The 60,981-nt window shown below is 36.8% G+C and overlaps 4 protein-coding genes and 1 pseudogene across 4 annotated transcripts; 3 read left to right on the top strand and 2 right to left on the bottom strand.

The window, feature by feature from the left end:
• The first annotated feature begins 6,721 nt into the window (after positions 1-6,721).
• Positions 6,722-8,453, top strand: LOC144999199 (cell number regulator 7-like). Its single transcript, XM_078958695.1, has 4 exons — positions 6,722-6,932; positions 7,021-7,092; positions 7,168-7,377; positions 8,052-8,453. The coding sequence occupies exons 1-4, from the start codon at positions 6,857-6,859 to the stop codon at positions 8,105-8,107; spliced, it is 414 nt and encodes a 137-aa protein (XP_078814821.1). The 5' UTR covers positions 6,722-6,856; the 3' UTR covers positions 8,108-8,453.
• An 18,042-nt stretch (positions 8,454-26,495) lies between these two features.
• LOC145039279 (transcription factor GTE1-like) lies at positions 26,496-29,488 on the top strand. The gene is made up of 8 exons (XM_078987352.1): positions 26,496-26,768; positions 27,561-27,784; positions 27,989-28,061; positions 28,155-28,379; positions 28,476-28,574; positions 28,671-28,729; positions 28,814-28,964; positions 29,168-29,488. The coding sequence occupies exons 1-8, from the start codon at positions 26,661-26,663 to the stop codon at positions 29,360-29,362; spliced, it is 1,134 nt and encodes a 377-aa protein (XP_078843478.1). The 5' UTR covers positions 26,496-26,660; the 3' UTR covers positions 29,363-29,488.
• Positions 29,489-30,179: 691 nt separating this feature from the next.
• Positions 30,180-31,197, bottom strand: EDA6 (embryo sac development arrest 6). The gene has a single exon (XM_078987346.1). It carries the CDS (start codon positions 30,778-30,780, stop codon positions 30,358-30,360), a length of 423 nt encoding a protein of 140 aa, XP_078843472.1. The 5' UTR covers positions 30,781-31,197; the 3' UTR covers positions 30,180-30,357.
• Positions 31,198-34,203: 3,006 nt separating this feature from the next.
• On the top strand, positions 34,204-36,268 carry LOC145007945 (organellar oligopeptidase A, chloroplastic/mitochondrial-like; annotated as a pseudogene).
• An 18,834-nt stretch (positions 36,269-55,102) lies between these two features.
• On the bottom strand, positions 55,103-58,737 carry LOC145039267 (RNA-binding (RRM/RBD/RNP motifs) family protein). Its single transcript, XM_078987342.1, has 10 exons — positions 58,581-58,737; positions 56,987-58,236; positions 56,772-56,909; positions 56,465-56,548; positions 56,312-56,353; positions 56,132-56,224; positions 55,935-56,045; positions 55,754-55,855; positions 55,580-55,659; positions 55,103-55,495 (listed from the first exon to the last, which is right to left on the bottom strand). The coding sequence occupies exons 2-10, from the start codon at positions 58,172-58,174 to the stop codon at positions 55,207-55,209; spliced, it is 2,127 nt and encodes a 708-aa protein (XP_078843468.1). The 5' UTR covers positions 58,175-58,236; positions 58,581-58,737; the 3' UTR covers positions 55,103-55,206.
• Positions 58,738-60,981: the final 2,244 nt, after the last annotated feature.

Below are 60,981 nucleotides of genomic sequence, written 5' to 3'. Positions count from 1 at the left end.
CAAAGATGTTTCGTGCAAGATACGTTCCCTTAGTGAAGAGGGAGAGGTTGGCTCAGGAGTATTTGGATTTGAGATAGACTACCGAGATAGTGACAAACATCACCAAGATGTTTACAGAGAGGGATCTTTTCTAAACTGAGTTTGCTGCTTTGGAGAAGGCTTAGATGACCCGATACTTGAGCATGCTTAAGACGGATATTCGGCTGTTCATGTCCACTCAACGTTATGCTACCCTCGCTGAGCTTTAGGATGCTGCAAGGAGGCGGGAGATTGAGATAAAGATTCAAACAAAGGAGTTGAGGCAGGATCCTATTCAGTCACAACCTGTGATGAAGCGGTTCAAGCGCACTAATTCGAAACTTTGGGGACAGAGGGGCCACACTTGTGGTAAGTGTGTCAAGGTTCATGAGGATGTTTCCAATCATCATCTGGGTGCCACAGATGTGGCAGAGAGGGCTACATTACGAGGGATTGTCATCAGCATGCCCCGTCGCCGAGCACCAATATTTATTACCACTGTGTGTAGGTTGGACATATGAGGGCCAACTGTCCATCGCTTGCGGTTAGACCGACACAGGCCCCAACACCAACTACACTAAGGATCACTGATGGACGATAAGGAAGGGTAGAGCCCTCGAGGGCTTGAGGTCGTGATTTCCAACTTACGACAGAGGAGGCCAGGTCGGCGCCAGACGTCATTACTAGTATGTTTCCATTTATTATTAGGTTAGTTATTTTGTGGTATGCTTATATTTATGATTTTGTTAGATACCTTCTTAGTGAACTCCTTGCCTGCTCTTGTTCTTTTTGACTCGGGTGCGAATTGATCTTTTGTATCTCAGTCTTGCAGTAGGGGTTTTGATATGACTATTGGGGAGCTGGAGTGTCTGTTGTGGGTTTCTATCACCAACAAACACAAAATTCATGCATCGAGTGTTTATCAGGGCCGTGACTTGGAGAATTTTGGGGTGGCGCCTTATCCGATTGATTTGATTCCTATCCGCATGGGGGATCTGTGTGATAGTAGAAATGGATTGCTTAAGTAGGTTTGGTGCTATGATTGAATGTGAGGATCAGCAAGTGGTAGTTCGAACCCTAAGTGGGCGAGAACTGGTTATGTATGGAGAGGGTACCAGGGTTGGGTCAGCTTTTTGTTATACTGTTAGGGCTCGACAGTATATTCAACATGGTTGTTGGGCTATCTTGTGTATGTGGTTGATACTCGAATTGGGAAGGAGGTTTCAATTTTGGATGTACATATTGTTAGAGAGTTTGCATATGTGTTTCCGGAGGAGTTACCAAGTGTGCCTCCTGAGAGGCAGGTTGAGTTCAGGATCGATTTGGTTCCAGGTGCTACTCCGATTGCTAAGGCACCTTACCGAGTGGCACCACCTGAGATGCATGAGTTATCCTCACAACTTCAGGAGCTACTGGGCAAACATTTTTATCAGACCGAGCAGTTCATCGTGGGGAGCATCGATTTTGTTTGTCAAGAAGAAGGATGGTTCACACCGGATGTGCATCGATTACCGGGAGTTGAACAAATTGATGGTGAAGAACCGTTATCCACTTCCGCGGATTGATGACCTCTTCGATCATTTGCAGGGTGCATCTTGGTTCTCCAAAATCGATTTGAGGTCGAGGTATTATCAGATGAGGGTTAAAGAGGAGGATGTGGCGAATACCACATTTCAGACTCGTTATGGTCATTATGAGTTCGTGGTGATGCCGTTTGGGCTCACCAATACACCGAAGACATTTATGGATATGAATCGGGTATGCAAACCGATGCTTGATCGATCAGTCATTGTTTTAATTGATGATATCTTGGTATATTCCAAGACCAAGGGAGCAACATGAGGAGCATCTTTGAGAGTTTCTAGGAGTGTTGAGGCGAGAACGACTATATGAAAAGTTCTCGAAGTGTGAGTTTTGGTTACGAGAGGTACAGTTCTTGGGGCATATCGTTAACCAGAACGGGATTTTGGTCGATCCGAACAAGATAGAGGTTGTGATGTAGTGGGAGGTTCCGAAGTCTCCCTCAGAGATCAGGAGTTTCTTGGGATAAACAGGGTATTATCGGAGATTCATTTAGGACATCTCCAAGATTGTAATTTCCCTCACTCGTTTGACGAGGAAGGGTGTGAATTTTTGCTGGGGGCCTGAGCAGCAGGCTGTGTTCGAGACACTGAGGCAAAAGTTGTATGATGCCCCAATGTTAACCCTCCCTGAGGGTGTTGAGGATTTTCTCGTATATTGTGGTGCATCCATCATTGGTTTGGGAACGGTGCTTATCCAACACGTGAAAGTCATTATATATGCTTCTAGGGAGCTGAAGTCGCACGAGGTTCATTATCCAAATCATGATTTAGATTTGGGAGCAGTGGTGTTTGCTCTCAAGATTTGGCGGTATTATTTGTATGGGGTCCATTGTATAATCTACATGGATCACAAGGGTTTGAGATATCTCATGGATCATCCGAATCTGAACATGAGGCAACATAGGTGGCTTGACGTGGTCAAGGATTATAACTGCGAGATTTTGTACCACCCGGGGAAGACGAATGTGGTTATTGATGCTTTGAGCTGCAAGATGGCTAGTTCTTCTGTTGGGAGCATTTGTATGACGATCTATATTGATTCACCATTGTTGGGTATGGGTACCAGATTTTGGTGGGAACATATCACCATAGATTTCATCAGACTTTGGAGGTTCTCATGTGGAAATAGGAACATATCACCATAGATTTCATCACCAAGTTGCCTCGGACAACTAAGGGGTTTGATGCGATTTGGATGATAGTGGACCGATTTACCAAGAGTGCCCATTTCTTAGACATCCGTGAGATCTCTTTGGCCGAGAAATTGGTCGATGTATATGTACGTGAGATTTTCGCTCGACATGGTGTTTTAGTTTCTATCTTTTCAGACCTGGATGTTCAGTTTACTTCATGGTTTTGGCAGAATTTCCGTGAGGAACTGGGTAAGAGGTTGCACTTTAGCACCGGTTATCATCTGCAGATGGATGGACAAAGCAAGCAGACCATTAAGACGCTTAAGGATATGTTGCGAGCCTGTGTGATTGATTTCGGTAGGAGTTGGGACTCATACTTTCCCTAGCCAAGTTTTCTTACAACAATAACTATCACTCCAGCATATTTGTGCACCGCCATTCGAGCTTCTCAATGGGAAGAAGTGTCGTACCTTAGTATGTTTAGAGAGAGGTGGGTCATAGAGTTATGGGAAGGACTGAGGTAGTTCTTCAAATGTCAAAGATCATTCAACAGATCAGACAGAAGCTGCAGACATCTCAAAGTCGGCAAAAGAGTTATGCCGATAAATGTCGATCCGAGTTAGAGTTCCAGGTCGGCAACATGGTTTTGCTGAAGTTATCACCATGGAAGGGTGTAATACGCTTCAGGAAGAGGGGAAAGTTGGGGCCCCGGTATATCGGGCCATTTCGGGTGATTTCTAGGGTTGGAAAGGTGACATACATACTGGATTTTCCTGAAGAGTTTATTTAGATCCACAACACCTTCCGTGTTTCGCAGCTTCGAAGGTGTGTGGATGATGATTAAGCGGTTGTATCTCTAGATGATGTTCAGATTGATGATCGTATGAATTATATTGAAAGACCATTGGCGATCTTGGATTGGAAGATGAAGGACTTGTGCAACAAGGTGGTGTCTTTGGTCAAGGTTTAGTGGTAACATTGGAAGGGTTACAAATAGACATGGGAACCCGAGTCAGAGATGCAGGAGCATTACTCTGAGTTGTTCATAGTAGCGGACTTCGAGGAAAAAGTCTAATGCAAGTGGTGGAGAATTCTAACATTTTGATCAGGTGAGCAATTGTCAAGTTTAAAATTTCAAAGGATTAAACCCTAATCACGACGTGAGGTGTGTATGTCATGTCGTGAGAGGATTAACGTGAACGTGCATCTCGTTTGGTCTCACGACGTGAGAATATAATGGCTCACGACGTGAGATCTGCCTATGAGGAAACCCTAATTTTGGGGATTTTACTTCCATATTTAAAGGAAGTGAGGGCTAAGGTTAGCCTACCCTCAGCCTCCATCACCTCCTTGAAATCCCCTTTGAACCCTTAGCATCCATCCATGATCTTGAAGCTCATTTGTGGTGATTTTATCTGAGGAGAACAAGAGGAAGAGCATCTATTCCATCATTTCTGCATTCAAGTCTCACCATCAAGCATTTACATACATTCTAGATCTTTTGTGAGTATCAAGTTCATTACTTTATGAGTCCATAAGCTTAGATCTAGGTTTTTATGCTTAATCTATCATATACAAGATGATGTAGTGGTTGGAATCCATAAAGTTTCCAACTTTATGGATCTCAAGTGTCCCTTGAGTAATATAGTTACTAGATCTGGAATACGATTGAGTTTTAAGACTCTTGCATGAGATTTGGGGTCATTTTCTTCTTTTGTGCCCTAATTAGTGTTTGGGACATGTATTAGGCATGCATGTCCAAAAAGCCATGATTTTTATGATGTTTTGGAGTAAATAAGACAATGTGGGGGATTTGGTTGCTTGGAAAAAAAGAGACTAAGAGTTTCATTAAGAACTTCTGATAAGAGCGTTCTCACGACGTGAGCACAAGGAGTGTCACGACATGAGGATGGGGTTCCTCGACTTTTTGGACTTATTATGTTACGACGTGGCCATTGGGGGTCACAACGTGACTAGTGGATTGTGGGACTTTCAAGTATGGATTGATTTTGACTCTGACCAGGGTTGACCAAGCTTAGCCTAAGGGTATTTTGAGTAGTATTTGAGATTGGTCATTATTTGATGAATATGTGACTAGTTAAGCTGACATTCAGAGTTGTGTCCTCTTCAGAGATCTTTTTATGAATGAGAGGTGAGTTTTCCTCACTTTACTTGTGGGTCGAAGGCACCAATACCGTCCGACTGGATTATGTATCCTGGTATAGAGGATGTTGATATGTTATAGTGATCTGTAGACCTGCATGCTTGAGTGTTGACTGGTTATGTGTTTATCTGTTATGTATATGTCGACATGTTATGGTTTTTAGGTTGAGGCTGTATCGCTTTGTGCGTGAGCCAATAGAACGGGGGTATTCTAGTCCGATGACTGAGTGGACCCGAGGGTATTCTTATCTGATGACTGAGTGGACCCATTGTATATTGGCATTCCAGTCCGATGACTGATTGGGCCAGGGGTATTCCAGTCCGATGACTGAATGGACCCAACATGCAATGTTATTTATGCTATGTTGTGTGGTGGTACTTTGGGGAAACTCACTAAGCCTTTGGATTACAGTTTAAGTTTATTGTTTTAGGTACTTCAGATGATCGCAGGAAAGCGAAGACATGATCATACACATCTTTCGGTTTTTATGATATTGGATCTTCGGAAAACTCTGATTTTGATTATACTTTTGAAACAATGGTTTTATAAACACTTTATGGTTAAAATGGGTTGTTTTTAAAAATTTTAAACTTCTATTATTTTTGGGATGTTACATGGTAACATAAGATGCTAAAAGTGAAAATCATGTGTAGTGACGTTGAAGTGAGTGTTTGAGATGCCATTTCTGACTAATGAGCATCAAAGTTAGGGACCATGGTGTTGATGTGGGCATCTAAGATGTCAGTTCGAACATAACTGTCCCAATTCTTGGTTGTTTACTTTGTAACTGTACTAGAATCAATAGGTGGGGATTAATGAGTTCCCAGGAAATATGAGAACAGGGGAATACAACACAAGTGATTGAGGTGAGTACTACCGAATACATGTCCTATATATAATAATATGTTTTTAAGACATACATTGATTTATATATGTTTACACCTTATGTGCTATGCATTATATTATGTATGCATATTATGTTCATTCATAAAAACTGGGTTTTCATTAAAGAGTTTTGAAAAATAAGAAAGTGACAAGTGTTTTGAAAAAGGTTTTCACATACAATTTGTTCATTTATGTAGGATGGAAAAAGGTTTTTGCGTGTCCTACCAAGCCTATAGCAATGTGACTTAAGTGATTAATGGGAGAAAAATGTTGTATGGTATTCTAGACATTTCATATGTGTACATGACTCTTGTTACCTTAAGTACCAAACCAATGATTGATAGCACACCCGTACCCTTTAGTAACCAAAGTGACAACGTGAAACCTAAGGAGTCATGTTGTAACGACCCGAATTTTCTACACATAATATCTAAGGGAAATATCATAGTTTTATCTAACAATGCAAAAATCTACTCTAATTAAAACACTTTATTTCCCAAGTGCTCACGTTGCACATCAACCTTTTGTTGGGCGATCTGATTGTAGGCGTTTAGTCGTGACCACGTTGTTTTGGACTTGCCACGTCACAAAACGTGCCCACACCGTTTACTCTTATTCTTAATTAGCATCAAATTAAATAGTTATTGTAAATTTAAAAATTTAAAAATATAATATTAGTTTCAGTTTAGAATCTTAGTGATTATTAAGTTTAAAGTTACATTGACACATTATAATTTCTAGTTTTTTTCTTGTCATTTTGATCAGATTTAGACTATATTTTTTTTCATAAAATATATAAATGTACATTCATAAAAGTTTACACAGGCGTAGGGGGAGATGGTCAATAAGCTACATCAGTAGCTTATCGAACTTTTTAAGCTGTAATGTTCGATAAAACAAAATAAACTTAAAGTCCACTTGACGATTTCTAGGAACCATACAAGCATATTCGTCTTTATCCATCATTGCCAGCCGGCCGATGTACGGCCAATTCAATCGTTAACCATATAACACCTCTAGTAATCCACCTGTTTCTGATCAATCTAATTATTTATCAATATCGATCAGCATTAATGAACATCAACAATCCCTCCGCTAAATCAAAATGGTCCACTGGTCTCTGTGATTGTGGCAGCAATCCGGCGACATGTAAAGTCACCACCACCAACCCCTCTTTCTATACGTGTACACCATATATACTTTAGTTTTACGATGGATAAAATGGTTTAATTTGCAGGTTTCATAACATGCTGTCTCCCATGCATCACCTTTGGTCAGATCGCAGAGGTGGTTGACGAGGGTCAAAGTTGTAAGTAAACTAACTGATGTCTCCCATGCATGTTGAACCTTGATCTGATTTGCTGACTGATGGGTATACATGCAGCTTGTGTGGCTCAAGGTTTCATCTATGGCGTCTTGATGATTGTTCAGTGCCATTGGCTGTATGCGTGCATGTTTAGAGAAAAACTGCGATCCAAATATGGTTTACCTTCTGATCCTTGTAATGATTGTTGTGTTCACTGCTGTTGTGATGTTTGTGCTCTTTGTCAAGAACATACCGAGCTCAAGAACAGAGGGCTTGATCCATCCAAAGGTTGGTTTGACGAATTTGATTATGTTAAAGAAACTAAAATCATTTATTTATTCATTGTTCTTACCTTACTTTCAAGATTTTTAATCAAACTTTCTTAATGTAAATTATTTTATTAGGAAAAAAGAATTAGTTGTTGGAAGTTTGATAGACAAAGTTATGAAAGTTTATCGATAATCTACAAATTTAAATACTTTAATAATGCATACAAATGATTTTTTTTTGTTATTTGTTTATTAGTCATTTAGATTAGATTATTATGTTTTTTAAAACACTTTAACAATTGATTATCTGGTTATTATTATTTAATTATTAAAAACAACAAAATAATATTCTATCCATCCCAAAATTATTGTAGATAGATAAAAAAAACATACAATGAAACATTAATTATTATTAATTTTATTAAATGAAATGATAATTGTATTCTTTTATTGCATTAATTTCATGGTAGTTGCATTTAATTCAATGGTAGTTTAACTAATAATAAATGATATTTTGATCAAATGATATTTATTTTTCGAAGTAAACTATTATTTTGAGACAAACAAAAAAAAGAAAACATAGACTATTAATTTGAGACAATAGAAGTATATTTTACTCTTGTTTTATTGAATTTCCCATTTCACTACAAATTATGATTTATTTGGCTAAACATGGTTGTCTTTGTGTAATAGGTTGGGTAGGACCACCAAACGTTGCACCAAGGATGCCACCTCCGATGGAAAGATGAGTTTGGACTCATTGTGATTCTGGGGAGGAGTTACGTTTACCGTTATGTTATTAACTATAATTTTACCTACGCGTTACGACGACAATAATGATTTAAAAAAAATGGTTATTTTCACTGTAGCCCAACAATGTTTCATATATTGGTTTAATTGGTTCCTCGTGATTTTTTTTTTCCTTTGAAGGGTACGAACCTGCGTTTTATCTGTTAATTTTGTACGTTTACCCATTTTTGAAGGTTACACTGTCTTGTCAATTGCCAACTAAGCAGGTGAGTCAACAATGACTCAGTAGTGAGTCGGCTCATTGTTGCCATGTAAAATTGTTAATGAAAGAATTGTTAATAAATTTGCCGGTCCCTCTTTTAGTTTGTCTTGTTCATCATCACTATCGCCGTCTCCATCTTCTTCATCTTCATTTAAATTCAAGCTTAAACCCACATTGCTTTTGTTAAGATCTTCCATTTCTACATCAGTATTCTTTCTGAAACAAAATCAAAGAATTGAGAATACATTTTCATTACCCAACTTGTGATCCCGCTCAAACCGGGGAGGAACTTTTGTATTTCTTCCATTTTTATGACTAGGGTCGTCTCTGAAATTAATAAGAGGAGCCCATTATGTTTACAATAATCTTTATCTTCCTTTTAAAATTTTGAATCAAACAGAAAGGAGATTCCTTTGCTACGTGGCTTCTACCTTCCTATTAAAGGAATGGAGGAGGTTGTTGCTTGCGGCTTACTTAAATATTCTCCAATACGACAACCGAGCATGGCGGAAATGCCGTAGGTATAAGCATATAGAACACGAACATGATCCCCATGGTGACGTAGGTAAGCAACTCCGGTGTGGGAGGTGTGAATGTAACAGCAAATAGAATTGTGGGTATTGAAAGATGGATGATGAAAGTGTCGCCAACCCTCCTCCGATTTCCTCACTTTGACTTGAAATTTTCCTCATTCTCATTTTCTTCCTTCCATGGATGATGTTCTTCGCAATCGTCTTGGATGTTTCCATTACGATCCAACATAAGGAACAATTCCAATAGGAAAACCGCCTTCAGTATCTGCACCACCAAGAGGCGACGACACACCGGCACCAGAAACAACTACAACAAAAAACTCGGACATAAAAATGTCTCCCGTACAGAAATCACCGGTAAACCTGTGGTGGATGATAATTACTTAGAAATCAGAGGAAAACGTCTAGATATAACCGAAGATAGACCAATCAAAGGGGATGAAGGCAATGACCACCAATTTTGGGGAGGCGGAGTTGCAAGGAGAGTTTTCCGAGGTCAGACAACGGATGGGTCCAGGTCTCACCTTCGTTATACAAGCTCAACCTTACCTCGGTGCCATTCTAATGCCCTCCGACCTTGAATATGTATGCTTAAAAGCCTGTACTTACTACCCTACACTATGATCATTTCCAGAGAGAGCTAAGGGATGCCATTCAGCAACTTCAACACAAATCCTTGATTGAAGACTGGAAAAAATCCGAGTCATGAAGAACCAGAAGAATGTTGATTGAAATTAGAAGAGACACTGCTACTATCTTTTCTAATTTGAACCTCCGATTTCTTGTGATGCAATTCATAAGTGATTATTGATTTTCTCTTAAACGAGAAGTAGACGGAGTCTTCATTGATTTCATGGTGATCACTATTGAATTTAGGGTTATTGTTAGTCTTGTAACGTGACAATTGAGGTGGGAGTTTAATAATTGACTTTGCATATTAAGCCTGCTGACTGGGAAGGGTTCACTGGATGATCCCTTCAATTTTTTCAAAATGACATTTTAAACCTTAAAAAAATGAATTCGTACCCTTAGAATGCAATAAATAAATAAATAAATAAATAAATAAAATTATGAGGAACCATTTAAACCAATATACGAAACATTGTTAGGCTACACTGACAACAACTCTTAAGAAAATGAAAATTTTCAGTAGCAAAATAGGAACTTTAGTGGACTTAAGTTGCCAAACCACTAAAATCAGGGACCAAAACCATGCATAAAAACCTAGGAGGGCATAGGCTGCTAAAGCACAAAAGTCACGGAACAATGTCATGTCAAGCAAAATGCTTAAAAGTAAGCACGAAAATGTGAACAAATATTTACATCAAAACGTAGACAAATTCGAAGCACCAAAACGTAAAAAAATTACATAGACAAATTAAAATTTATATTGATACGTACATAAAAAAAACAAGTAATTTAAAAAAAAATAATAGACATAATATCTAATTTACATCGAAATGCTGACCAAAATAAACACATATTAAATTAGTTTCTTTTATAAATTAACGAAATTTGCAAAGGGCTTTAAAGTGACATTTTATATAGTAGAAGGGTGGTAACTGTATAAGGGGTAATCACCAAAGTTTAAAAAATGGAGGGGTTAAAGTCATATTTAAAAAAAAATCAAAGTTCAGGGGTAATAACGATATTTTAAAAAGTAGAGGATGAAAAATAGAGGGAGAAAGTAACATTTTAAAACTTCAAATGGGTAAAAGCTACATTTTAAAAAGTATAGGAAAGAAAATGTCATTTTTCAAAATTAAGGGGTGAAATATGTAGATGTATACAGAATATAGTGAACGAATGAGTGAATGCAAAATAAGAAAAAGAGAAGGTAGAAAAAGGAAAAAGAGAAGAAAATGAACTGTTCATAATATTTCTAACTAAAAAGGGTCAAAGAAGCCATTAAGCTTGTGTTTATTTAGGGAAAAATTTATCAGAAATACCAAAATCTCATTAATTATATTTGTTTTGTATTAGAGACGAAAGAGTATTTCTATAATTTACTCTATGTTAGTTAGGTAGTGTTTGTTTTTTGTCTGCAGATCTGCGAGACGTCTTTTGTCTGCGCCGCGCAGACCACGCGCAGACATTAGTCTTCGCAAACTGTTTGTTTTTTTGAAAACTGCAGACCTAAAAATATCTGCGCGCCCTCTTCTTGGCGCAGATGTGGACCAGAGTCTTCTAACATCTTCAGACATCTTCTAGCTTAAAAAAACATATATATCTTTATTTTTTTAAAGTTTTTTTTTAATTTATATTTTTTCCAACTTTATTAATGATAAACAATATGAAAAAAAAATTACAAAACTTAAAAAAAAAACATTTGACGATACAAACATGATATTTTTAACAAATTTATAAATAAAAATTTATTATAATAATATTCGTTGAAGTTGTTTATATAAATATGAAAAAAAAAAATCATATTTCCATCTATTTATGTATCAAATTCTTTGATCACTAATTATAATGTTTAGTTATAACTTTGCAATCAAAGTTGTTGGTTTTTATCAAATATGTATATGAATTAATACCATTTTTATTTTTATTTTTTATATAATAATACATAAAAGTTGATCTAGATTCGTTATATATTTATAATAAAGTCGTAAAAATATATAAAAAATTCGCTTTGAAGTTTTAAAAAATCAGTTTATTTAGATTTCAGTTTATTTTAATAGCCCGCAGATGTTAAAAAAACAAACAGTCTTCTTTTTTCAGACTGCAGAAGTTTGGTCCACCTCTTCTACTGCAGAGGTCTACAGATGTGGTCCGCAGACTGCAGACATTTTGCCTCAGAGAAAACAAACAGCACCTTAAAGTTGATTTGTTATTAGTTTGTGGTTAATTAGTTATGAGCTTGGTTGATATGTTAGTTTAGATTTAGAAGACCTTTCCATGAAGACAATTTCAACGTGGTGTGTCGACTATTGAAGCCAATGAAGATAAAGCATGTTGAAGTTTAATTAAGACAAAATTGCAAGAATGGTCCCTGTGGTATGTTCAAAATTGCTACTTTTGGCCAAACATGTTTGAACTAACATCAATAGTCCAAAGGTTTTCATTTTGCTGCTGTTTTGGTCCAAATCAGTTTAAAAAATCTAAAAATGATAGATTTGTCATTTTCCATTTGTTTCTTGATTTTCTTTTTGTTATCTAATTATTTTTTAACTAAAAAAATTAAAAAATAAAATAAAATAAAATCTCTCTCTCTCTCTTGGAAACCACCTAACATACAAGATTATATCTCTCTCGATCTACAGTTACGTCGGAAACCATCGAAACTAAAGCCCTCCTTCGTCTTCTCCAGCTTGATCGTCTTCTTCGTCGAATCACAACACCGCCACCTATCGAGATTTGAAGAATTAGGGTTTTGGCATTTCCAGCTCCACTGACTTTGTCTTCGTCGATCTGGGTTACATCCACCGACTTCGTCGTCTTTTCCGGCTTGATCGTCTTCTTCGTCTAATCACCAGCTTTATCTACTCTAGTGTTTCTTCACATCTAGCTCCATAGAAAACTAATATATCTAAGTCCACCACTACTGCCATCGACTGCACCAACAATATTTTCATCGACAACCACAACCACCATTGCCATCGAACACCAAACACACCCACACCTACAGATTTCGGCCTCACGACATCTCTTTGGTACCACCAAAAAAACCACCTGCAAATCCTTTCTTTCTTCACCAGAAAACCCATAGAAACATCCACACATTAGGATTACCATCTGCATCAGACGACACTAAACTTGATGATAATACCTTCCAAAATCGCCAAATACGACACCAAACCACATAATCACCCCAAATAGAGACTGTCGGAAAAGACGTCGGTGTTCATCAAAATCACCTTCCACCCCATCACCGGAGATGCTACCAAAACCCTAAATCTAACACCACCACCGCCATCATTTGGGATAAATCAATCGCAGGAAGCAGTGATGGTGTTCATCACTCTCCTCCTTGTTAATCTCCAAGCATCAGATCGATGGTCTAAACCTTCATTATCTAGGGTTCAAATTTCTAATCGATTCAACAAACCTATTCTTGTTTTAATCGTGCAACCACCTCCATCACCGTCTCCACACCCTTGTTCTTCGAATTTGGTACCACCTTCAAGTAACAATCAGATTCAAGAGAACCATGTTCATCGTTCTCTTCTGTTTACATCATGGCCCTGTTCAGCGTATCACCAAACATGTCGACCGAGAGAAAAAGGCAAGAGAGATCGGAGCTTAGAGTTTTACCCATTTGGGGTTTTAGAGAGAGAGAGAGAGAGAGAGAGAAAGAAAGAAAGAAAGAATGAAAGAAAGAAAGAAAGAGAGAGAGAGAGAGAGAGAGAAGAGATTTTATTTTATATTTTAATTTTTTAGTTAGAAAATAATTAAATAACAAAAAGAAAATCAAAAAAAAATGGAAAAAGGTCAAATCCGTCATTTTTAGATTTTTTAAACTGATTTGGACCAAAATAGCATCAAAATGAAAACCTTTGGACTATTGGTGCTAGTGCAAACCTGTTTGGCCCAAAGTAGCAATTTTGAACATACCACAGGGACCATTCTTGCAATTTTGTCTTTAATTAAATACAAATATAAGGATAATACTTGCTAAAATTAAGAAGTACACTCTTCTTTTGTGTGTTATTTTTTTTTTGGAAGTTTTGTATGAGCTTTCAATTTATAATTCCAAGTGCTTTTTTGTAATATGAATAGTTGTGAAACCCGTATATTATACGGGTTAATTAAAACATAATGTTAATATGAACGATTAAAAGAGAAATTTATTTGAATTTGAAATATAAAATATGTCAAAATTATGAAAAAAAACATGCAAAAAATAAATTAATTAAAATTATGTGTTTAATTGTTAGACACGTTTACTAAACGAATTATTATAATAAAATGTTAAATACAAATGTTTAAAGTGTAAATTTATTTGAAATTGAAATTGAAATTTCAAATTTCAAATTTCAAATTAATAGTTATTATAATATGTTTAATTTATGGAAACTAAATTAATGATATAGTGTAAATGAATAATGAAGTAATTGAAAAGTGGAAAATAAATATATTTCAAAATTATGATAAAATGACATGTGACCAATTAAATGAGAGAATGACCAGTGATAATAACATTTTTCATTTATTAGGGTAGATGCGTGTCTTAGATTATTCTTCTTGCAATCAGAAGATTTTTAATATAAAAAATTATTCAGTTTGACTATTAATGTCCATTAGGTTGTGTTTATTGTACTATCTGGACCGACATATATAATGAACATTATTATTGTTTATGTTTAAAAAACACTGTAAGAGCCAAAAGAGACACGGGCCTTTCAAGATCATACAACTTTTTGCCTTTATAAACTCATGTTTGGTGAAGGGTCACTGAGAATATCACCATAAGATGCAATGTAAAACAATTGGAACTCTAAGACTCAAAAGCAAGTCAAGACCATTTCAAAAATGTCAAAATCATTTGTCCTTAAACAAAAAGTCAAATCAAATCTTCTACTTGCATCCTATAAGTGATGGTTGATGTTGGGGTTTTCGCTTAATTCTTAATGGTGGAATCATGGCAAATTACCGACTTCCTTGCTTTCAACAAGTTTATAAGAACACCTGATAAACTAATTTTGTGGTTTTTGTCCTTTTTACATCTAAGTTTTAGATAGTTTAGGATTTTAATTTTGGTCATATTAGATAACCTAAATAAGGGTGTCGTTTTAGTGGTTAATAAATAACCAGGGTGTATCCAACGCTTTGTGGCGGACAGAGGTGATCGTTATGCATCAATGAACTATTTCACTTATTTATGTATAACGATGAAAGGAGGATGTTGTAATTGGTAGATTTCCAAAGTGTAGTACTTTAAAAACAATTAAAACAGAAGTACGATGTTGTAATTGGTTGAATATGAAAGTACGATGCTTTAAAATGAAGTAAAATAAAAGTAGATCATGTAATCATTATATTATTTTTTTTCAAATTAGTCAAAGTGAGATGATGTAGAATGCTTAAACATTGACAGTAGGATACTAAATTTGGTAGATTGTAACAAATAACTTTAATTTTCATCAACTATTTCCTCATATGTAAGTTTAAAATATTGTGGGACAAAACATCATGCATAAAAGATGAAACAAAAGCAATGCTTTATTTATATTATTTATCGTTATGGTTCTAGAAGAATAGTCCAAACTAACTCCCTGTAAATATAAAATGTATATATGAACTTATATAAATGCACAAAATCTTATAAAAATGTGAAATAGAGAAGAAAAAATATAATCAAAGAACATTGTAATCGTTAGGCATGTTTAAAAAAAAGTTAAGTGAATGTAATGAAAATTTACCTTTAAAGTTTTTTATTTTCATTATAACATTGTACTTTCATTTTTTCTTATTACGATATTGTACTTCAAAAATATTTATTATTAGAAGATTATGTTTCGGAAAATCTACCCAATTTATGCAATGGGTGACCTGGTAGTTACAATATTACTATAATGGTTAATTTTAACATAATGCAATTAGCTAATAAAAAGTAATTCTAATATATATATATATATATATATATATATATATATATATATATATATTTTGGAAACATCAAACTAAGTAACATACTCCTAAAATACTACATATGTCTCATAGTGAGACTTGAAGTATTTAGGAGCTTTGGCGGAATGACACAACTGAAGGGTGTGTGTTTTTTCCCTTATAAATAGGGGTGAACATTGGAACATGGTACTTGTTTTAGGAACCGAAATTGTCATGGAACCGCTGGTTCTGGAACCGGAATAGGCGATTCCAGTTCCGGTTCCCAACATTTTGGAAGCGTTTTATGTGGTTCCGGTTCTGGTTCTTAGTTTTTTGGAACCGTTAACCGTTGGGTAATTGTAACGACCCAATTTTCACATCCAAAATTTTTTGTTTAAAAACGTTACTTTAGAAAATATTAATAACTAAAACATCGTTTGATCAACCATAATATAAACTGAACCATGTCTGAAACCTAAAACATACAACTAATCAGAATATCAGAGTATCAATCCCAGAAAAGCTCGTAAATGCGAAAACCGGAGAGTGTGTGTGTGTGACATGCTGCTACCGCGCCGGCTCCTTTCCCCTAGCTGAGGAGGTACCTGAAACCAAAACTGAAACCGTAAGCACAAAGCTTAGTGAGTTCCCCCATAATACCTCATACCATGCAAGCATATAACAAACAACATTCAATTAGGAGATACGGGCCACGCCTACACTCGTGAAGATACGGGCCCCGCCCACACTTCACTTTCTGGGAGATACGGGCCATGCCCACACTCGTGAAGATATGAGCCCTGCCCACACTTCGCTATCTGGGAGATACGGGCCTAGCCCACACTCCACTCTCGGAGAGATACGGGCCTTGCCCACACTCATCCGCCAACTCATATCATACAAGTATCACACAGACAACAAGTATAGACAACTCTATCATACTGGCATATATCATAATCAACTCAACTAAGAGATATGGGCTCAGCCCACACTCTAATACTAACGTCTCGTCTATACGGTCCGGCCTTGGTGCCTTGAACGATCCGATGAATCGCGGGCCCAACTTGCCCCGCTTCCTGAATCGAATGACGCCTTTCCAAGGCGACACCTTCAGGAGAACCATATCCCCGACTTGGAACTCCAAATCGGATCGACGCTTGTAGGCATAACTTTTCTGTCGATTCTGAGCAGTCTGAAGCCTGCTCTGGACCTGCTGGATCCTCTCGGTCGTCTTGAGCACCACTTCGGTGCTCCCCATGACCCTCTGGCCAACTTCACCCCAGCATATCGGGGTCCTACACCTCCGTCCGTACAGCATCTCGAAGGGAGGTCAGTCGATACTCGCGTGATAGCTGTTGTTGTAGGAGAACTCGGCCAGGGGAAGATAGGTATCCCAGCTGCCACCGAAGTCTAGCACGCACGCCCGCAACATATCCTCCAGGGTCTGGATGGTCCGCTCGCTCTGGCCATCCGTCTGCGGGTGAAAGGCGGTGCTAAAATGCAGACGAGTGCCCAACTCGTCATGGAATTTCTTCCAAAATCTGGAAGTAAAACGCACATCCCTGTCCGAGATCACCGATACTGGCACCCCATGTCGTGCCACAATCTCCCTGATATAGATGTCGGCCAATTTTTCGGCCGATATGCTCTCCTGAATCGGAATAAAGTGAGCACTCTTGGTCAATCTATCCACGATGACCCAAATCGAATCCACTCCACGTGCGATCCTGGGAAGCTTCGTGATAAAATCCATCGTGATATCTTCCCATTTCCACAGTGGAATATCCAACGGCTGCATCTTGCCATGTGGTCTCTGATGTTCGGCCTTGACCTTCCTGCAAGTCAAACACCGCTCGACGTACCATGCCACATCCCGCTTCATGTAGGGCCACCAGTAATCCGGATGAAGATCCCTATACATCTTCGTCGCCTCGGGATGAATAGAGAATCGGGACTTGTGCGCCTCCTCCATCAAAATCCGGCGCACACCTCCATGATACGGCACCCACACCCTACGGTGTAGTGTCAAAAGTCCTCGGCCATCATAATCAAATGAGGAAACCTGACCCACCACACGCTCGCTCTTCCGATGCTCCTCCTTGATAGCCTCCTGTTGAGCCTCCCGAATCTGCTCCAACAGGGGAGTCACCACGGTCATCCTCAAGCAGACGTCCCTGATCAGCGCCGCCTTGCGGCTAAGCGCATCGGCCACCACATTGGCCTTCCCCGGGTGGTAAAGGATCTCGCAATCATAATCCTTCACCACATCCAACCACCGACGCTGCCTCATGTTCAGATTTGGCTGGTCCATGAGGTACCTCAAACTCTTGTGGTCCGTGTAGATGGTACACCGAACCCCGTAGAGGTAATGTCGCCAAATCTTGAGAGCAAAGACCACCGCCCCTAACTCCAAATCATGCGTCGGGTAGTTCGCCTCGTGAGGCTTGAGATGCCTCGAAGCGTAGGCAATGACATGCCCCCTCTGCATCAGCACTGCGCCCAACCCAGAAACGGACGCATCACAATAGACCACAAAATCCTCTACGCCCTCTGGCAGGGCTAAGATCGGCGCCTCACACAATCTCCGTCTCAGCGTCTCAAATGCAGCCTGCTGCTCGGGTCCCCACCGAAAGACCACGACTTTCTTCGTCAGCCATGTCAGGGGTACGACTATATTGGAAAAATCCTGGATAAATATCCGATAGTAGCCCGCCAATCCCAAGAAACTCCAAATCTCAGATGGAGACTTCGGGACCTCCCATCCCATCACGGCCTCGACCTTGGCCGGATCAACCAGAATCCCGTTCTGGTTGATGAGGTGTCCAAGAAATTGCACCTCGCGCAACCAAAACTCACACTTGGAGAACTTGGCATACAAGCTCTCCCTCCTCAAGGTCTCCAATACCTCTCTCAGACGCTCCTCGTGTTCCTCCCGAGTCTTGGAATAAACCAAGATATCATCGATAAAGACTATCACAGACCGATCCAGCATCGGTCTGCATACGCGGTTCATGAGGTCCATGAACACGGCAGGAGCATTGGTGAGCCCAAACGGCATCACCACGAACTCATAATGACCATAGCGCGTCTGAAACACGGTCTTCTGCATATCCTCCTCCCTGACCCTCATCTGATGATAACCCGAACGCAAATCAATCTTGGAGAACCAAGATGCCCCCTGAAGCTGGTCAAATAGGTCATCAATCCTCGGAAGCGGGTAACGGTTTTTCACCGTTACCTTGTTTAGCTCCCGATAATCTATACACATCCGATGCGACCCGTCCTTCTTCTTTACAAACAGAATCGGGGCTCCCCAGGGTGAACTGCTCTGACGAATAAATCCCTTGTCTAGCAGCTCCTGCAGCTGCGTAGACAACTCCTGCATCTTGGGAGGGGCCAACCGATACGGCGCCTTGGCTATCGGAGCCGTGCCAGGGACAAGGTCAATCCTGAACTCCACCTGTCGCTCCGGAGGTATCCCAGGAAGCTCCTCTGGGAAAACATCTGCAAAGTCTCAGACCACCGGAACCTCGCTCACTGTCGCCTTACCCGCCTCCCGGGTATCCATCACATATGCGACATATCTTGTGCATCCCTGCTGAAGGTAGCGCCTAGCCCTCGCAGCTGAACATACAGTGTGTCCACACTGAGGCCTCTCTCCATGAATCACTAGCTCTCCCCCGCTTAGGGTTCTGACCCGTACTAGCTGCTACGTGCAATCTATCACCGCCCCATTAGGGCTCAGCCAATCCATGCCTATAATTACCTTGTTCCCACGCAACGGAATGGGAACCAAATCTACCAAATAGCGCTCCTCAAACAAACGCAGCACGCAATCTCGAAATATCATCGATGCTTGCACCGATCGATCGTCAGCGATCTCCACTTCCAAAGGGCAATCTAACTTGCCCGATGACTCATGAAACTTCTTGCTAAGTGTAAGGGAAACGAATGATCGGGATGCACCTGAATCAAATAACACTTGAACTGGGAGCCCGTTCACATGGAACGATCCTAATGCATACATATACATATAGAGCACATATCAATAACATAACATCATAAAAAAAAAGATAGAGGGAAAGAATCATACCCGTCACCACATCGGGTGCGGCGCGTGCCTCCTCGGCAGTCAACTGAAATGTCCGGCTCCTCACCACTGGAGCCTCTGCCTTGCCCTGCCGACCATCCGTGATCCGCAGGGTCGCTGGAGCTGGCGCCTTCACCGGCGCTGCAACTGTCAACTGGGGGCAATTGGCCTTCTTGTGGCCCCTATGGTTGCAGTGAAAACACAGCAACTCTGATGTCTGAATAGCTGAAACTGGAGTAGTACAATCCCTGCTAAAGTGCCCTGTCTTGCCGCACTTGTAGCAGCCTCCTGATCCCATCCTACATGCCCCCACGTGCGTCCTGCCGCATTTCCCGCAGCGGCTCGGTCCTGACTGGCCTTTCGGCCTACCATCTGATCCCTTGGGCTTCTTCCCCGAAGCCCCTCCTGCCTGACCGTCCTCTAGTTTCCGTTTCCGGATGTGCTCCAAATCTATCTCCCTCTCCCTAGCCCTGACAATCATGGAGTCCAGGGTAGGGCAAGCCGAAAAGCTAACATGCTCCCGGATGTCAGCTCGTAGCATATCATGGTAACGAGTCCTCCTCATGTCCTCGTCACCAGCATACTGGGGTACCAATAAATCCCTCTCCCGGAACTTGGCGGTGATCTCCGCCACAGTCTCCGTCGTCTGCCTCATGTCTAGAAACTCCCTGGCCAGCTGCTGAAGCTCGACCGCCGGCGCAAACTCTGCCCTGAACCTGGTCACAAAGTCCGACCAGGTCATTGCCTTGATAGCTGAGGCTCCCAACGAGTCACCCACTGACTCCCACCAATCCCGGGCTCGGTCTCGTAAACACCCTGCTGCCTATCTTACCTTCAACCCCTCGGGGCAGAAGCTAGTCAACTGGGCAGACTCGATATCTGCAATCCATTGCCTGGCGACAATGGGGTCCTTCACCCCATGGAAATCCGGCGCACCACTGCCCCTGAAGTCCTTGAAGGACAGTGTGCGAGATCCTGACTGGCTAGAGGCTATATCACTCATGAATGCCCGTAGGCGATCCTCCATCAACTCCACGATCCCTTCCTTGATCGACCCAAAGAGAATGGGGGTCGACTCAAGGATGCCCCTGGTGATCTCTGACGTGATGAACTCACGTAGCCTCTCATCAATTGGCTCGGAGCCTGATCCCGGACCTGACCCCTCTCCTGAACCGCCATCTGTCGGTCTCGATCGAAGTACCACCATTCTGCAATACATCACAATAATCATTAGTGATACTGCTACTTTCTGAGGGATCACAACTACTTACAGGTTCCCTGGTCTTATCATGGCCTTCCTTGGTTCGGGTACGGATCCTCTGCTTTCAGTAGTACGGGCCCATACTACCTTCCACATCTATCCGTACCTTCTCCAAGGAATGCCTCGACTCCACCAGATCCCCTTCACTACTGCTGATCACAGCTATACTCATCCTAGGCTTGCCCTAGGGAGATCTCTAATTCTACTCTAACCAGTCCTCAGCTGCTGCAGGCCTCATTATAATGCCAATTGGCCATTACCCGAATACCATCACATGTGACGAGGCTCAGATAATCCTTCGAGTACCAGACTCGTCCCTACAACGGTTGGACTCAAACAAGAGCTGCGCAGTAGGATCAAATTCGGCACTCTAAGATTATCCAATCCTTATTACATGTGACGTGGCGCATTCGCCTAATGGCTAACTCCCATTATTCAGAGTCCCACGAAGCACGAAGCAAGCAGCATTCAGACAAGGGTAACAATCTCAATTAACTCTATCCACTTTCAGGAACTGATCTGGCATATAGTGCTAAGCTCATACTACCAGGCATAACCTAATCAGGCTATCCTACTTACTGTCTACTCAGTAACTAGCATGCACTTTCTCATACAACTGGAACACAAATAGTAGGCACATAAGGCATCACTCCTAGATCCTTAGTCCTATTCTAGCATGCGGTTCTACGAAAGCTGATAAACATAACATAAACTTGTATGGGTACTACGGTGAATACTTACTTGAGCTCGGCCGGTCGCGCACATCACACACTTCGTTCTTTCTCAAGAATCTTTTCTAAATTTTAGAAAACATTTTCTTTTAGAAAATCTTTCGATCCCTCGATTTGAGTTCAGACACTCCCGAAGACGTGTCCGAATCCCTCAAACCAGGGCTCTGATACCAACTTGTAACGACCCAATTTTCACATCCAAAATTTTTTGTTTAAAAACGTTACTTTAGAAAATATTAATAACTAAAACATCGTTTGATCAACCATAATATAAACTGAACCATGTCTGAAACCCAAAACATACAACTAATCAGAATATCAGAGTATCAATCCCATAAAAGCTCGTAAATGCGGAAACCGGAGAGTGTGTGTGTGACATGCTGCTACCGCGCCGGCTCCTTTCCCCTAGCTGAGGAGGTACCTGAAACCAAAACTGAAACCGTAAGCACAAAGCTTAGTGAGTTCCCCCATAATACCTCATACCATGCAAGCATATAACAAACAACATTCAATTAGGAGATACGGGCCACGCCCACACTCGTGAAGATACGGGCCCCGCCCACACTTCGCTTTCTGGGAGATACGGGCCATGCCCACACTCGTGAAGATACGGGCCTAGCCCACACTCCACTCTCGGAGAGATACGGGCCTTGTCCACACTCATCCGCCAACTCATATCATACAAGTATCACACAGACAACAAGTATAGACAACTCTATCATACTGGCATATATCATAATCAACTCAACTAAGAGATACGGGATCAGCCCACACTCTAATACTAACGTCTCGTCTATATGGGCCGGCCTTGGTGCCTTAGACCCGTTACTACTGGAAGGAAACTCACCTCGAAATAGCTGCTGGTCTGTGTGGGAATTGATCACCTACTACTGCTGCTGCTGCTCCGGAAACTCCCCGGCTGTAATTCCCACAATATACTTAATCATACACTGCTAACTGTCCTTTTGGGTAAAAAGACCATTTTACCCCTGGTCTAGCCCTAAGTCAAATCGGAGTCAACTTTTAGTTGACCCGACTCGCCGAGTGGATCTCCAACTCGCCGAGTCCCTGTCCAGACAATTGTCATGGGTCCCTGATTCTACTCGTCGAGTTAGGCTATGACTCGACGAGTTCATCTTCTAAACTGACATTCAACTCCTTCATCCTACTCGCCGAGTTGTATGAACAACTCGTCGAGTTCATCTTCATCCGAAGAACACTTATGCTAGGACTCACCGAGTTGTATGAACAACTCGCCGAGTCTGTTCTTGATCTATGAAGATTGCCTTGGACTCGCCGAGTCAGGGTATTGACTCGCTGAGTCCTAACATGGGTGAGTTCAGCTCCCAACTCACTGAGTCACCCCCTGTGACTCATGGTTCAACTCGATACATCATAAAGGGACCAATTCGGTGACTCGCGACCAGACTCGTCGAGTCACCTATACGACTCACCGAGTCGCCGCCATGCATCCACCAAATACACCGATTTACTCGATCTCAGTCCATGCCATTCATAGATCTGGACTTCTAGGACACAAATCACACGTAAAGTTTCCAACTTTACGTGTGGATATTCACCAATATGGATTTTAGGGCACAAAATGCCTTAAAAGGGTAGATCTAGGGCTAACAAGCAACATGGGGCCATAAAGCTAACAGATCTGAGCTCCTGGAGCTCAATCTTGCCTAGATCCAGAGGCCAAACATCTTATTACGACATATAATGCACATACAAGCTTGGGGATTTGACCAAGAAAGACCCAAATGAAGTTTTAAGCATAAAATCATGGGGAAAACGGGTTATACCTCAAGGGAACTGCTGGAAGAACACAATAGTTGCTTGGATGGCTTTCCTTCTTCTGGATCTACTTCTTTCCTCCTTCAAAACCTTCAAAAACACCCACCAAAGTCTCAAACTCTCAAGGAACGGCTTAGGACGAGGGATATAGGGCTCTAAGGGTGAATGGGGGCTGGCTTGGGGAAGTTAAGTCGTTTAAATAAGGTGCAAACCCCTGAAACTTAGGGTTTCATCCAACAGCGGCGACTCGCCGAGTCCAGGATATGGACTCGCCGAGTCGCCAACTTAAAACGTGACCAGAGTCGCGTCTTTACTCGGCGAGTCGGACCTATGACTCGCCGAGTTCAAGGCTAAAATAGGAAATATTCGAATAAGATTTACATACCAGAAACCAGGTGCTACAGTAACCGTCAGCATATATATATATATATATATATATATATATATATATATATATATATATATATATATATATATATATATATAATGACTTACACAGTTATGAAATACTTATTGATTAATTTGATTTGTTATTGTGTAATTGTTACTGTGATGTAAATTAATTAATTTCAAATTTAATATCAAATTGATGTCTGCACACAAAATATGTTAGTATGTCTGCATGATTTATTTTCTATCTAAATGGGTCGCACATGCTTTTTAGAGTTATGCTACAGTTCTCGTTCGATTTTTACTTCTTGATGCTTAATGAATGACTAGTTTGATTTTATTAATAATTATTTTTTTGTAAGTATGCAAAATATATAGGTTTTTTAAGATATTAAAAGTAAAAAAAAAAAAACTAAGTAAGCGGGTATCTAGTTTTGGAACTGCTACCCACCGTTTCCGGTTCGGTTCCAATATTTTAGGAATACCGGTTCCGGTTCCAACTTTCTAGGAACTGTCGGTTCCGGTTCCAATCAAATATGATGGGTACCCGTTTATGTTCACCCCTACTCATAAACGTGACTGTTGGAGTTTTTTTTTTTTTTTTTTTTTTTTTTTTTTTTTTTTTTTTGTAATAACGTTTTTGCCCCTCTAGATTTTTTGAGAATTCACAAGCAGCAAAGATTCTACCCTCATTATAGGTGTCGCGGTTTTTGCTTGTTTGGTTTTGTTTTGGTTTATTTGTATCTATTTTAAAAACTTTATTTTTGGGCTCCAGCTTCCAGCTATCCTTTTTTCCCATAATATTGAGATTGTGGTTTATGTTTGTACCTGTTTGAGCTTAATATATAATTTGTGATAAATATATATATTTAATGGTAATTATTCTAAGGAGATAATGAATTAAATGGCGAAAAAAAAAATATTTATGAGATTTATGAATCACAAGTTCATTTCTTTTTTATGCTCATGGGAAAAATGTTAATTTTGTTCCAATATAATTACTGTAGAGGAATGTATAAAGCGAATAATAATTGGCACAAATAATATATTTTGATGTCCCTACAGAGACATATTTTATTTGTAAATCGTATAGAATTTAAATTTACCTTTATATATTGGAAAATATTTGAAAATAATTCTATGCTGAATTTTATTCCCTAATTTTTTTAAATATTGTATATATTACAAATGTTTTTGGATTTTAATTATTTAGTGAAAAATTATATCTAATCGGTGATTATATTTATACGTCTTGGAATTTAGTACATGTTGGTTTTTTTTAATTAATAACAATGAACTTTGCATGTACATTGCATTTAAATTTAGTTGTTTCTATTTCACAATCAATGTTATAACCTAATTATCTTATATATAATTTTGATTTACTTGTTTTGTTTATTCTTTTTGTATAATAGAATTTCATTAAGAGTACTTTCTGTTTTTCATTCATAATGTTGAAAGGTATTTGTATCGAAGAAGTATATAAGATGTTAATAACTAAGAAGGTTTGATGAGGTTTAAAGATATATTTGTAGGATTTCTTGTGTTTTATTTATTGTTGAAGAGTTTTGCAAATCTCTCACACCTATCAAAGTTATATTTATTGCTATTCTTTTACTTATACTAGAAAAATAATAACATCTATTTAACTATAATGACAATCTACTTATGGTTTTCATGCAGATAATGAAAAAGTTCATCTCCTATATTAGAATATTGGGTAAAGTAGGTTATTATTCTTTGCAATTGTGCAAAAAAGATGCAGTCATATTTAAATCCGTTTTATAATGATTTGTCTGTTATCAGTTTTATTTATTTTATTTCAACCAGGTGTAAGGAAAAACCCATTTGATGATCTTCATGACAATGTATGTATTTTTGAGTAAGGAAAACTTTTTGTTACTTATCTAAATATTTTTAGTAAATATGTTTGTTCTTGTGGTAAAAAAATAAATTGGAGATGAGGAGAAAACTAAAAGCAACTTTGAATAGGAAGAAGTTGGAAATATCATTAAAAGGCTAGTCAGTATCACTCTACGTAAAGGAGGTAGAAACATGATGGTAATTGTTCTATTTCGTCTCTTAACAATCCTATATTATTGTTTATATTTGATAAAATGACCAAGTTTATTAAATTCTTTTATTTGGGATTTTGTATTTCTTAGTTTATTTTAAATCTTCTTTAATAAATGAAGATTTTTTTACCACATGTTATTTTCTCATTCATTTTAATACTTGTTATTCTGTGAGAATTTTAGAAATTTTATTTTTCCCTTGTCATTTTTTAGGAATTTCTATTTTTTCTAAATAAAATTCCATAAAATTGTAATAAGTTTTATAAGAAAACAAAATCATCATATTAATTTGGTATTAAATTCTCATAAATACTTCAAACGATTTAATATCTTTTGCAAATTTTCAGAAAATCACATTCTGTTATGTAAGTATTATATTATAAAATATTTTATATTTATGTATTGATATTAAATTTTTATTTTTAATAAACTCATGTAATACATAGATCTCTGATCTAGTAGAATAATAATTCAAGAAAGAGTTCAAGATGAAAGTAACGATAGATAGATGAATTTGGTATTCCCCAGCTATCGATGTAAGGGTGAAATAGTTATAAATTAACTATTCTCAGCTCTAATTACCTAAAACAAGAAATAATGGGTAAAATCTGTGACTACTTATTAGTGTAGGGGGCAATTTTGTAACTTACAATTTCCTTTACCGTTTTCTTTTACTTTTTCTGTAATTATCTCACATGACAAAACCCCCCACCTGGTTCCAAACCCTTCTTCTCTCTCCAACGACGGACATCACCGGCGACACCCTACGGTCAGTCACCGGAGCTTAGTTTGCGTCGGAAAATATATCTACTGTTCCAAAAGTATTTCAATCGTGGATTGAAGTCTGAAGAATAGATGGAAACAATGGATGGACCCGTTCCGGAAGTTCGAACCGAAGGCGAACCCGCTGTTGCGGAGCAATTAGGGCAAAATGTTGATCAGATCATCGTGAAGGTTGATGAGGTACGCTTTTTGTTGCTGAATCTTCCGATTGTATAATTTTCCCAGTTTATATACACTCCATCTTCGTAGGTTACATAAGAATGACGTATGGTTTGTAATTGATGACGATCAGTTCCTCTTCTGATTGTTTCGGAGACCTTGTTTTAAAACAATTATAAGTTAGAAACGGCTTTGTCTTTTGCTCCTTAGTACGTGTTCTTTTATGAAAAGACAACCCAATTTATAGCATTGATGCGATATTGACGGATTATCAAACGTCATCTGCCTCTCCATGAGTTCTTACGCTACTGGGAGACATGCATAGTCCAATTTGCCCAAAAATGCTGACCTAATGTTGGAATTTAAGACATTTCGAAACCCTAATTTTAGGTCTTGAATGTTTTCCCCCAATTCATGCTCCTGTTCTTGAATCCTAGCTATTGTGAGCATCGTCAACCAAAGAGAGTACTTTATTTCATCCTTGATGGAAGCTTTTAAAGCTTTAATGGCTTCTATGCCAGACAGTTGAGCTAAATAACAGACAACTTGGTATCTTCATCATGAGACATTAATGGTAGATGACATTTCATAGTCCCCACTTTTTTTTTTTTTTGTGATTTCAAACATAAAACCATTGACTTTTTCTGTTTTTCCACAACCATTTCTTATTTTATTGCTACTCTGAAATTATAACCACATAATGATATTGATGCCATAATTTTCACATCAATGAAGCATAAATGAATTGTTTCAATCTTTTTTTCCTTCTTTTTGCTTCATTTTAGTTTGACATGAAACAACTAATATGCACAGCTTGAGCAAAGATTAAACGAAGTTGAGCAATTCTATTCAAAGCCAGGAAAAAAACAGTCAAACACCTCTAAAGCAAGTTCAGTGATGAAAGAAAAAGATAAAGATAAACAAATAACCAGCTTTAAAAGACGCCAGCTGGACGCATCACGCAGAGAAGCAGCTGCTACAAAAAGAATGCAAGATCTTATGCGACAGTTTTCTGTATTATTACGCCAGCACATCATATATCCTTTCTGTGAACGCCACATCAGCGCCATGTCAACAAAATTTGCCACATAGTAATTTACTAATTTCCCCCCCAAAAAAAAAATTAGCCTTTTGCAACATTACATGAAATCTTTATAATGGTTATTGTTTGGTAATGGTCTCATTTTTAATAATTTTATGTATTTCCATATTTACCCTTCCTTAACTATCTTCATTTATACTGGCCACAAGTGGGCTGGACCATTTATGCAACCTGTGGATGTAGTAGGGCTTGGTTTGCATGATTACTATGAGGTAAATCTTTATGATGAAATAGCAATGTAGTTTTTAGATATGCTATTTTATAATTTATACAAGTTTTTGTTGATTTAGTTTATAAAAATTTAGGTTATTGAAAAGCCAATGGACTTCAGTACAATTAAGGCCAAAATGGAGGTGAAAGATGGGACAGGGTATAATAATGTGAGAGAAATATGTGCAGATGTGAGATTAATTTTTAAAAATGCTATGAAATATAATGATGAAAGAAACGATGTTCATGTCATGGCCAAAACTTTACTCGCAAAATTTGAGGAAAAATGGCTCCAACTTTTGCCAAAAGTTGACGAAGAGGTAAAAAAAAAAAAAAAAAAATTGGTCCCAAAGGTTATAAATTTATCTTCTTTGAGTTTTAATTGGTCGAGGGTATTTTGGTAAATTCACTTGTAGGATGAAAGACGAAAAAAGGAAGAAGCAGAAGCACAGTTAGATATCCAACTTGCTCAAGAGGTTTCTCATGCCAAAATGGCTAGAGACTTAAGTGCTGAAGTATGTTAAAAATTCGGAGCCATTTTATTAAATTTAATATAAATGATGAATTTAGGATAATATATATATATATATTTTTTTATTTTTCATTTTCAGCTTGAAAAGGTTGACAAGAATCTCAAAGAACTTAGAGAAGTTGTCCTCAGAAATTGCAGGTTTATTTTCATAAAATTCTTTTATTATTATATATTTAATAATTAATATAACTTTTAGATTCTAAAAGTCGAATACCATTTTAGGAAAATGTCTACAGAAGAAAAGAAAGCGCTAATGACGGTTTTGACCCAATTATCCCCCGAAGACCTAAACAAGGCGCTGCTAATTGTCGCCCAAAATAACCCAAATTTTCAAGCAACCGGTCAAGAAGTTGACCTCGACATCGACGCACAGGTAAGGGCATTTTCGTCTTTTTGACATACAAGAATTCAATAACACGTCAACATGGAACAAAAAGCTACAACTTTTGTCCTACTCACATCAGTGAGGAGTCTCAGTCCAATGCATACCAAATACATTACAACCTGTTCTGTGCTGTTCTGTTTTGTACTGTTTTATACTGTGTGAGTGTTGATGTTTTATGTTGTGACATGTAGAGTGAGTCAACGTTATGGAAGTTGAAGTTTTTTGTGAAAGAGTTACTTCAAGGGCAAGGAAAGAGTCCGACAAGCAACGGTGGAAACAGTACGATGAACAACAACGTTAATCAAAACAAAAGGAAAAGAGAGAGTATTGATGCACAAGCCGCCAAGCCGCCTGCTCAAAAAAAGAATAATAAAAAGCCTTCGTAAATCGTAATTGCTCTTGTTCCTTTTTGGTTAAATCTGTGATTATGTGAATAATAATACACTTCGCTTAATTCACTTATTGTACCTTTTCTTTTAAATAACAAAGAACCCACTAAACTTTCGGATTTCTTTTTTTTTTTTTTTTTTAGTTTGACATTTTTCTTACAAGTCATATTATATTATTATTATATTATATACATATTGTAGATTTTTACGTTTGATTTCATATGTTCACTTTTGTAATGCTGGACCCTGTACTCGCCGACATGAGGACCAATAGTATTATTTTAGCGAAACTAGTAGTAAATTAATTATTATATATATGAAAATAAAATAAGATTAAATAAACCATTTTTGGTCAATTCTTGTAGCTACTATTTTATGATAAAAAGTACAAATAATAAATGCATGGGTTTTTGAATGAGTTTGGTGTGTTTGGCAATTACCTTCTAGCTTTTAACAAAAAAAAAAATTGATTTAAACAAAAAAAAAAACACTTGTATTACAAATAAAATAAAAGATACAACTTTCAAACCAGTTATAAGTTTGCCAAGGACGTTAAATGAATATCGATCGCTTATCAACTTTACGCTTGAAATATATAACGAAGGAATAGATTTGACTTGAAAAGATTCAGAGAGATCCAATATATTAATAATTTATTTTCGATCAAAAAAAAACTTTCAACAATAATATAAATGTGTTCAAATTTATGAATTTATCAATCGTGACGTTCTTTGTCGTTTACATATTAAAAAAATACGCGTTATTTGAAAAATAAAAATAAGAGCACTAGTAAACGTTTAATTTCCATCCAAAATTTTAGTTTAAACAGATCATATCGATATCGTATTATAGATGATACGATCAAATCATTAAGACATTCATTAACGAAAACAAGAACAACATAGAGGCTATATATAACCAAACCGAAAATGGAAGAAAGTATTGATTCCGATGTGATTTGTACATTACGTACATGTACTCTTCTTCCCCAATTACATCTGAATCCAACGAGCAAGCTGTGTAGGATTCACGATTCCAGGTATACGAGCTCCTCCACCTCCATCGGGTTTCATCATCAGCAAACTCGTGATCTCTTTGTAAGTTTCATTTCCGTTCGCCTCTGTTTTCCCTCTCACCGCAGCTCCTCCGTCGAGCTTCTGTCCTAATAGAGTTCCTTTCGTAAGAAACTCGTGAGCCATGTAACCAGCTAAAAGTTTGTTCGATGACATCGCTTCCATTCCTTTACTTCCTTTAGAAGCCGTAGATGAGGCAACTGTCGCCTGTGTCAGCTTCTGTGGTGGTGGTGGTGGTGGTGCTAGTGGTGATCGTTTCGCTGGATAAACTGATTCCCTCTCCTTGCGCTTAAATCGCGATGCTCCAGGCATCAACATTCCGTATCGCCGTTGGTCATTCATCGTCACACAACGTCAACTCCGATGTGTGCTACTTCCTCTCCGAAATGCAGAAAGTGTTTTCCGGTGGACTGGTGAATTCGTCGTCGGAGATATCGACTACACGAAAAAACATAGAGAAACAGGGAAGGGCTAAAACGGTAATTACGCTTAGGGTGAGGGATAAAATTGTAAATAGAGAGAGAAGGGGGAGAAAAGGGTTGTGTGAATCAAAATCAAATTGAATTTTTAGGGTTTCAGCAGAAACTGATAGATCCGGTACATAGACGGTAGTTCCAAGGGCAGCCGCGGTCGATGGGGACACCGGACGACGGCGGAGAGATGAATTGGAAGAAGGGAGACGAGAGGCGGTGGAAGGGCGGAGATCGGTTGGGGAAAACTGGTGTGAGATTGGGGGGTTTTTATATAGAGAGATGAGAGAGAAGCACTCGTTTGGCATGTCTTTATATATGTTTATGAAATAAATAAGTGCCCTTAGGAGTGTTTAAAATTACGAGACTTGCCATTATAGGGAAGCGGTTTTTTATTTTGAGTGGCATTTAAGTAATTATTGAGGATAAAATGGGTGAAGTGTAGGTGACGAGTGGGAGCAGTTTGGGTTTTGTAGATTTTTTACAAATTACAAGTATGCAACTATTTACGCTTTTGGATTTTATATATATAACGTGGTATTTGTTTAACAAAATGAGTGGATAATGTAACGTGTCAAAATTTATAATTTCATATGCGATAAAATGGATTGGATTGAGTAAAGTAGTATTAAAAAATTACATGAATATGGATTATTGAATAAAGCAATTTGATAGATTTGATAGATGGATGATAAAAAATGAATTACACTTTAAGAGATTGATTATATTTGGGCAAATCGCTAAAATGATTATATAAAGCAATTTAACCTCTCAATTGGTTAGTTGTGAGTTTGGAAATAACAAAGAATGTGGTCCCAATATTTAAATCTTTATTCAAAACATTATAAAAGTTTTTCGCAACTTAATTTTGAATTCTACTACAGCAGATTCGTAACTTTTTGATAAATATGTTTATTAGCTTATATTGTTACAAAAAATGTATAAAAAGTGTTTGGACTTTTTGATAAATATGTTTATTAGCTTATATTGTTACAAAAAAAATGTATAAAAAGTGTTTGGATTATTATATGTGGTTGTCAAGAAGTTATGAATTTATAAACTTTTTTAGTGTTTGGATTAATGTGAGGTTGTCAAGAAGTTATGAATTGATAAACTTTTTTAATGTTTGGATGAGCTTATAGTTATTTTTAAGTGAATAAGTTATAAAAACTTTTTAAAATGTTATAATTTCTAACTTATTTTTCTATACTAGTAAAAAAGTAGTTTTTTTTTTTTTTTTTTCCTTCATGTGTTACTATGTTAGGCATTGTAATTAATATCATGTCACTTGTTAATTAATTGATTCTCCATTTCAAATTTTAAATTTCAAAATTTAAATCACATTTAATTACATTAAATTAATAACATTAAACTAAAAATAAAATAAAATTTATACAAATTATAATAAAATTAAATTTATACAAATTATAAGATGATATATTTTATGTATTTATTTGAATCAACGACTATAATTTTATATATAACTAAAAAAATATCTCTTAATTAATAAGTTATTTAAAATAATTAATTAATAGTTTTGAGTTTTTACTTAGAAAGTTTAATTAATTTTTTAACTGTGTTTCCTATGAGTTATAAACTAGTTTAAAATAAAAAATCGAAACAAAACACTTATTGAGAAATGTTTAGTAATTTGCCAAACAGTTTTTTAAACTTATTGTTTTTTTTTAATAAATCAATAAGCACATTTGAAACTCAATTCCAAGCACCCTTTAACCGCACTATATTCATGAATCTAAGATTTTCTCGACTCAACTCTATATTAGAACTTGAAAAACGATCTTGAAACTTATCTTCTTTTTTTTTTTTCCAGAACTTATATTTATGAAGTTTGTATATAAAAGTTGTGTAATACTAAAGAACATACTAAGTTAGATATAAAGTGGGCTAGAGCAATTTTTCTACGTTAAGAGCTAAGTTTAAAATTTCATGAATGACAACAAATTCTCAACTCACTTTCTCATGCCTATTTTCTTTCTTAGATTTGGAAAGTTGTTTACACCTAACAGAAACCATATTACATGCTTAATATTGAGTTGCGCACTTGGTTATTCACTATATTTTATGTTGCAATCCATTCGGTATCAATAACAATTTCGCAACTTAATTTTTATAATTTTATTATTTCATCAACCTCTCATCCATAAGTAGGGGTGTATGAACCGTTCATCAGCAATATCATTTATGTTCGTTTATATAAAAAATGAACAAAAATGAACACAAATTCTCGTTCATTTAGTTAAATAAACGAACAGGAAGCTTTAGGATAAGCTCGATTATCTTAATATTATTCCGCACTCTTTTTTTTATTAGAAAAGCTGGTAATGGAAGAAATACTCGTTTTTGGAAGGATATTTGGATTGATAATGTGAGGCTTTCTTCTCATTTTCCTAGACTTTTTGCATTGGAGGAGGAGAAAGATTGTTTGGTGGCAGATAGAAGGAATGCAAGTGGTTGGGTTTGGAGATGGAGTCGTCAATTACGTGATGGTGGCAGCACGGCCTCTCAGTTCTCGGCCTTGATCAGAGTTCTTTTTCATGTTACGTGCATTGATCGGGAAAATAGTTGGGAATGGGGTGTTGATCCAGATGAAGGTTTTACTGTTAATAACACTAGAAAGTATATTGATTCGATTTTGTTGTAGGAAGGCATGATTCAGATGCAATGGTGCAGGCTAATGCCTATAAAAGTTAATATTCATCTTTGGAGAACCATTCTTTCTAGACTTCCCACTCGTTATAATTTGGCTTATAGTGGTGTAGACATGATTTCAGTACCTTTATGCTCTACTCAGATTGAAGTCTGTAGTCATGTGTTTGTCGGTTGTGATGTGGCAAAGAAAATTTGGAATAAAGTGATTAAGTGGCTTGATCTCCCTTTTCCTTTGTTTGCACTACTAGAAAACAGCCCTTTAATGACGCACAAACAATGACACTCACTGATAGAGGACGTGCATTTGTGCGTGTCTTAAAAAATAATGTCAGTTTTGCAAAATTTGAAGGATAGAAGACACGCATTTGTGCGTGCCCTAAAATTAGTGTCAAAAAAGAAAAAAAAGGAAATGCGGAGGCCGTCTTTCGTCTAAATGTGTCGCTTTATAACATTTTAATGAAACACGCGTTTTTAAGGCGGGATTTCACCCGCCTATTGAATCCCTAAAATTAAACCCCCCGCGCTCTTCCAATCAGCAAGAAAAAGCCCTAGGTCTTCATCTTCATGCTCGCCGCTTAAGAGAACGGTACCGTTGATATCTCTATTGAAGCTGTAATTGTCGATGATGACGTCAAGTTTAGATTCCAAAGGCAGGAGATGTACACCGAGAATCTCTCCGGAAGATGTCGATGATATCTCTACTGAAGATGTGGTAGTTGTGATGGCTATCGTCGTTTCCCTTGTTCGCTCTTTCCATCGTCCCCTATGTTCTTTTTCATCTTCCACACCTAAACATCTTCTTAAATATCACATCTGTCCCTTCTGGTCTCCTTCTTTTTTATTCTGCCTACCTCATCCTCCTCTCAGCACTCTCCTCCCACTCCTACTCACCTTCGCTTTCCCCGTCACCGCTCATCGCCGCGATTCATTTTGCCCCGCCACACTACCATCCTCAATGTTGACGGTTTCTAATGATAATCCTCTATTGAAGGACTTCATGTTCCCTCCGTTTGATGCAATTGATGCCTGTCATGTGCGCCCTAGGATGCGTGCCTTGTAAGTCTGTGTGATTGATTGTAAATTTGTGTTTATTCGATTGCTGATTTGGGAAAAAAACATTGCAGGACAGCGATTTGGTGGAATTGGAGAAAACTGTGGAGTCGTCATGGCAGAAACTGGTGGAACCGTTAGAGAAGATGTTGGATCGGTTGAGTGTTGTTTGGGGAGCTGTTAATCATCTTAAGTCTGTTAAAGATACTCCTGAACTACGTTCAGCTATTGAAGAAATCCAGGTTTATTTCTATTACTTTTTGTTGCTTTTGAAAAGACAATATCTATACATATAATGACGTCTGCTTATGAGCATTTATACGTGTTTTCATTTTGAAGGTAAAACTATAGTTGATACAGTATATTATAGAGGAAATGGATGTTGTGATCTTCTGACTTTGCTTAAATCTTGTTGCAGCCTGAGAAATTCGAATTTGACTTGAAATTGGGTCAAAGTAAACCTATATACAATGCTTTTAAGGCTATAAGGGAATCACCAGACTGGGCAGGACTAAGTGATGCTCAGAAGCGAATTGTTGAATGTAAGTATCTTCAAGTTCTTCTGATTGTCAAAGAACAATGGTTATTTTATTGTGCTTATCAGTTATCACTTCAAGTTTATTGTGTCCAACTGATAAATGTTTGTATGATTATGATGTAAACCAACTATCTCCAAGCTCTCTGTTCAATTGTTTGTTGATATCAACTGAATCATGGTGTTAGCAATCTTTTACATCAACCACATAGAAACTGCATAACTTCTTTAGAGTCCAAGAACCAATGTGCTTTGCAATTATCAACCATATCCCTAAAGCTTTTACTTGGTTTTTCACCATATTAATCAGACCTTTAATAAGCGTTTGCACCTTTTTAAATTTTTTATTATGACCTAAAGTTTTTGGGTGCTTCTATTATGCAACACCATTGTCCCAATTGTCTTTATTTCATTGTGCTTATTTGAAAACAGGGTCATGAAAATGCAACTGCTAAAAATGGGCCATGGGTGTTTACTTTGGATGCTCCAAGTTTTATGTCTATCATTCAACATGCCAAGAACCGAGCTTTACGGAAGGAAGTTTATGATGTTTATATAACCCGTTCATCTGTTGGAAAACTAGATAATACTCCAGTTATTGAACAAATTCTGAAACTTAGATTGGAAAAGGCTAAACTTCTTGGCTACAATAACTATGCAGAGGTTTGAATTTCTATTCTTCGCTTATACTTATTACTTGTCATCTAGCTTATAGCTTCACAGTTACTTTATATGGCTGGGTGATTGGAAATTTTATTATCAGGTAAGTATGGCAACCAAGATGGCTACTGTTAGTAAATCAGAAGAGCTTCTGGAAAAACTCAGGAGTGTTTCCTGGAATGCTGCAGTTCAGGGTAATATACCCACATATATCTTACTGATTGTAGTTTCTTGTCATTTCTAATGAATGTTTTTGTTACCATTCATTTTCATATCTGATTCCACGTTTATATTGTTGATGTTCTTTTCACTAAAATTCTATTGAAAATGGTTCAAGATACCTATTCCTCTGGATCTTGTAGATATGGAAGATCTGAAGCAGTTTGCCAAAAGTAAAGGCGCCCCTGAAGCTGACAACTTGAACCACTGGGATAATAATATTTAGAAAAGAAACATGTTCATTATATATATATATATATATATATATATATATATATATATATATATATATATATATATATATATATATATATATATATATGTCATTGTCACAAGAGGATATGTCTCAAGCTGACTCTACACTTACTTTATGCAGCCGTGTCAGTGGGTCTAGAAACTGAAACCATAATACCTTGAAGATCTCATCTCTTTTTCTGATGCTTTTGGATCTCTTCGTTTAAGGTATAAACCTGTTTTCATCACACATTAAGCAACTCAAGAATCCAATAAGATATGTCTCTTTTAAGGTCTTCCTATACCACTATGTTTGAATATCATGTCAATTTCATCAGGGAAGCATGTTTAAATTTCATGGAATTGTGCAATACAAAGTGTAATGATAGAGTCTGGATGGATGAGGTGGCAGCAATGTAGGCATATTCTTGTCCCACATGTTATTATTTGTTCAGTGCATAAAGTAAATTACATTTTTGTCCCTGAGTTAACTGATTTTTTTTCCCGATTTTGGTTCCAAAAAGTTTTCTCTTGCAATTTTGGTCTCAAACTGAAAAAGTAATGATAATATATTACAAGAACCTCAAATAAGGACCAAAATTGTAAAAATAGTATATACTTGGGGACCAAAAGTGTAAATTAGTCTTGGATTTATTATGTTTTAATTTGGGTGTATTTTTTTTATTTGTGGCAGGTGTTGGAGATGATTTCTCTACTTACCCCACTTATGGGCTTAGAAATTACTTGTTCTAAACTTCTTCCAACACTTATTACCTTATCTAAAGACAGGTAATTATTTAATTAGATACATTTTTTTAATGTCTTTTTATTCTCCTCTTTCTATTTTCTATTTAATTTATTTGTTTTCTTCAGAGTGTCGAATATCAAGTTTAATGTCGTAAAGGTCTTGCAGTTGTTAATTCCTATAGTCGACCATTCAGTAAGTAACAATATGGCGTTCCAAGAAACTGGACCTATGTGTAAGCGATAAAGTCATATCTCGAGCGAGGATTTCAAATGAGGTTGTAGCTATTATTATTATTATTATTATTATTATTATTATTATTATTGGAGAAGAAGAGATCTCCATGTTGAAGCAACAACTTCTTGAAAATGTTAGTTTCCTATTTTACCCTTGTCCATTAAGAATGAATTATTATTTTTATTTGTTTATTTATCTATCTGGCAGGTGTCTAGAAAGATTGTTAAAGTTGAGGAGAAGCTTGCAAAGGGATGGGGTGGTGAGAATGCTTATCATATGAAAGGGTATCGGTATTTGCTAGTGGATGGTGACAGGAGTATTTCAAGGGCGTCCCCACCTAGAAAAAGTAACAACCCTAACGAAGGTCAGAATGGTCATTTCCCATAATATTAGTTTTTCATTCAGACACATAAAATACTGAAATAAAATATTTATTTTGATAGTAATCATTGCTTGCTATAAATAAGGTTAGAGAAGATGCTTGAATTTAATATCGGGTCAGGTTTATCAATTGATGAAAATAAGTTATGGTTACTTTTTCATGGTTACTTGTGCTGTAGGGATCCCATACTTAATGTTAGTGATTTGTCAATTGAAGCAAGTAGGAACTTAGGTTTGTTTCTTTATCAACTAAGGTATCAAGCTGTGAAGTCCTTTAGCAATATAGGAGAAAGTTGCTTTTATCTCCTGTTTAAAACGCACTCATCCAGGTGTTGTTTTGGTAATTCTCCCACATTCTTCATTTCTTCCATGCAGTTGCCACTTGTCTATTACATACAAAGTCTCGTTTTCATTACCCCATTAAGTTGTTTATGTCTAAAGTGGTTAAACTGGTAAATGTTGTGATTAGAATCCTTTGTAATGCTAGTTGGTAGTTGGTACATTGTTATTATCTTATTGATTTGGTTTGCAAGGGTGTTTTGGAGAACTATCTACTACTGAAGCACTAAATGAATTCCTACATCAATTTAAAGGGAAGCAGTAGGTGTTGCAAGCTAAGGAAAGTTTTTTTTTTAAAATTTAACACCATATATAATATTAAGAAAAATAAGTTTACACATGAATTTTCAACTAAATACATAAAGCATAATGATATCATGATTTTAAGACAGGTAACCTGTCGATTGCTTGGAGTTATACTTGAAGAAAGTACCCCACAGGAGCTTCAGGTGTTGATTAACTTTTCCCTCATTTGACCACTCACATTTGGCACAAGTATTTGCAACTAACATTCCTTGTTTGATTCTTTAATTAATTATATTAGCATATTAATTTTTTGACTTTTATTTGATCAGGTCACAAGACTTATCGAAGCAGGGGTTCATTGGTCTTAAAGAATTATGAAAGGCAAGATGCAACTCTACTTCGTTGGAATTTGATGTTTATCATCTTTGTGTATATCTTTTTAGTTTGTATAGCATTACTTTGCAGAAGGTGTCCCTTGATACGTAATGTAGTATTAGGTTATATAGTTAGGGTTAACCTCTTAATAACAATGTACAATTAGATCCCCTTAATATCAATGTATTACCTTTTTTTTTGACGTGATGCTGTTGGATGAAATTGATTGTTTTGGTATATATTTTTTACATATTTATGTTTTATGCATAAATGAGTATCATAAAGACGCATCGTAAATGCATATCGTAAATGGTTACTGAAGTAATGAAACGCAAATGCGTGTCATCTTCATTTATGACAGGGGATTCCTTGATATGCATTGTGTGTCATAAACACGCGCGTCGTAAGGTTACGACACGCAAATGCGTGTCATCTTCCTTTATGACAGGGCCTTCCTTGATACGCATTGCGTGTTATAACTGCGCGTCGTAAATACGCGTCATCAATGAGCGTCGTAAATACGCGTCGTAACTAGACGACACGCAAAAGCTTGTCGTCTCTCATTATGACATGGCCTTCCTTGACACACATTTGCGCGTCGTCTGAGCGTTTTACGACACGCATTGTGCGTCGTAAAAGGCTGTTTTTCTAGTAGTGTTGCAAATGTTGCAGAGATATTGGATTGGATGGATGCCATTCCTTCCAATCCGTCAAAAGAACGAAAGCTTCAAGTTATTATCAATACCACGATCTAGGTTATTTGAGCTTACACGAACAGTGAGCAAGACGTACAACATGCTTAAAAGTCATGTTTTTTAAAGCATTTTCATTCATTCTTTTAATTGGTTCTCTAGTAGAAATAGCAAAAACAACATATCTTGGACCCAGTGGTTGCCAAATCCCCTTTTATATGAGTCTTTGTAATTGGTTTTTGTTCTCTAGCTTTTGCTAGTTTTTCTTTTATAAAATGTGGTTGTTCAAAAAAATGAACGATCATAAACAATGATATTGTTTGTTCAATTATGTTTGTTTATGTTCGTTCATTTAAGTTTCTTTTATGTTCATATATGTTCAATTGCGTTTGATTATATTACCATATTATATGTTTGTTTATGATCATATATGTTTGTTTATATTTGTTTATATCCATTCGTTTATATTTTTGTTTAGCATGTTCACGAACATAAACGAATGAACATGAACAATATAATTTGTTAAATGAACGAACATGAAGAATAAAACTCATTTATTTATCTATTATGTTCGTTCGTTTGTTCGGCTAACTTAAACGAACGAACAAAAACAACCTTCATTCGGTTCATAGACACAACCCTATCCATAAAGAAAAACTTAGAATGTAAAATGCAAACATAATCTTAGAAAATAATATATCGCAAAAAAATTAGGTTGATATTGGCTCGTTTGGCTCCTTTTATGGGCATATGTTTTTGCACTTGGCTATGGATATGTGGTCTCACTTCTTGTTGATACTATCAAAATAATGAGGTCCGACTGAATCCACCATCACAAGACCAACAGTTTTTCTTTAGGATTAGAGATTATCATATGGAGTTCAGGATGATGGAGTGTGTCTCATTAATACATTAAGATTCTGTCTTTTACCTATAACATATTGTACAATTGGACAATTAGGAAGAGAGAGTATATCGCTCGTTTAGTGTATGTCGTTTACTGAGGGTTAGGGATATTGTCATCATTTTTAAGGATAAATATTTTATGAACGTAAAGTCCTAAATTTCAAACTAGTTTTTCATTTTAAATAAGAGAAATCGTTCAAATCCATTTTCCAAAAGTATAATAAAAACATCCATTTGTTCCAACCATATCATATCATGTACCAAAATCATAGAAATAACTAATCATAGAAAAATCATATAAGTGGAAGTCTTAGGGATGTCAACAGGGGCAAATAGGATGGAGGTTGCATTCTCAGCTGTAACGACCAAAATTTCAATAAAATTTAAACTTTTCAAAAACATCCCAATTCATTAAGTTATTACAAAAAGGTTTTCAATACATTTATTATCAGAGTATTCCCAGGTCCATTTCATAAAATATCAACACGAGGAGCGATACGATCACGCCTTTGCCTTGCCACAGTCTCCTGAAGAACCTGAAAAACATTAAACCACAACTGTAAGCCCGAAAGCTTAGTGAGACACCCCCAAAATACCAACCACATATATCATACACATAACATGCTATATCATAACAAATCACATAATAGTCATGCATATCGGGTCTACTGTGAGACTGGTCCGCCGTGTCGGGCCTTCAGTCCACCTGGTCCACCCTCCGAGTCCAGTCATGTCCCTTGAGTCTGCAGTGTGGTTGGTCCGCCCGCACCGGGCCTTCAACCCACCTGGTCCACTCTCTGAGTCTACAGTATGACTGGTCCGCCCGCATCGGGCTTTCAGTCGGCCTGGTCCACTCTCTGAGCCTCGGCACGTCTGGTCCGCCCTCGTGGGGCCTACAGCCTATTCGGACCGCTCGCTGGGCCTTCGGAATAACCGGTCCGCCCTGGGTATCTTGGCCTACAGCACGAAGCAGGACCCGCCTCAACCCCAACTCCAGTCCAAACAACCATGTGCACATAAACATACAATCACATAACAATTCATATTCAGTCAAACCGATCTAGCAGATCACATAACACAACATACTCTAACAGGATACCGACCTAACCAACCACTAGCATAGCATCATCCTATATACTAGGATACCGACCTTAACCAGGTCTCTAACGAATACCATCCTAACTATCCGGATGCAAACATATCAAAGCAATAACATAACAACAGATACCCGGATCTCAATCCGATAAAGGGCCGGCCTTAGTGCCTTAGACCCTGTTGATATAGTGAGGATAACTCACCTCGCAACTGCTGACTGAAAGGATAAGATCACGCTGCTGCAACCTTCAACCCAAACTCCAACACTGCCAATACCCAAAGGACTGAATCCAATAAATACCAATAATTACCAAATTACCCCTGGAAGTCAATTGGTCAACCCTTGGACAAAGTCAAAGTCAAAGTCTACCCCTGACTGACTCTACTTGCCGAGTCAACCCGATGACTCGCCGAGTCCCCGCACACAGACCCTCCTTCAATTCGCGACTTAACTCGCCGAGTCATCCCTTGACTCACCGAGTCACAGCCTTCCCAAAAGAACTTGGATCCTATGACCAGATTCGCCGAGTCTAAGAACAGACTCGCCGAGTCCACGACTATCTTCAACCTACTCGCCGAGTTGTTCTTCCAACTCGCCGAGTTCTAGGCCATCTTCATCCAACTCACTGAGTTGTTCTTCCAACTCACCGAGTTCCAGTCTTTCTTCAAGCAACGCGCCGAGTACCACCGGGTCTGAATCCATACAGAGGCTTTCCAAGCCATGCAGATGATCCAAACCATAGATCTACTTCTCCTAAGGCCATCCATCACGTAAAGTGGAAAACTTTACGTGAATCTAAAGAGATCTAGGCAATTTACCCTCTAGGGCTAGGGTTTGGGATATGATGGCTTCACCAATTACTCAAGAACACGGAATTTAATGCACATAAGACCTTCTCCACTCCAGATCTGAGGTAGCAACCTCAGATCTATCCTTCAAACTCAAGATACCATAATTTAAGCTTCCCATACAAACCCAAAATGATGAATCTATAAGAACACAGCCCAAGAACGAGATATTACCTGAAAATGAAGCCCCCAACAGCAAGAAATCTGAATCTAAGCAAAGCCCCTTGCTCCAAGCCTCCTAACTCTCCATGATCTCTTCAATAATCACTTCCCCAAGCTCCAAATGCACTCAAATCCTCCACAATCACGTATCTAGGGTTTCTGGACTTCAAGGGAGATCAAGGAGGCTGGGGAGAGGGTATGATGTCCTTTAAATAGGGCTCATCCTCCGGATTTAGGGTTTTCTCCACTCAGCACCTACTCGCTGAGTCCATCTTTGGACTCGCCGAGTAGGCCACTTAACACGCGACCTGAGTCGCGACTCTACTCGCCGAGTCCACCCATGGACTCGCCGAGTTGCCCTTCAAATTCACACTTTTAGTCCTTCAACTCTACTCTTGATATTTCGGGATGTTACATCAGACCCACCCCTGAAATTCCCCCATACCCTTTCCCTCGCCCCCCTGTCCCCCACCCCCGCCACCAAAATTTTCAGCCTCCCCACCCCTCACCCACCCTTAAGTTCCAGGATTACCCACCCGCCCCGATTGATTTTGGGATTTTTTTTCATTGGGGTAAAAGAAGGTTTTTTTAGGCTTAAAGAAGCTATTTTTTTAGGTCAAAATTTATAACGTAATTTTACATGTCAAAAACAAATTGTTATCACATCTCAAAAACGTTATAATAAGAAATTAAAAACATGATTTTTTTGTTGAATTTTGGAATCTCAAAATCATTGCTATTATTTTTTATATTTATAATATATATTAGTATATATAATATATTAATGGGCCCCGATTTGAGAGAGGGGGGGGGGGACTGCCTACCCTCGTCCATGCCCCTGAAACTAAAACGGGGGTTAACCTTGCCCCCGCCCTCAATTTTTTCAACAAATATCCCCCATATGGGATCGGGGTTCGACATGACTTTTTGACATTCCGAAGAAGTCTCCAAAAACGAATCTCATGGATGTGATACAATCAGACCGTGCTCTTCCCCTTGCCACTAAAACAACCTGGAAAACATTTTAATTCAACGAGTAAGCACAAAGCTTAATGAGTTCCCCAAGATACCATATACCCAAGTAAATGTTCTATTCCAACCATAATTGTAACAACGTAAACTTTCAAAACAGTTTTTCATTTTTAAAACACACATTTACTCATAAAGTAATGTCAAAATATAATGTATCAAATGTTGTCATCACAAAACATATCCCAGAATCTCAAAACATAAACTCCACGAGTGTGTATGAATCATGCCGACGCCTTCCCGCGATCATCGCTAGTGCCTAAAACACATAACACCACAACTGTAAGCATAAATGCTTAGTGAGTTCCCCAAAATACCACATACAACACATACGCCTTTCCAGGCCATAACTCTGTGAGATCTTCCAATCCAGGTGTCTCAGGGGACTTCCATCCCGAATTCCGGTAGACCTTCCGGTCCTACTCGTATTGACCTTCCGGTCCGTAACCTCCTGACCTTCCGGTCCATGTCATCTTGACCTTCCGGTCCTTATCATACATATCACATAACAGTATATAGCACATACATCTCATAGCATACAAGACCTTCTAGTCACACATAGGTACCCTTCCAGGTACAGTATAGTGAGAAGACTCACCTCGGATATCTCGGATAATCTCGCACACGTATGCACTGATCTAGCCTCCGCCAAAACACATAAACAATTATCTCAAATCAATAACGACTCTCCAGGCTAGACTAGTTTCTTTCATGTCCTCTAAGAAGGCTAAAAGACCATTTTACCCTTCCAATGGTCCACAAGTCCAATTGTTGACCAAACCCTAAAAGTCAACGATCAACTTTGACCATACTCGCCGAGTGCACTTGCGTGAATCGGCAAGTCCATGCATGTCCTCTTCACCCCTAGTCCTCACTCGACTCGCTGGGTCAACTCTACACTCAACGGGTTATCACAGGTCGTGAATCGCGGGGCGACCGACTCGACTCGTCGAGTCCACTTATGAACTCGACGAGTTGCTTCCATAATCACACTCAAATGACCTTCTGAGGTCAGATCCGCTTCTTTAATCTGTAGATCTGACTTCCCCACAACCAAAAACCACGTAAAGGTTGAAACTTGACTCACATGCAATGCACCCAAAGCTTCTTTTGGTGAAATAATTACTAAAATGGCTATCTAGGTGCACAACTCAAAAGGGATGGAATAAAGCATAGATATAGGGACTCTCTGGACCTCTTGAGGTCCAGATCTAAGAATCATTTCACCTTGGGACCTCATCCACTCCAAATTCAAGCCAAAATAATGCATATAGAAACCCTAGATTCAACTAAACATCATAATCAAGAGATTAAGCACAGATTGATACCTCCAACAACTTCCTCTAATCAAATGGAAGTAGATCCAAGCTCCCCAACTCGCCTAGCTTGTCCTTTCTCCTTTATTCTTGCTAAAGCACACAATAAATGGTGGATTAGCCTTCCTCTTGCACCACAAATGATCTCTCTGCTCTCTAGGGTTTCTCAGGGGTGTAGTGGCCGCAAATAAAGGCCATAAAGGCCTTTAAATAGGGCTCAGGCCTTGAAATTTAGGGTTTCACTTTACAGCGCGGACTCTCTGAGTCCACGCATCGACTCGTCGAGTCCGGTCATTAATCCGAATAAGAATTCGCGATCCTACTCGGCGATTCTGAGCGTCTACTTGTCGAGTCCCTTCATTAAACTCAAAATAGATAACTAAAAATAAGATATTGGGAATCCGGATGTTACAATAATCTTTCCTATAGTCCAACTACAATATTTCCTATTGTAGTCGAAGTATAGATTTTCCTTTTGTAGTCCAACTACAGTCTTTCCTATCATAGTCCAACTACAATCTTTCGTACTCTAGTCCAACTATAGTCTTTCATGTAACTGTTATGTTCTAATTATAGTCGCCAGTATAACTGTTACAGTCCAACTATAATATTTCATACATAAAGTCAGAAAGACAACCTTAGATAAATACTCGAATCCATCAAAGTTTGACCAAAAGTCAAAATTATCAAAAGGTCAACAGTCAAAATCAAAGGCAATGGTCAGGTTAACGACCAGGTGTGTCGAAACCTTCACGTGGCGTTCCACGCCCACAAAAAAGATAAAATAGGCACGTGACGACCCTCCAAGAAGTGTGTCACGCTTTCTGGATTAACATATTCCTTCCTTAAGTCCTTAATCCATTAAGCCAAGGACTGTATCTTTTAGATTTGAATCTTTTAAGGATATTAATGGATAAAGTTTCTAACTTTTTCCAGCTCCAAGGATCAAACACCCAAACTTAACTCTCTAAGGGAGTCCAAAACACTAACCAATATATGTATCACGTATGACTAAAAGGGAATACCATAACTCACTTATTGACACCACAAAGGATTTAGAACACTACCTTAAACAACCTTTAGGGACTTGAAGTTTCCAAATCCATATAAATGTGAAAAAGGGGACCAAAATGACCATAACATCATCTAATCACAAGATCTAAGAAAGAAACACATCAAGCTTGGAACTTTAACACTTACAATGGTCCAAAGAATGAAAAGAAGGTTTGATCCTGCTTCTAATGCACAAAACCACTTTCTTTCTCACCAAGGAACGCTCCAAAAACATCAAGAACACCAAAATGGAAAAAGATGGGCTAGGGTTTCGAATATCTGGGCTTTGGAGGTGGAGGCTGGTGAAATAATACAACCCTAAAAGTTAGAGCCCTTAAATAGGGTCCAAACCCTGATACCTAGGGTTTTGAGTTTTGCGGCGGCGCGCCACACACATCCATTAGTCACTTCGTGCTGTCGCACTTATGGGTTTTTCCCAATAACCTTCATTCTTATATTCCTTTGATTCCTAACTAAGCACGTATGGAAAACAAGCGTTACAACTCTCCTTTACTTTTCTGGATTTCATCCTCGAAATCCTAAAACCAAAAACACTACCATCTTCTTCAAATGGAAATGAAGAACACCAATGATCTCTCAAACACTCACACAAGCTCTCAAAGAACAAGAGGCTAGGATTTCATTTATGAGGATGGAGGCTGAAGAATGGAACAAACCCTAGGAGTTAGTGCCTTTAAATAGTCCTAAGGCCAAATAAAATTAGGGTTTCATTTACCAACTAGAATGCATGAGATATTATGCGCCCAGATAAAGATGCTCATCCTTTGAAGTGTGTCGCAACTCTTGCCTAATATCCTTCATCAAATCATAAATTGATACTTGATATGATTATATATAAAAAAAAGTGAATCACACAAGTCACATATGATTGTCATGTAGATACCTATAGATATCGACTAAAATTTAAGTTTATGTACATATGATTCTCATGTAGATACCGACTAATTTTTGAGTTTATGTAAATATTTTTGTATGATATGCATCAATCATGTAATCAATCAAAGATATTTTCTCTATAGTTGATTATTCTAAAGGGGTTTTAATTATTTGGAACTAATTCTCACATGTGCAAATCTCCACATATCTCCAAAATAATGTAACATGTGTGAAGGTCCACAAAAAAAAAACCTCCAAATATTTATAGTAATAATGTTTTCACAGTTTATTTATATGTCCTATCAAAATGAAAAAAAAAACTATATAAATTAATAAAATATCATTATAAGCATGAAAAACTCTTATAATAATTATGTTCGACTTGTCCGGATGCTTTACACAGGTGTTATAAGGATTATCAATAATGACAGAGAGATGAGTTACTGAGGCAACGTAACATCTTAAAAATCACAACCAATTTAAACTTTCCAAATCAAACCATTTACTAATAAAAGTGTTTACAAAATCAATATTTCCAAAATATTATTTAGAATAGAGTCTCCCAAGATCAACAGTAAAAAAATCAGGATGTGTACGGTTACACATTCGCTTTGCCATGGTCCTTTGAAGTACATGAAACCATAACCAAAAATTGTAAGCTAGAGCTTAGTTCCCCCAAAGTACCACCACACAATACATATATCTTATATAAAAAACTATGATGGGTCCAATCAGTCATCGAACTGGAATACCCACGGGTCCACAACTATCGGGCTAGATTAACCCTGGTCGAATCAGTCATCGGACTGGAATGCCAATATATAGCAGGTCCACTAAGTCATCAGAATGGAATACCAACATACAATGGGCCCACTCATTCATCAGACTAGAATACCCTCGGTCTGTGACTCACACATAGAGCAGTAAAGTCTCAGCCCAACACCATATGTCGACATATAACAAATAACAAACATAATTGACAGACAGATAATCATGTAACCAAAAATCATAGGTAGTCTTACAGATCTATTGGTCTATGCATATCAACAACTATCATATAATCATATAGATCTATCCCCTGCTCAGCATATCAGAAATAAATGTGTTAATAGGATATCAATCCAATGGGTTAGCCTTGATGCCTTCGACCTATAAGCATAGTGAGGAAAACTCACCTCATAGTCTGACGAAAAGTTGAACGACAAACAGCTCCAAATATCGGCTCTACATGCCACCTATTCAACAGATAGAGACCAAGACTCAACTATTGCTCAAAATACCCAAAAATACCCTTAAGTCAAACTTAGTCAGCATTAGTCAAAGTCAAAGTCAAAGTCAACGGGTCGTGAAAAGTCAACCCATACTGCGTACGCCTAGCATACTCGGCTGGTACGCCCCGTGTACACGCGATCCAGATCGGGGATCCCTTAGGCGTACGCCCGCCGTTCGACAGGTTACCCCTAACAAACGCAATGGCTTAAAAACTTCATTTTGAGTACTTATTTCCTTAAGCCACTACGTCGAAATCTCAGTCTTAGTCCAAAATGGCATCCCAAACCATAAAGTTTCCAACTTTATGGTTCTACATGCCTAGATCAAACCCAACAACAAAACCCTAACTTATCTTAACCATTAAAGCTCTTAATGGCTTACATGAAAGAATCTCAGGGGCCAAGATCATATTTTTATGACTCAAGACATGGAAATACGTCTAAAAGGATAGCCCAAACGTTCTATAGCATGTCATACACAAGAAAAGCCATATTTGGGGACACAAACTCATATTATCATCATACAAGCTAGATCTAGCAACTTAATCATCAAGGTGGGACCTTTTTACCTTTTGGAGATGGAGAATGATGCAAGACTTCCAGATCCAAGCTTGCTTCTAGCTTCTAAGGCTCACCACCACCTTCTTCCTCCTTTGGAACACACAAACACACACTTAAAGCTCTCAAAATGCAATAAAGGGGGCTACGATTTGCAAGAAAATGTCTCAAATGATGGAGGTTGGAAATGGGGTGAGGGGATGGGACTTAAGGTTGAATATATATGGTCTAAAACCTTAGGATTATGGTGTGAGTCCAGACGAGTTACGCCGGACTTAGGCATGTTACACACAGCGTACGCCAAACGACGTCTTTTCCCATTAGATGGGCTTACGCCCAACATAGTAGGCTTGAACACCAAACATAGCAGGCTTGAATGCCCAACGTAAGTGCCTTTTGTTCACTTTTTATAAAAATGCCACTATGGGCCATTTTGCAACATTTTCTATGCACAAGGGTTAAAATGCAAATAATCTCCATATTTAAGATCAAAATTAAAAGTACCTCATCATCGGTATGTTACATACACACTATTAGAAATGGGGTGCATGGGATCCACTTGGAACCCAAAAAATTTCATTTTTACTAAAATCTCACCTTAACGACTATTTTTTCAAGAAATACCCCTAATGTTATTTTTTTTTTTTTGCTGAAAAAAAATACTTCAAAATTTTAGAATATTTATATTTTATAGATTTTTATGTATAGTAGACCCCGTTTATTTTAGAATATTTATATTTTCCGTTCTAGGTGTTATACCTAAGCCTACATTGTACCGAAAAGCTTCCCTAATGTTTGATAAGGCCAAAATAGATATCGATGAAACGTATATTATAATAGTGGACCAATATACATGTAGGTTTGATTGATTTGCTTTCAGTCAACCTTTAACCTTTAAGAAAATAAAAATATATATTTGAAGATACCGCTGAGAAGGTAAAAATAGGAGAGAGGGAAGAAATGAAAAGATAAGAAGCTATGAGTATTTATATTATTCATAAAACAATACATAAATTGTCATGGAAGCTTCAATGGAGAGAATAACAAGTTGAATGAGTGTTATAGATTAATCGAACACCAAGAATACAATATGTTTTTTAAGAATGAATTACAAAGAAATGAAATATTATAATTTATGAACATGGATGTAATTAATATGGTTTTTCATTAACTAAGAGCGAAATCATCGAGTTTCTTTTTTTGGAAAAATAGATTTTTATTAAAAAGAATCAGCTAGACAACCAACACAACAATCAAGAAATAGCAAGTTAAGGATTATGAAGTCAGCCAACCCAATTTAATTATGTCTTTCTACTTCTAACATTACACCACAAATAAAATTATGTAACTATTTTATCAAAAAGAACTACCATGATTGGTTTTGTAGATGCAAACAACTGAGCATTCCTGAAAGCCCAAATATGTCACCACAATGAATAAAAAATCATTTCTTTATACCTCTCTCTAACCATAAATTGGAGAACTAAATCAACCACTCTCCATAGCAAGAGACGTCCGGTGTAACGTCGTGTTTGCGTTTAATGATTTCTAAATAGGGTTAGTGAATAATAATGAACAATTATTTAATTAAAGTCATTTTCTTTTAGATTGGCAAGTGAATTAAGTAGGCATTATATAGATGTAAAGGCACTAATAATAATAATAATAATAATAATAATTATTATTATTATTATTATTATTATTATTATTATTATTTATTTATTTATTTATTTATTTATTTGAAATGTGTAGGATATTTAAATCTAGGGTTCATTTTGGTAACTTCTAGAAGTTAATTTGGTTAGATAATTTGTGCATGGGCTATTATTTGAAATCATGCTAAATCCGAGGGACCAAGACTGCCAATTGGTAATTCCCATGTCTTCTTCCTTCCCCATTGACTTTTCTTTACATTGTATTTTCATTAAAAATCATAATTTAAAAAATCATAAATAAATACGACGTCAGATTTCGATGTTTTTTATATTCATAAATTTGTAATCACGACTACTGCAATTTTCATAATATTATTTATTCAAAATAATATTTTTATTATAAATATCATTTAACATAATTCGTTAATTTATAATAAGTTTTTATGCAAATATATAAGCTCATAATATTTGTCCATATAACATGTACGCAATAAATTAACCCTTATATAACCCGAATTACGTACGAAAGATTCATATTTATTAACGATTATCCTATTCGAGGATTTTAATTATCTAATAAAATGAATATCTGTATCCTTAAATATCTGGCACGAATTTCCGGATGTTACACTTGTATCTCCACAAATACATAACCACCCTCAAAAAGTCTCAATCTTTGGTTTCACCGGCTCATGTTCCTAACATACCATCATCCACTCATTTGCAATCATTCTCCTTCATGTCATTATCTTTAGCAACCTCGTTAGCTTCTTCTGGTTCATTACCACCTTCATAGGTTCTTTAGACAGCTCTTTATCTGATCTTGTGGACATAACACACAAGATCAACATATGATGATGACCGGGTAGCAAAAAGTAGAAAACTTATGGAAATCCCCAAAAGCACTCCAATGAAAATGTAGATGATATGATATACCACTTGTTGGGGATCTTAAGGTAGATCAAACCACTACCAAACATATCTCAAAGATATATCAAACACTTGGTCTAGTAGAAAAAATTTAAAACCTAACATTTGAGACAAACTATAGAGTAGGGTGAGGAAAACAATAAAAATGTCTAATAATGAGAGCAATAAATGAAAATGAACAAATATAGAAAACAAATCAATACGAGACACGAGCATTTAGCTTGGTTCTACCATTTACATAATTAATATGATCAACAATCAAACAACTGGAATGCATGTTGAGTTATAGGTGAACGAAATGAAAGACCGAAAACATAGATATACCATGAAGGCATGCACTAATAGAAAGAAAATATGGGAAAGAACTACGCCCATAGATGGTTGGCCATGACATGGCTCTGACATCAAGTCACACAACCATGTCGCCTTGAAGGGGTGAACCTCTAGATCATATGGCATCCATCTAGCAAAAACTTTTTGGGGGGAAATAATGAAAAGAAAAGGAAAAATGATATAAATGTTCTACGAATTTTTTAGGGTTTATCCGTTGAGTCTTTAAAATTTTTATCAAATTTTACGGATCCCTAAACTAGAACATGATCTGCTTTTTAGTCCCTGTCAATCTGTAATAGCCGGTTCAGTGACCTTTTAGACCAAAAAAACTCACATTGTACCCCTATAAAGCCAAAAAAAAAAAAAAATTCAAGGATCAACTCATACAAAAAAAAAAAAAAAAAAAAAAAAAAAAAAAAAAAAAACTCATTTTATTCTAAAGTCGGTTAACACTCAATTCGTATTGATCCCCGAACTTATTTTTTTGGCTTTATATATATAGGGGCATAATATGAGATTTTTTGATCTAAAAGGTTACTGAACCGACTATTACATGTTAACATTGACTAAAATAGCATGTCATATCTTAGTTTAGGGATCCATAAAACCCGACAAAAGCTTTAGGGCTAGAAAATTCGTAGAGCATTTGTGTCATTTTCCTTAAAGGAAATAGTCTAGTTTGTTGCTACATTGTTGTGAGATCATCTAGCGGTGGCTTTATTTTCTCTTTGGCATGTCCAGATGTGATAGTGTATCATACAAAATTTACAAGTTATATGTACATATAGTTATGTATTTGTAATTTGTTTTTAAAATGATATAGCCATCTAGATGAACCACGTATAAACGGGAAAGAGAAAATATGACAAATACACCAAAAACTATAGGATTCCATTCGGTAGTCATATTTTTTATCTTTTGTGGGTATCTTTTGTTGTAAGTTTGTGTGTATAGCCACACATTATGCAAGCAAGTATAAGGTATTACTTTTATCCGTTTTGTTGGGGAAGTTGGTATTATTTTTCTTCTTGTGAATTTGTAGGTGTAAGCTGTGACCGAAAGTATATTTGATGGGGTAACCTTCATCATGTTGCACATATCTTAGATGGATCTTCCTCATCTTCGGTAATATCGATATTAACTAGATTCCAATAAATCAGGTGATTGTGATTTCATTATTCTCGAAAACGAAATTGACATGTATTCAATGTAAAAAGACATGATGATCCTAAATCATTATAGAAATATGAAAATTTGAATTTCTAGTCAATCATTTGAAAAGGCAAAAGGCAAGTTGATCAACTTTCCAACCTTTTTCCGAGTTGATAACCATATAAGGTAATGTCATTTTAAGTAACATACAAGCGGGCGTGTTTGGCATGAAACTTTTGGAGGGTGTTTGGGAGTGCTTTTTTAACTAGAAAATTTTGGAGGGTGTTTGGGAGTGCTTTTTTAACTAGAAAATTGTTTTTAGATAAAAGTGTCTATTTGCTTATAGTGATGGTAAAAAGAGTTTTTTAAAAAGTGTTTGGATAAGCTTTTATAATGAAAAAGTCAATAAGTCAATAAGTTAAAAAGTGTTTGGCTTAAAAAATGCTTTTTGAAGTTATTAAAAAGTGTTTATTGAAGCTTATGGAAAAACTATTCTAAAAAATGCTTTTGAGTTTGCAAAACACTTTTTTTTTGCTTATTAGTTTTTCAAAAAGCCAATAAGTAAATAAGCATTTTTCAAACGCAATCCCAAACACCCCCTTGGAAGCGTTTGGGAGCTTCTAGCTTTTAGTTTTTGACAAAATGCTTTAGTTTAAACAAAAAAATTGTGTTTGATAGTACGAGCGTTTAACTTTTAATTTAAACAAAACGCTTCAAATCTAAAAGTTACTTCATATAGTGTTTAACAAAACACTACTGAATTTTTGAAATCAATTTTCATAATTACCTTTAAAAATATATTTATATATTTATTTATTTTTAATCAGTTGTCATCTTATGTAATTTTATATATTTAAAAAGTTTCCAGTTACTTTTGTCAAACACTCATATAACAAATAAAAGTTACAGCTTCCCGCTATCAGCTATCCGCTAACCGCTTCCAGCTAACAGCTACTTTTGTTAAACACGCCCAAGATTTGTACAAAGATTGATAATATACGGATAGTAGTTTATATCTAATTTAAAGTAAAATATTATATTTGTTCAAAATAATATTTAAATATCACATATATATACATTAAATAAAATTTCAAACTATCCTATTTTGTTAAATGTTTTAAACATTTTTATAATCATTTAATGTCATTATAATTATAAAAAATTGGAATGCCCATAATACCTATCTTGTATCTTATTGGAATACATGATATCTGAATTTTGAAATATATGTGAGAGACCGATGCAGGAGAGAACGATGTGTAGTAGCGATTTTATTTGTCGTATGACAGCGACAACGTCTACGACAGATAACATCAGGGTGAGTGAAGTCTCTCCTAATTATTTTGGAAACTTGTTATATATATATATATGTGTGTGTGTGTGATATTTAGAAATTAGGCATTGCGAATATATTATTTTGTTGTTTATTTAGGACATATATAAAAAATTTCCTATATGAAAATATAATCATACATAATTATTCTAAAATGATTCAAAGGATAACATCAGTTTAAGTGAAGCATTTCCTTCTAAGAACCGACATAATTTATAACAAAAAATTATAATTATCGATAAAAAGACCTGAACTTTTTATTTTCTAAAAATCATACGAAGAATAACATCAAGTAAACGTCATTGTTATGGTTAGAGATGAAAGTCTATCAATTTACTTATTGTTTGAGGCTATATTTTTCTTCGTATCTATTTACTTATCATTTGAGGATATACTCTTCTTAAATGAGCTCCATAAAAATGTCTTTTCTTATTGAGAAACAAAGTTGAGGATGTCGAAAATCGTCCAAAGTATATTAGTTACATTACCAAATTTTTATTCTTATAAGTTAACATGAATTTTGTAATTGGATATAAATAATTAGTTATTCACAAACTTTTTAGAAATTAAATAAAAGTTAACAGTAAATTACAAGAATTATTACTCGTGTTTGCCAAAAGCTATGGATATATTCCAGATTTTCATTTCATTTGCTGCATCATTAGTCACTAAAGTTTCATTTTGCTACTATTTTAGTCTATTATAAGTAAATCTAACACTTCATAGTCCCTATTAACACATCATCAAGTGCTATCCTCACATCATTTGCGCATTGTGCACCTAATGTGATGACATAACTTTGGTCATCTCCCCTTCTCTCTCTCTTATGTATCTTGAAAACACTTATTTTCTTTTCTCCTTTTTTCATACTTCATCTTATTCATTTGTCTTTTTCCCCATTGTGCACTTATAGTCTTCACAAAACAAAACACACATTGTCATTGAAACTTAAATGGAGAGAAAAACAAGTGAAGAATATGAAAAGACCCAACTTACTACAAATGGTACAATTTACCTTTTTCTTATTCAACTTTTAAACTTGTCATTTACCCAAGGTGAGTTACACAAACAAAACTTGGTAAAAAAAAAAAAACAAATTGTACATTTTCTGATTTTCACACATCATGTGCAAGTTTTCTCCATTTCCATCGACTATAATCATTCTCACACTCCAAATTTCAAAACCTTTATTCCCTCCCCTACCCCCTACACCTTTCCAAAAATGGCAAGGTGACTTGATATTCATCAAAACATTAAATGAAAAACTCCATCTACAAAACCAACATCGTTACTTAACACACCAAAACCAAAATTACAAAAATACTTTAAAAGAAAAAGAAAACTAAAATCAACAAAATTACAAAATTACAAAATCCTCATTTTTCAAACCTACCACAATAAACATCATGTCCAACATATTCCACACTCACAATTCTTCCATCAAAAACCCTTCCATGTAAACAATGAGCTGCCATTGTAGAAGCTTCTATTCTTTTATACTCCACCAACACACAACCACCCTCAAACCTCTCCTCCACCACCACGCCACCACCATCACCGCCGCCAGTAGGAGCCGCCACATCTTCAGGCGGCGGCTCTTTATCTGGGCTTGTAGACAACACCTTGGTTGGCTTCACAACATTAACCGATTTCACCATGCCAAACCTACAACACATCACATTACATTCAAAACTAAGCAAAAAGACGAAAATACCCTCCACTGAAAATAGGGTTGTGATGAGGTTAGACCTGGAACACTCGAGGCGTACATCTTCTACTATTTCTTCAAATTCTTGTTCAGAGAGTGACGATAGGCTCTGTGGGTCCACCTATTTAGTTAAAATAAATAAATAATGAGTTATTTAAATAAATTTAACTATTTATTTAAATAATAAAAGAAAATAGATTCTAAATTTAACATACCAAATTATTGAGCTTGAGGACTTGTGTTTGTTTCTGGAGAAGCGGTTGTGCGTGTGCAGGTGTACCATAAAACGGGTGGTCATTGTCTCCATGATTTTTTTCCTAATGATGTTTATTAAATATGAGGGGCAAAATTGGAATTATATAATGAAGAAAATGAGATTTTAGTTTTTAGTTTTACCATTGAAGAAGTATTATCTGGAGTTGCTTGAGTTACAGTCAAGAGTTGACCACCCAATTTCATTCCATTAAGACCAACACATGCTTTGATAGTCACTGATTGATCAACATACTGTGTGATTCAAAGGGCAAAATCGTCAATTCAAATATAACCATAAATACAAACGGAATAGAAACTAATTAACTATATTTATATACCTCAAGGAAAGCACATGGAGTAGTCTCAAGATCTGAATTATGCTCAAAATGGAAAGCTTTTAAAGGTCCAAAAGCACTAGCAATCTCCATAATCTGTGAATCATATAATTTGTACATTATTTATAAAAAAGATAATTGAGTTTTTTTTTTTTTTTTTTAAATGTAGAAATAGTTTGTTACCATTTGAGAAGTAATAATCTTTGAAATCCCACCAATGAAAATCTGATATTTTTCAAGAAACAAAAATGAGAAATAACAATATTGATTTTTTAATAAAAAATAAAAATAAAAAGTAGATTGCTATAAAAAATCTAAAAATTTTCCAAAGTGAACCTTATTAGGAGAATCTTGAACAATGTTTTTAACTGAAAAAGCTCCTCCAGCTACAGCTACAGGCTGCTTCTCTAACACACCAGTCTGCATGAAAATAGCAACTGTCTGAAAACCTGCTAACATAAATAGTAACCACATAAACAAGAAACTATTTATAAAATAAAATAAATAAATAAATACTATATTACTAAAAGATTTACAAATCTACATTCATACATAAGAATGATATATGCCAAATACAAGATCTTGTTTTGGCATTTAGCTATTAGAATTTAGAAACCATAAAGGAAAAGGTTATCAGTCTTACAGTGGCTTCAACATAGTCTTTAGGGCGTCTGATTTTAAGAATATTGCCATTGAAAGACCTTCCATCAAAGCTTAAAGCAGTAGAAGCATCTTCAGGTGTGAGAAATTCCACAAGAGCTTGACACTTATCCTTATTCACCTTCAGTAAAACCATAATAACCAAAAACTCCATTTCCACTTTCATAAAAACATGCAAAATAAAATAGAGACACTTACAATGCAGCTAATACATGGATTAGTGCTCTGAAGATGATTTAAACCATAAGGTCGAAGATAACCACTAAGCCACTCCACTACAGCTGCTTCAGAGGCTGAAGATGGCAGGTTTTCTACATAAATCCTTCTTTTAGGTCTTGTTGCTTGAGTCAACTGAACAGAGTCAACTGATGTATTCATCAATGAAGGAAATGAAAGAACTCCAAATGTTGGCTTTGGAATTGGAACACTTGGAGTAAGGGGAACCATGTTAGGGAGTTCAATTTTGTTTAATGACATCAAATTTGGAAGAAAAGAAGTCAATGGATTAGGAGTTTTTGATTCGATCTTCACAGGTGATGATTCAGTTGGAGATGGAGCTTCGTTTCTTCTCTTTCTTGGTGAATAGCCACCAAGGCGACTTACAGATGAATCGTGTCTTTTAGGTTTGTTGATTGATCCATTGTTTGATACCCTTTTTCTGTCAAGATTGGGATCGAATCTTCCTGCTTTTGAAGAATGTGAGGAGGATAACATTTCTTCATGATCTTTCACATCATGTAATCTTGGTTTATTTCCCTTTGGTGAAGGTGAATTTGACCTTCTTTTCTCTCTCTCATGTCTTTTTCTTGATTCAAGTTTCTTGTCTCTATTTCTCTCATCGTATCCATTTTGATTCAGCCTGTTGAGATGTTCAGATTTCCCTCTATTCCTCTCAATATTTCTGTCCCTTTCTTTTACTGAAGAATCTTTACCATGTCTCTTTTCATGTTCACTACCAAAGTCATGAACACCCCTTTCTTTTCTTCTATCTTTTGTGTTATCACTACCAGCCTTTGATCTTCTTTGAAGATCGACACTTTCTTTGTGTTCACCTTCTACTCTTTTTTGGTCTTCCCTCATGGATTTGTTCTCTTTTGTTCTTGAAGTTACAGTTAAGGGTTCATTAGGAGCAGGTTGTTCATCCCTTTGTCTGTGTCTATCAGATTCTACACGACCAGAGACACTTTCGGCTTCTTTAGGGTAGACTATCTCTGAAGCAAGTCGTTGATCTTCAACATTTACAGATAGCTTTTTGTTTTTCCTTCTAAGCATTATCTCATCGAAGCTATAAGGTCTTGTTCTTGCAGCTGTGCCATCAATGAAGTGACTCTGTGAGATCTCGTATCTGTTTGAGTACTTTTCCTTGTGCCCTAGAGGCTTTCTCATCGTGCTTGAGGCTTATTGTTCGATAGTCATTAACTATTTAACTCTCATTTAAAACCCTAGCCCTGCAGTTAAAAGGAATGTAATGATCAGAAAGAATACAATAGAGTGTAACAGAAATGAACCATCCATCATACAGGATTGACACGATAAACCACGAACCAAAAAACCCTAAAATAAAACACAAATTTTTTTATGGTATCGCGATTTCTGATCTTAGAAAATGTTTCGATCGAGAAAAACTCGACACAACAAGAATCAACGGCATAGTTCCGCCAATCTTCAAAAGAAATGTTCAATGTTTCTATAAATATATTAGGAACCAATACCAGTAATGGTAATATAAAGTTAATGAAGAGGAACGAAGAACAGAATATACTTTTAGGAGTAAGAAGATTCAATATGTTACCTGTAAGCTAAGATACGAAGGGGCGTCTGCGTCACCGTCGTCTTCGCCGGCGGCGGTTTGAAGTCCTATGGTAGGTTACTGTTACGTCGCCTTGTTTCCAACAGAACTTATCCCTGCTGCCTGTTTGGCCGTAATCACCTAGGTTCGAGTTATTCTGATGAATGACAATTCAGGTACTTGTACTTTTCTTAATTTGCTATTTCAGGCAAACATTTCACTTTTTACCACCAAATTCGCTTCAAGTTCAATTAATTAGTTAAATTGACCCCATCTAACTTAAAGATGGCTTAATAGCAAATAAAGAGAGGTCTTCTTAACCAAGGGTGAATGGTAAAACTAGGTATCCGATTTTGGAATCGGAACCCATTGTGGAACTACAAGTTTCTAAAATTGAATCTCGGTACCTAAAGTTTAGAACCGATTAGAAACGGTTATGGTTCATGTTTTTATATTTTGGAACTGCTACTTGTTGCGTACAACGTACCTGTCAGTTTCGGTTATGGTTCTAATTATACCATTAGAAAAGGAACAAGTGTTGCAAATTGATAGTGTTACGTTGAAGTGCAACTAACTGACATCGTTAGAAAATTAATTATAATAGTGTTTAAAATGTTTATGTCAATTGTTAGAGGTAACCTTATTGTGGAAATAAGAGTCATATCAATTTAATCACCAAGTTTATTGTAACGTCCTAAAAATTCATAGTAAAATTTTCATTTTTAAAACAGTAAACCATACAAAAAGGTTAACCTAAATTGATTACAGTGAATATATTATTTAAACATCAGAATAAAGGTCATAATTTGCCAATATGAAAAACTTTGGGGGATGTTGTGCAGTCACGTCGGATCATTCCCTTTCGTACGGAAAGTATTTGAAACCATAACCATAAAACTGTAAGCACAACGTTTAGTGAGTTTCCCAAAATACCACATATCATACATACAATAAAGATTGTTATGTGCCAACCATAGTCTTTCCATTATACCATGAGTCGTATCATGGTCTTCCATTGCCAAGCCGGGGGCCAAAACCCTGGGTCTTACAGACAGGTGCCAAGAGTCACCTCCTGGTCTTCCATGTAAGTATCACAAAGACAACTAGCACACTACATATATCTGCTAGGGTCCAATCCTTGTACTTGCATACAATTTATCGGGAGCCACCTCTAGGTTTTTCATACAAGTGCCAAGGGCCACCCCCTAGTCTTCTTTTATAACATAAGCCAATGGACCGGAATTGGTGCCTTCGACCCTATAGTATAATGAGAAGACAGCTTGGTCTGAACAAATAGTTGAATAGGTCTCGGCTCCGAATATCATCTCTACTCATCACCTATCCGACAAATACTGACCAATCTCATTACAACTCAAAATACCCAAATTACCCTTAGGTCAAACTTTGGTCAAAATCCAAGTCAAAATCAAAAGTCAAAAGTCAACTCGGCTGGCCACCACGTCGTGGCCTCCTTCGCTACGTCATGGTCGCAAACCGCTAAAACAGACGGGTCTAGACCAAGTCACCACGACGTGGCGACCTAAACCGTGTCGTAGTGATGGGCCTGGACAACTTAAACCATTAAGTCCTTCTTTCCAACTACACAACTCCAAGGCTTAGATCTAAAGCTTCCCATTGTCTTAATGGATAATGTTTCCAATTTTATCCCTCAAATCCTTCCATAAACCAAACTCCCAAACCTAATCACTAATGGTGACTTAATGCATCAAGATTCTCATCAAGCACCAATTCCTTAGATCTACTTTTCCAAAGTTTCCACAAGGGTTTCCTACACCTTCTGGACCATAAAAACCATAGCTTTAGGGGCATGCACATCCTTTCTATTTTTAGGGTAAAACAAGAGCAAAAATGGCCAAAATTCCATGCATGGCCTCAAAAGTCAAGTCTACTTCAGATCCAAATAGTCAAATGCTCCAAATGGCCTGGAGATTCATAAAGTTACGAACTTTATGAAATCTCACATTCCAAAGCCCACAAAGCATGAAGAAAAGGGACCAAAATCCAAGATCTAACAACCTAATAAGAAAAGTGAAGGGTTTTGAGAATTCTAACACTCCTAAGGTGTTCATGCAACCCTAGAAACCTTGAATCTATGTTTGACTAAGATACATGCAAAATACTTTTTCCAAGGTTCATAATCCTATCTAGCATACATGGGAAATTTAAACATAAAAGATTGCTAGAATTACATACCTTGTAGTTGATTTGATTCCTTGAAAACCTTGAGAGCCTAGCACCCTAAGTGTGATGCCTCAAATGTTTCACACAACACAAAATGCTCCTAGAATAAACTTTGAGAGAGAATGTCGCACTTAGAAATCGGCTTGTGTAACGCCGGTAGATCCGGGCTAGTCAATTTAGAGACGATAAGCGTCAAAAATGA

This window comes from Lactuca saligna, chromosome 1 (genome assembly GCF_052625555.1).
Source record: "Lactuca saligna cultivar CGN05327 chromosome 1, ASM5262555v1, whole genome shotgun sequence".
Lineage (NCBI taxonomy): Eukaryota > Viridiplantae > Streptophyta > Magnoliopsida > Asterales > Asteraceae > Lactuca > Lactuca saligna.
The sequence above is the reverse complement of the archived record's forward strand: the minus strand, read 5'-3'. Positions and strand labels throughout refer to the sequence as shown.

Bases quoted from the DNA above. Each gene is read 5' to 3' on its own strand.
- LOC145039279 (XM_078987352.1), top strand. From the start codon at position 26,661: ATGGAAACAATGGATGGACCCGTTCCGGAAGTTCGAACCGAAGGCGAA. The intron at 26,769-27,560 runs GTACGCTTTTTG...TAATATGCACAG, and splicing joins TCATCGTGAAGGTTGATGAG to CTTGAGCAAAGATTAAACGA. The intron at 28,062-28,154 runs GTAAATCTTTAT...ATAAAAATTTAG, and splicing joins GTTTGCATGATTACTATGAG to GTTATTGAAAAGCCAATGGA.
- EDA6 (XM_078987346.1), bottom strand. From the start codon at position 30,780: ATGAATGACCAACGGCGATACGGAATGTTGATGCCTGGAGCATCGCGA.
- LOC144999199 (XM_078958695.1), top strand. From the start codon at position 6,857: ATGAACATCAACAATCCCTCCGCTAAATCAAAATGGTCCACTGGTCTC. The intron at 6,933-7,020 runs GTAAAGTCACCA...TTTAATTTGCAG, and splicing joins TGGCAGCAATCCGGCGACAT to GTTTCATAACATGCTGTCTC. The intron at 7,093-7,167 runs GTAAGTAAACTA...GTATACATGCAG, and splicing joins GGTTGACGAGGGTCAAAGTT to CTTGTGTGGCTCAAGGTTTC.
- LOC145039267 (XM_078987342.1), bottom strand. From the start codon at position 58,174: ATGAGAAAGCCTCTAGGGCACAAGGAAAAGTACTCAAACAGATACGAG. The intron at 56,549-56,771 runs GTAAGACTGATA...ATTTTCATGCAG, and splicing joins AAGACTATGTTGAAGCCACT to ACTGGTGTGTTAGAGAAGCA. The intron at 56,354-56,464 runs GTTCACTTTGGA...GAAAAATATCAG, and splicing joins TTCAAGATTCTCCTAATAAG to ATTTTCATTGGTGGGATTTC.